Consider the following 72,089-nt stretch of genomic DNA (forward strand, 5'->3'; position numbering starts at 1 on the left):
ATTGTACTATGAATTTTTGAGATCATAACCCACCAACAGATAGACAATTGAATTATCTTTCCAACTATACTAATTTTGCCTAAATCCGATATCAGAGCAAAAAGTTATGCCCATTTTACTCCAGCATGTCAGTCTGGAAACTAAGTGATGACATTTTTGACGACTTATCACATTTCTGACGACATTTCTGATGAATTATTACATTTGTAATGACATTTATGATGACTTATCACATTTTTGATGACATTTCTGATGACTTATCATATTTCTGATGATATTTCTGATGACTTATCACATTTCTGACGACATTTCTGACAACTTATCATCCATGTCATCAGGCTTAGACAGAAACCCAAAAATTCCAGCTCCCAAGTGACAACCTGCGCTGATGGGCTATCACAGATCTGACGGCTTATCAAACCATGTCGTCAGCTGATAATTTCAGCAATTGGGAGGTGATTTCATGGGGGTATTTTAGTTTTTTATCCTCACTCTAAACACGGTATTAAAGCCCTGAGAAGGCTATTATCCCATTATTTTCTCATTCTCCTCAAGAATAAGAACATTCTCTCCCAAAGGGGCTAAGCCCTAATCAAGAAAAATCAAGAGCAAGCCTAAGGATTTCTTCAAGAACCTTCAAGAAACATTAGATCTCTTTCAAGATCAAGCTTTAAGGTATGTGTAGTGTAGTGTTCATCCATGGATCCCTTTCTTCCACGGACCTCAAGAATCAAGTTTTTAAATCATGAATTCTGATTATCTTGTTGTGGTATGATTATGTTCATGTTGATGGTTGTTATTTGGTATCTTGATGTATTTTGATAAAGTATGTGAGCATGTTAGTTGAAATCCATGAATTTGGGTGGCTTAAGATTGTTAAATTGATAAGTATACCTATGCCAAAAGTTCTGTAAGTAAGGTATTTGATAAAATACCTAGAATGATACAAATCATGTATTATAGCTTAGGAATGAACTATATGATAAATTCATGCTAGTCTATTATGTTCAAAGGGCTAACATGTTATTGTTGTGTAATATATGTGTTAATGGAATGTACATGATGATTGGAGAATGGATTCATAGTGTGTCTATATGCATTCCATGTTATGTACAAGATCATGATTATGAAATACCACATGAGTTATCCCCCAATTATTATAGTATGTACTAAATGTTACATGCTTGCCATTCCCTTATATTTAAATGGTTTCCATGCTATCGTTATGAAAAGTATATTTTGTCGGAATGCCCATGATATTAGAGCATGAGGTTTATGACTTAATTTCAAGCATTCCCATTCATGTTAGATATTATGATGACCATGTACTTCATTAAATCCCCCACTCATGTATTATGGATTATTATTGATGGTCATGTATTCAAGGAAGTCACATTGTGTCAGTTTCTTTCCATCGAGTCCTAGGGGTACTTGTACCCAAAAAATATAGTTGTATGCCCAGAGCCATGACATGTTTTCACGATACTCTCATTCAAGCCATGATCTATAGAATTCAGTCAGTCCTGTGACTCAGGAAAATTCTGTAACCTCAGTTAATCTTAGTTAATTTCAGTATTCTCAGTACTCAGTAACTTGAGTAATCTCCATAATTTAGCACTCTAAGAAATCTCATGAACTCAGTACTCAGTAAGATCAGTAATCTCATGAACTCAGTCAGTTATCATACATCAGTAGTATTTCATCAGTTAATGAAATTCAGTAAGTTTAGTCTATGTACAGTCAGTTAATCATGTTTAGTCTCTTCAAATGAGAGTAAAAATTAGCATCGAGTGTACCCAAGGTTGGGAACATACGCTATCAGATGAGGGTATGATTCTTAGTAGTCATCCTTGCATTCCAGAACTATGTAGCCAACATAGGTTGTGACATCAACACTGTCAGATAAGGGTTGATGAGGTGGATAAGCACTGTCAAATGAGGGCCCCACCATTTTTTTGTGGGGATACTGTCAGATGAGGGTTACCCATAGCTTGTCTTTACCAGAGGTGAGATATTGACACCCTTCCAGTTAGGGCAGGGATTGGACCCTAGCTCAGCTACAATAGCATATATGGGGTATGTCGGTTAAATAACTACTTCCCATAGTTTCAGCTATAGATTCAGTACTGTCAGATACAGTCAACTCAGCTTAGTAGTACAGATTTAGGACTGTCAGATACATTTAACTCAATTGAATAGTATAGATTCAGTACTGTCAGATATAGTCAATCCTTATTATTATCAGTAGACCTGGAGATTACCCATTAGATAGGACTGATCTCAACTATGGTCAATCAGTATCTGTCATATTAGATTCAGAGATCACCCACTAGATAAGATAGATCTCATATTTAGTTACTCCATATAGAATGGAACTCAGTTAGTTCCATCAGAATCTAGACTGTCAGATACAATTGCTCAGTAATAATATTAGTTATATTAGTTATCATAACTCAATCATCATATTTTCATAAACTCAGTCATTCAGTATCTTTGTGTCAGTAAACTCATGTTGTCAGAATTCATACTCAGTAGGCAGTATCACTACGAGTTTAGTTACAGTTACTTATGCATGTATGTATTCTCATGTTCATATAAGTCAGTATTGTTCATGCATATAAAACTCTTTGCATTTAGCCTACCTCACTCATATTCTCAGTATATTTAGTCGTACTGACGCATTCGCACTATGGTATTTTATTTTACGCCATAAGTTTAGAGGCACAAGTTCGAGAGCAGCAGTAGCATGGCAAATTTTAACAGTCAGAGTTAGCAGTGTGTCCTCTTCATTTGAGGGCGATATAATTATTTATTTATTTTAGTACTTTAGTACTTAGACATTTCAGTAGATGGAGTTAGTTGGAGACATGTTCCTTTAAATCCTTATTCAGTACATTTAGAGGCTTTCGGACTAGATTACAAACTAGATTCAGACTTCAGTATTTTAGTTTTGTTTTGGTACTATGATACCACTTTATCCAGACATTGTTATCATTCAGATTATGTCCAGTATTGAACCTTATGGCCTTTCAGTACATGTTTCAACATTTATATACATATATTATGTAGTGTATAGGTACAGATATCAATCATGAGCAACGTGTAGCATTTTGATTAAGAAAATTGGGGCATTACAAAATTGGTATCAGAGCCTAAAGTTCAATAGAGTCCTAGGAAGTCTAAAAGCCACATTTAGTAGAGTCTTGTACATGGGTGTGTTGTGCACCACACTTATATGCAGGAGGCTATGAGATATTTTAGGAGCAATTTCCCTTCTTTCATGTTTCAGATCGTGCTATATAAAGGTTTCCTAAGAAACTCATGTATATTCTCATCATGCTCCACTCATGTCAACTCCACCTTAATTTTAAGGTAATAGAAGTAGTGAAGCTCAAGTCTTATAGATAGGGCTTTCTCAAATAGTCCCTACAGACAGTTATGGGACTTTCCACATGCTCAGATAGTATCCATCAGTTCCGTTATGTTCCAAAGTTGTACGGATCTGATTCATGATCATGAGAACTTGTTCTCAAACCCAGATTTAGATATTTCACTAGATCCTTTCTCAAAATCCTATGATAGCATATGACTAAAGTTAGAAGCATGAACCTAGGGTTTTAGTAGTAATGAAGTTGGGATAATATTATCCAAATTATGTATTCATGGGGATAGTTGTGCTAGAATGAATCAGTAGGCTTGAACAGTGTCAATTAGAAATTTAAGTTTGTTGACTTAAAATTAAGCATGAAGTTGTGAATGTGATATTAGTAGCATGTGAGGAAACAAAGGCAGATGATGTGTTTAGTAAGGTGAGCATATGTCGATCAAAGTGTAAGTATGTGATGATGATTGTAGTTCAGTTCAGAGATTAGTTTAGTGTTAACAGACTTATGATGATGGCTTAAAGCCAAGAGGGAGATGCTAGATCAAGTACCCAAGTCAGGCTCTCAGATTTCAGTAGTAGTGCTAGTATGTATAGAAAAGTAGTTAGGAAAGATGATTCCCGACCCATCCTTATCTCAGTGTAAAGTTTCGGACTCCAGTCAGTATGATGCCTATGAATGCTTCATATCTCAGTTCCATGAACACAACTTATATTCACGCTTTCTATAGAATCATGTACGATTCTATTTCCCAGCATAAGGGGTTCGGTTCTATTCCCCTCGGTAATACAAATCATATCCCACGAATGCAAAAAGGTCCCACTTAGGTCATGTAGCTCATAACTCATGTTACACTTCTATTGATTAGTTAATCCAGGATATGTCATGTATATCCTCATTTCAGACCTTTTGGGTACCTCCATATTGTTGATATCCTATTCCTCAGGCCTCAGTCATATGTCAAGTTCTGCTAGTGTCCATTCATTTTTTAGGTCCTCTTGATTCAACCCCTTTAGTGAGCTCTCTTTGTGAGAACAGTGTAGTGATGAGCAATTTCTTAGATAAGTGAGAAAGTAAATGATACATGTTAAGAGAAGATTGTTGAATGTCTGTTTTAGATGAGGGTGTAGTTATGGAGATAGGCTTGAATGTCATGGTACTATGCAAATAAATGACTAGCAAGAGGTTGTACTTAGAAATCAGGAAAAAAAATTTTAGAGTGTGAGTGTACATTCAGATCCTTGACTTATGACAGCCTTCATTATGTGACTATCATAACTCAGTTGCCATCTCAGTTACAGTCTTAGTTATAATATATGCTTCAATTTAGTAATCAGCTCAGTTCATGTGTCATGCCTCAGTTTTAAATTTCATATAATTAGCTGCGGTTCAGTTCCAGGTCCTTTGCGCATCGCCTCAGCTTCCTATAGTAGCTCAGCCAAGTTAGTATTCTATGAGGGACCTAGTGTCCCAAGTGGGAGATACGCTATGATTCCCTGAACTTTCATAACATAAGCATTCCATTCTCTCTTTATATAATGAATCCAGTATGGAGTAGGGGATACTCATAAGTTGACCCTTAAGCTCCAACCTTAGTTGCACGCCATGTATTACAGACTCAGTTCAGTTCATGTATCATACTCCAAACTCAGTTATGTTCTCATGTTTCCACTCATGCATATTGAGTAATTAGTCTCAAACTCATCGATATTTTTAGTTCAAGGTAAAAGTCTTCCTAGAAGTTACTTATTCTCATGTTTAGATTTCAGTAAAAACTTGGTATTCAATTCCATGCTCAGTTTTTAGTTCAAACTTGGTATCTTTACCATTATATGTTCAGTCGCATGTTCATGAGTTAGTTCAGTTATGCATTCACGCACAGATATGCATGATAAGCTTACTAGTACTTTCAGTCATCCATTTACGTATCATGTCAGTCGTAAAATTAGGCATCAGATATGCATTCTTATTATGAGAAACTCAATTCATCATAACACTCAGTCATGCATTCATGAATCAGTTACTCATGCATCAGATATGCATGTTTAGTATGATGTATTCAGCTTATCATTTATGTCAGTTCCGAAATCATGTTTCAGTAGTGTATGTCTTGTGCATACTTCAATTGATCTTTTCTTCCTTATCAGTCATTCTTATTCGAGGACGAATGTTCCCAAGGGGGAGATATTGTAATACCCCAAAAAATCCAAATCAATATTATCACCATGTTTCAAGCTCATTCATAGTACATCATGGTTCTTTTATAGTTTTATGATCAAGTTAGATGTATATTAATTCTTCAAATAACTCCCAGCTATCAGACGAATCGAAACATTCCTTACCGTTGGAATTCTTAGGAAGGATATTTCCATAGTCAACTTCAAACGAGCATATCACTCATTATACTATGAATTTTTGATATCATGACCCACCAATATATATATAATTGAATTATCTTTCCAACGATACAAATTTTTCCTAAATCCAATATCGGAGCAAAAAGTTATGCCCATTTTACTCCAGCATGTCAGCCTGAAAACTGAGTGACGATATTTCTGGCGATTTATCACATTTTTACGACATTTTTGATGACTTATCACATTTCTTATGATATTTTTGATGACTTATCACATTTATGATAACTTTTCTGATGACTTATCACATTTCTGATGAATTATCCATTTCTGACGACAGTTCTAATGACTTATCAGCCATGTTATCAGGCTTAGACAGAAACCCAAAAATTCCAGCTCCAAGGTGACGACCTAGGCTGACGAGATATCATAGATCTGATGGCTTATCAGCCCATGTCGTCAGCTGATAATTTCAGCAATTGAAAAGTGATTTCATGGGAGTATTTTAGTTTTTTTCCCTCACTCTAAACACGGTATTAAAGCCCTGAGAAGGCTATTATCCCTTTATTTTCTCATTCTTCTCAAGAAAAAGAACATTCTCTCCCAAAAGGGGTTAAATCCTAGTCAAGAAAAATCAAGAACAAGCCTAAGTATTTCTTCAAGAACCTTCAAGAAACATTAGATCTCTTTTAAGATCAAGCTTTAAGGTATGCATAGTATTCATCCATGGATCCCTTTCATCCATGGAGCTCAAGAATCAAGTTTTAAAATCATCAATTATTATTATCTTATTGTGGTATAATTATGTTCATGTTGATGGTTTTTATTTAGTATCTTGATGTATTTCATGAAGTATGTGAGCATGTTAGTTGAAATCCTTGAATTTGGGTGGCTTAAGATTGTTAAATTGATAAGTATACCTATGCCCAAAGTTGTGCATGTAAGATGTTTGATAAAATGCCTAGAATGATAGAAATCATGTATTATAGCTTAGGGATGAACTATATGATAAATTCATGCTAGTCTATTATGTTCAAAGGGCTCACATGTTGTTGTTGTGCAATATATGTGTTAATGGAATGTACATGATGATTGGAGAATGGATTCATAGTGTGTATATATGCATTCCATGTTATGTACAAGATCATGATTATGAAGTACCACATGAGTTATCCCTCAATTATTACAATATGAACTAAATGTTACATGCTTTCCATTCCCTTATGTTTAAACGGTTTTCATGCTATCGGTATGAAAAGTATATGTTGTCGGAATGCCCATGATATTAGACCATGAGGTTTATGGCTTAATTTCAAGCATTCCCATTCATGTTAGATATTATGATGACCATGTACTTCATGAAATCCCCCACTCATGTATTATGGATTATTATTGATGGTCATGTATTTAAGGAAGTCACGTTGTGCCAGTTTCCTTCCATCGAGTCCTGGGGGTACTTGTACCCGAAAAATATAGTTGTGTGCCTAAAGCCATGTCATGTTTTCACAATACTCTCAATCAAGCCATGATCTATAGAATTCAGTCAGTCATGTGACTCAGGAAAATTCAGTAAACTCAGTTAATCTTAGTTAATGTTAGTAATCTCAGTACTCAGTACCTTCAGTAATCTCCGTAATTCAGTACTCTCAAAAATCTCATGAACTCAGTACTCAGTAAGATCAGTAATATCATGAACTCAGTCAGTTATCAGATATCAGTAGTATTTCATCAGTCAATGGAATTCAGTAAGTTCAGTCTGTATATAGTCAGTTAATCATGTTCAGTATCTTCAGATGGGAGTAGAAATTAGCTCCGAGTGAACCCAAGGTTGGGAACATACACTATTAGATGAGGGTATGATTCTTAGCAGTCATCCTTGCATTCCAGAACTATGTAGCCAGCATAGGTTGAGACATCAACACTGTCAGATGAGGGTTGATGAGGTGGATAACCACTGTCAGATAAGGGCCCCACCATTTTCTTATGGGAACACTGTCAGATGAGGGTTACCCACACCTTGTCTTTACCAGAGGTAAGATATTGACACCCTTCTAGTTAGGGCAGAGATTGGATCCCAGCTCAGCTATAATAGCATATATGGGGCATGTCGGTTAAATAACTACTTCCCACAGTTTCAGTTATAGATTCAGTACTGTCAGATACAGTCAACTCAGCTTAGTAGTACAGATTCAAGACTATCAGATACATTCAACTCAACTAAATAGTACAGATTCAGTACTGTCAGATACAGTCAATCCTTATCATTATCAGTAGACCTCGGGATTACCCATTAGACAGGACTAATCTCAACTATGGTCAATTAGTATGAGTAATATTAGATTCAGAGATCACCCGCTAGATAAGATAGATCTCATATTTAGTTACTCCATATAGAATGGAACTCAGTTAGTTCCATCAAAATCTAGACTGTCAGATATAGTTGCTCAGTAATAATATTAGTTATATTAGTTATCATAACTCAATCATCATATTTTCATGAACTCAGTCATTCAGTATCTCTGTATTAGTAAACTCAAGTTGTCAGAATTCATACTCAGTAGGCAGTATCACTACGAGTTCAGTTTAAGTTACTTATGCATGTATGCATTCTCACGTTCATATAATTCAGCATTGTTCATGCATATAAACCCCTTTTAATTTAGCCTACCTCACTCGTATACCCAGTATATTCAGTCGTACTAACGCATTCGTGCTATGGAATTTTATTTTACGCCATAGGTTTAGAGGCACGAGTTCCAGAGCAGCAGTAGCATGGCAGATTTTAGCAGTTAGAGTAAGCAGTGAGTCTTCTTCATTCGAGAGCGATATGATTATTTATTTATTTTAGTACTTTAGTACTTAGACATTTCAGTAGATGGAGTTAGTTGGAGACATGTTCTTTCAACTTCTTATTCAGTACATTTAGAGGCTTTCAGACTAGATTACAGACTAGATTCAAACTTCAATATTTTTGTTTTGTTTTGGTACTGTGATACCACTTTATTCAGACATTGTTATCATTTAGATTATGTCTAGTATTGAACCTTATGTCCTTTTGGTACATGTTTTCGCATTTATATACATATATTATATAGTGTACAGGTACAGATATCAGTCATGGGTTAGCTTGTGGTCCTTTGGGGTCATGAGCACCGTGTAGCATTTTGATTCAGAAAATAGGGGCATTAAAAATAGAGAGCACACATCAATGAAATTTTACAATCCCCATGCGCTTCATCTCCAAATAACCCTTTCATTTGAAGCAAATGAAGCATAACTCTAGTAATGTGAAACATTCCATTTTCTTCCATCTCTAGAATACGAAAAACACTAACTCAACCCACATCTCCAAGGTGATCCTTGTCCCTAAAATGCCCATCAAAAGTGTCGTCATTACTACCATGTTGGAACATGGTATCATGTATGCTATTATATTCACTTGAGAAATGTCATAAACAGAAAATAATGTAAACTAAAACACTATGGCTAACCCGAGGTGACTAACAACACGACAATAGTAAAAACTATGTTTCACTTCCCGACAATGGAGATATTTTTTATAAAGCTCAAAGTTACACTCTTGAATGGGTGTAAGCGATCGTTGTCAATATATTAACCCAACTTAGGTTGGGGTAGAGTCCATAAGGAGTGAAAACATAAAATTCAAAACCTAAGAGTGTTGATAGTTAACTAGAAGTTAACCCATTATATGAATAAAACAACCATAAATGTAAAATAATGGGGGGACGGGTGGTAGTGGTTTAATTTGAATGTTTTTATAATGGAAATTTCCTTGCTTTTAGGACACTATTTTTAGATTGAAAATGTTAAGAATGTAATAAAGTAGAGAGAGGCCTTGGGGTTATGCAATTCCAAGTGTGAGTTCATGCATGGGTAATTGATAATTTATCCAAGTTTAGCTAGGAGTAATAGGTAGGATAGATTAAAAGGTGTTGGTGCCAATCATTCAATTATCACACTAAATTTACTCAAATGGATTCTTTTGAGCACCTCATTAGTGTACTAAATTTCACCAATCCAATACCTCAATTGGCATCCTTATGTCTAAGATATGTCATTAAATGAATTGCTTCAAGTTGTTGGCTGCATTTATTACTTACCCATATCCTCTCTTTCAAGGATGACATGGGCTCAAGGCAACTGGGGTTTGCAACCCCTAATTTATAATTAAACCATGGAGTACCCATCACAAATAACTAATTAAGAGAATAAATAATTAATACCAATGCACTAATCACAACCTATTCAAGCATAAACCAAGATTTAGATTTACCTGCTCATAGAGATAAAGAAATATATACAACAGTCAGCATTAAATTCATCCATTAAGGAAAAAGGAAAGGTATCTCTAAGCTTTTAGTATCAATAAATCTCTAATAAAATAACAAGTCCTCACTAAAAAATACTCAAAGGATGTTTCTCACTAAAAAATAGTGCAACAATGTAGTCTAAGCCCCACAAACTGAAAATTAGCTGCTGGAAATATTAGGGATTGAGCCTTTTATGTATTGGGATTGAGCCACCTGAAATTCCATCATAGTCCCTATAAATCTGAAAGACGATCGCGATCACAATCTTCTAGTCACGATGGTGACTTCTGCTGCTGTTGGGACTATCATATACGGTATAGATCTTCTCGCGATTGCATCATTCTCTGAGTTTCTTGACTTATCGCATTCGCGACTCAACAAGTTGCTATCATAATTTCTTTGTTTGTCTTGATCACACGTGATCACGACTTCTCAGGTCGCGAAAGCGTTACCTGAGGGTCATCTTCAGCCTTTACCCTGTTCAGCTTGCTCTTTCTTCTGTCTAGCTTTGACTTTACTTCTTTTACACTAAATTTATTGAAAATCCATAAACACCAAAAATTGGTGCATTTTATAAGTAAATTGGCCTCATATAATTATTTTAGTCTCAATAGTGTGTAAGAAAAGAGATATAAATGAGTGGCGAAATTGCCACTCATCACCGGTCAACCACTATAAAGATACTATCTCTAGCCCTCCTCTTCCTAGGCAATCCCAAAACAAAATACATAGAAATGTCAAGCCATAGGTGCATAGGAGCGGGTAGAAGAGTATACAATCCTTGAGAGAGAAGGTGTAAGTTGGCATGTCTACAATCCATCCATTGGCCACAAATTTTAGCAACACCATTATGCATACTGTGGTAATATAATTGTTCCTATAGGATTACAAGGGTCTTTTCAAATTCAAAGTAACCCATCAAACCATCATCTTGTTCTTCTCAAACAAACAACTCTCTCCATGAACTAGAGGGTACACACAATCTTTTTCCCTTAAACAACAAACCAACAAATTTGAAATAGGGTATAGATGTCCTATCCTTCATCGACCTTTCCCTATCACATTCCTCATAATCTTGGAAGATTTATGAAAACATGGGGTCCTCAGGGTACACTGACTTTAGACACTCAAGTCCTATTAACTTAGAAGACAATGTAGAGAATAACACATACTTCCTAGATAATAATGCATCAGCTACCACATTTTTTTTCCTCTTTTATATTGAATTACATAAGGGAAAGTATCGAGAAACTCAATCCATTTGGAATTCCATTTATTCAGTTTATTTGGGACCAAAGGTGTTTCAATGATTTATGGTCAGTTTAGATCACAAACTCCTTGGGCCACAAATAGTGTTGCCAATTATCTATTGCTATAACCAAGGCGTACAACTCGAGATCATAAGTGTAATAATTTAAAGTTACTCCTTTAAGCTTTTGCTAAAATAGGCAATAGGTTTATGGTCTTGTATTAAGATGACACTTGTGCCTACCTTATTAGCATCACAAAATATTTGGGTAATTGTAACAGGGGGCGGAGCTAAGCATGGTCTTCAACACTTCAAATGCATTGGCTTGTTCACCACCTGTTTTAAACAGGTTTGTCCTTATGGCTCACCTCAGTCAAGGGAGAAACAGTGGTACTAAATCCTTTAACAAATCACCTATAAAAACTAGCCAACCTATGGAAACGTCATACTTCACTAATGGATTTTGGAGTTGGCCAATTCTTTGATGGCGTCTATATTAGATTCATCTACCTCGACTCCTCTTGAGCTTACAACAAATCCCAAGAACACTACTTCACCAAAAGAGCATTTTTCAATATTAACATATAATTTTTTCCTTCTAAGCACTTCAAAAACACTTTGGAAATGTAAAATATGCTCTTTAAGGGATTTGTTATAAACTAATACATCATCAAAGTACACTACAATGAATTACCAAATGAACGGCTTTATCACATGGTTTATCAACTGCATAAAGGTTCTAGGAGTGTTGGTGAGGTGAAAAGGAATAACCATCCATTCATATAGACCAAACTTGGTCTTGAATGCAATCTTCTTTATTACCTGGTTACATCCGAATTTGATGGTATCTGACATGACCCAACCCCGGGCCTTGTCGTAATGGGCATCCAAGTCTAACCAGGACCAGGGACCGCCCTCTTTTACCTAACCCAACCACTTGTATCCAGCCTTAGATGGGCTAAATTTTGAATATAAAATAAGATAGCATTATTGTTCTTATTAAGACTCTGGGATAGGGTCACAACAGTGACTGACCCAATCGAGTCCAACCGTACTACAACAACCGCCTAACCAAACCATAAATCGTAATACAAAAGGGAATACCAAAACATAAAATGAAGATCAATCCCAAAATGTAATATGATGGGACTGTGAGAAATCATGATGCCAGCCTCAATATAAATACCAATGCTAAGGCTGACACCTCTATTGATCCTGCCTATACCAACCCCCAGAAGTACTAAAAATTCTCTATCCAAAATAAAAAATAAATCTAATTAGGACATGACCCCAACCATGGCTAAAATAAATATCCAAAATAAAAGATAAGTGTCTAAATAAATCCATAACATAAAATGATGCCTTCCAAAAGGATGGAAGCTCACCACTTCAGTCCAACTTCTTATACCAAATCCACGTTCTAAATAGAAAGATTATATTGGCAGGTTCCTACATAGCATGGGTATACAACCGCCAGTAGGCGGGGTTAGCGAATGACCGCTAGGATGAATCGCAAGATAAGGATAAAATAATGCCAGTTATAAAACCAAGTGAAACCATACATAATGCATACAACCATACATATATAAGTTCTGGGAAAGGGAATCATTCTTAGCATGCATTTAAAACCTTTACACGGGCTATATGGGTTCAGTTTTCTTTACTGAAAGGGCCCTAGTGCGTGTATTTACACGAACAGGGAATTTCCTATGGGATGACTAGTCTATCTCTCCATTATATAATGTGACACTCTCATGTGGTCATTGAAGACCTCTCATATCGACAAATATTAGTTTCCGATTTTGGTAGCCCTGGGACTGCCACCTTCCACGGCTTAGCAACATCGACCGCCATTAATGCCCAAATAAAACCATGTCCAAACAATACATTTACCATTTATTAACCAAGGCCAATATTTGTAGTATCGTCATACCACCCCATTACTTGCAAGTAATATCCATAGAAAAACTATTTAGGCTACGGGACCTTAGGTACCCTTTCTTTTACCATATTAAATCAACTTGGGAAACTTCTATGTTCTCCACAAGCACAACCATTTAGCCTTTAGCCTTTTCAAACCATTTAAACCATGCATAAATCTTTTATCCAGTTTAAAACATGCAAGAGTTCCATTAAAAGAAATCAATGCAATGAACATATCTTTATAAGCATTTTATCAAACACCTTAGGGGCATAATATAACCCAAACCAATTCCATAAACTATTAAAAAATTACCATGCAATCCAATTGTCCAAATACACCATTAATTCATATAAAAGTATAATTAAAACCATTGAAAATCATAACCAAGAATTTAATATCAAAACCCTCAAGTAATAGTTGAAAACCATAATCATGAAATAGTGAAACCATGAAATCAATCATATAAACCATGCCTTTAGTTGAAATTATAATGAGGGAAGAGAATCGTGCCTTATACCAAAGAATTGACAGAAAGAAATTACCAAAGCAAGCCCCAAAGCAATCCACAGGATGAAACCCTAGCCTTCTTTCCCTAAAACCTCTTGAGAGAATTATAAGATGTTTTGAAATAGTTTCTAAGTGTTAAGGAATAGAATAATAGGGTAAATAATATCCTAAGTATATTAGAAGTCATGGGTCCTATTTAGGGTAAGTAGGAAAATATCCAGAATACCCCTACTTAAATCCCTTAAAAAACCCATCACATGGATACGACTGACTTATATGGGACGTACCCTCCAATACGATCGGTATCCATTACTCGTATCCAAGCCTTAACCCTTGGATCAAAAAATGTCCAGTATACGGCTCATTTAACCTAGTTGTAACCATAACATATGACCCGTACCCATGAACCGTATCCCTGATAGAATGAAATACCAAGAGGATCAACACTGCCCACCATACGAGTCCTTGATATGACTCGTACCAAGTTTTATGACTCATACCCCTAAGTCTTACCCATTCCAGTGACCAAAACCATCTCACCAACAAACACTGGAAAGCATACGATAGGACCATACCATTCGTACCCCAGCATACAACTCATACCTATGAGTCATATTGGATTCAGAGAACATATCTCCAGGAAATTTTCTAAGGGTCAAAACCCAGGATGTTTCAGTATCCATTCCTAAGATCTATTTTAGAAAACACACATGAACTATCCAACTCATCTATAATATCAACCAAATAGGGAATTATGTGTCGGTACTTTACAGTTATTTTATTAATGGCTCAGCAATCAACACACATGCGCCATGTCCCATCATTATTTGGAACCAAAAACACCTAGACCATACATGGACTCATACTTTATTTAATGTATCCCTTTTTAAGGAAACATACCTTTGAAAATCCTTTATATCCGTAGGGTTACTTTGATAAGATGGTTTGTTTTGAAATTAGAAACCTGCCACAAAGTCTATTTGATGTTTAATTCCCTAAAGTAGTGTAACCCTTTTGGAAGTTTCTTTGGGAATACATCTTAATATCCTACAAAATAAGAGAAACATAATGGGGAATAAGAGAAGTAGAATGGTTAGTATAAAAAACATGTGCTAGGAGGTTCCACATCATGCTCTTTGAACAGATCCTTTTTCCTAGGCAACATCACTATTAGGTTATTTCCCTTCAACCTTCTTTCTTTATCCCTTTAAATATTTCTCTTTTCATTAGATTTATCCTATCCTACTTTATTTCCCTTCTTTTTCAAATCTCTCAATCTTTGATGAGCCTCATTTACTTATGAAGGTGAAAAAGTGTGTAGTGTAAAATTCTTGTCATTCAATTCAAGGGAATACTGATTGGTTCTCCCATCATACTTATTTGACCGATCATATTTACATGGTCTTCCCAAAAAGATATGACAAGCTTGTATGGGAATCACATCACAAAGTACCTCATCTTGATAATTCTCGATCTTGAAGTAAATCATAATTTGTTGAGTTACCTTCAACTCTCCATATTTATTCAACTATTAGATTTTGTGTGGAGTAGCATGCTTGTTGGTGGTTAGATTTTGAAAATCAACCATGGTGACACTAGCTACATTGGCACAACTACCACTATCAATGATCAATGAGCATATGTTCTCCATGATAAGACATTTAGTATGGAATATATTTTTTCTTTGGCTCGGGTCATCTAATGCCTTGCTAATCATCACTCGTCTTACCATAAATTTATGAATTTCAACTCTCAATCTTATGGATAAGCATCTTCATCACCTCCTTCTACTTATTGTTCTTCTTTAATATACTCTCTACCTGGGGATTTCTCTTTATTCTCATCCCTTTATAGACCAACCTCTTCTTCAAGATAATGTAATCTACCTTATTTAAGGATCACATTTCTCCGATTAGGACACTCTTTGGCCTTGTGGCCCCATCCTTGGCATTTAAAACATTGAAAACCTTTATGATTTGGAGTCAGATATTTGTTACCTTCATTTCTCGTTGGGTACTTTGGAGTGGTCTTTTCGATGGGATTCTATCAAAGGACTTATTGATATCCTTATTCTTGTTCCATCCCAATGAAGATTGAGCTAACTCTTTGTTCTTACTCTAAGGATTAATAAATAAGTATTCTTTGGCTTTGATGGATTTCCTTTGTTTAAGTTCTTTTTCAATTTCCAAAGCCTCTTGGAAGATTTCTTCCATGGTTTCAAAGTTGTGGATAGCCATGCAAGATGAGATCTCTTTGTTCAACCCAAACTTGAAGCATATGATGGCTTGTTATATATTTTCTTGATACTCGAGCTTTAATATTATTTGTTATAATTCATCATTGTAGGTCAAGACACTCTTGTTAGATACTCTTGTTTCCTTATCTCAAGTTGTATATATTGGTAAGTAACTCATGTCTATACCTTTCCAGCACGTACTTTAGTCTCATAAGTCTCATTAATGCATCCCATGAAGAGGGTTGGGCCTCATTTAACACAGTGCAAAATCTCTTAGCATATTCCTACCATGTATTAGAATACCCTTCAAAGTGTACTATAGCATAACAACTCTTCTTCTCATCGGTGAGATCATTGACTTGAAAGAGTCTTTCATAAGCAGATTCCCAAAATAGGTAAGCCTTAAGGTCACATTCTCTTTGAAAGTTGGAAGACTAACCTTGATTAAATTATTTCCAATATCCCAATCTCTATTTCCATTAAAATTCCATTGATTATTACCTTGGAGAAGATTTTCCATATTTTCTCTTCCATAAGGTACTAGATCAAATCTTCCTCCTTGACCTCTATGACCTCCTTGACCCATTAGTCCATTCCTTATGTTTTCTCCTATATGTTGTATTCATCAAATGCTCCAAACTCATCTTGTTTTTCCTTCTTTCCTTTCCCATTCACTTGGATCGGTTGGTTTTGGTTAGGTGTACTTGGAATGGTGGAATTTGGTTTGGTAAAGGCTAGGTATTTTGTTTTGGGTTCCTCTTGTTGTGTTAGTTTTAACTGAGGTTGAAGTGGTCGAATGGGATTTTGGTTTTGTGAATAAGTAGTGGTTTGAGTAGTAGGGTCTTGTGTTTGCCTAAGTGGATTGAGCATTTAGTAGAGGGTTTCCGAGAAAATGGTAGCAGATGTGTTTTAAGAATGTGTGCTAGATAAGGCATGATAGTTTTGGGAAGTGGATAGGGTGGAGTTTAGTCAACCTTCTATGCTAACTATCTGCTATCTATACTAGACACACTTCCTTCGAAGGATCCCACCTTAGCATCCAAGGATTTAAGATTATGGTTGATAGATTAATGGTCGCTAAGATAGAATTTGAGGTTTTTTGATCTATGGTTTGTGATGTTTTGCCTTTAGGATCCATCATACCTATGAAAGATACACTAACAAAAACAACAAATAAGTTAACATTAAGAAATTAACTTCGCAGCTCTACACACCTTCGTATGCCTCACACTTGGAAGTACAAGCATTAAATGATGGTTTATCTATGATTAGAGTAGAAGTGTTGATGTCTACTCTTGTTCAGCATGGGTTCTTGTTTGAAGGACTCACAGAAATCTTGTACAAACTTGAGCCAAGAAGTTACGATGATATAAAAACAATAAAAGCACTCAAAGAATTTGGACGAAGAAAGAAATGAACTCAAGAACTAACTCATAACTAAGTAGATAGATTACTATTTGTTAATTATTGTTAGAATCAAGCAAAAGATGTATAAGAATCAAGAAAATGAAACTAGGAATAAAAAATGAGCTTAAGAAAAACTTTTCAGGGTGACTGACTGTCACAGGAGTTGTCGCTCTACATCCAGAGTGGGTATTCAACTTGGTCTCAATGGCTGAAGGTGGGATTAACCGCCAGGCTTGGGACTGAGCATCGCCAGAGCCTTCATCCAGCTTTAAGTAACTATTTTATGGGTCCTTTGTCCTTCCTTTGGAATATTCTTTGGAATAATTTAGTACAATTCTTTTTTTCTTCAATTCCTTTGGATCAAACTCTTCCTTTTGTATCTTCTTCTTCAGCAAGATATGAATAACTTGAAGAACACTCAAACTTTGACCCTCAAGCAAATGAACTCAGAATTTGATGAAATTCAAAACCCAATCTCCATTCAATATCTCAAACAAGCCCCAATAGTTTTTATACTTCAAAACTCACACAATATTTTTAGATTTGAGAATCCGTTTGAAATTTCTTCAAACTCAAACTTAAACAATGGTGGGTTACTCAATACTTGTCAAAATAAGCTCAAATATTAGACAATGACTAAAATATAACTAAAGAACACTATACTAGCACTAGAAATACAAAAAGACTCAAAAATTAAAAACTCAAAATTTCAAAGCAACCAAAAATGCGGGTAGTACTATTTTTCTATTTTCCTAGATAACAAACCCAGGACTAGAATCATGGAATGACCCTAAGCTCTAATATAATACCAAATAATATGATTCAATCTATAAAAACACAAATCTAACTACAGAAATTAAAGGACAATATGTAAAAATAGAAGCTAAGTAGATTGATATAAAAAGATAGAAGGGAATAAGAACTAATGAATGTTTCAAATTCAAAACCCTTAATCCTTAATCAATAAGCATGAAATATCTACGTGGACCAATAAGGATTCAACGCCCTCAAAAACCCCATCTCTAAATAATCATTCAATACAAGTTCACCAATCACACTCTCAAGTGCTAAATTTATCCAATATTCAAAATAAGCTAATGAAATTAAAACCTAAAAGTTATTATTTATAGTTTATACAAATCCTAAAAGTAACATTAACAAGGATATAAAGAAGCCTAAAAAGTGGGTTTTGGTTGGTATGGACGGTTTACCCGACGGCTAGTCAAGGAGGTGATTGACCGTCCCTCCAGTCGTCATACCTAACCAGTATGCTCCACCAATGAGATCCTCTTGTAGGCTAAAGCTATGATTGTTCAAGGTATTGAGTAACCGCCCCCCTAACCGTCACCCCTAGGAAGTTAGCCATCTTTTCACTTTGAGCTCCCCTCTCAACCTTTAACACGTAGTAGCCTTTGGATGACACCAAAACAAGCTCCAACATCTCTTTCTTGGTGAACATAGCATGTAAACTTTGTAACTCCTGAGCTTGATTTCTTGTAGAATGTCTTGAAGGACTTAGATCAAACTTTGAGTGGCTTGGAATCGTACTATATTTCCTTTAATTTGGCCCTTATTTTTCATTTATCTTTGTTTAAAATTCAAAGGGTTTCCTAGTTAATTAAACGTGGATCTTGGATCAGCTCCAGTGATGAGATTGCTCAAAATTATATAAAAATAAAAATATCCATAATTAATATTAGAACTACTTGTTGGGGCTTTAATGACATTCGAACAATAAGTGAAGGAATGTTGTCCAACGTTAGAGAAAAGAGAAAAAATATTTTGGTATAAATAGGAGTCAAAATGGTCAGTCCTTTTTTAATGTAATGAAAACATGAAGTTCACCTAAAAAAAGGGAACTAAAACTAACACCACTAACACCGTCTGGCAAACGTTTGGTTCAGGAAAAAAATATTAATAGGGTTTGTTAAAAAATGGGCAAACCACATTTTTATAAATCTTTTTTAATAGTTTTCCCATTTGTGGGCAAACTACTTTTATTTGGGCTAATTATAATTCTTTCGCTGAGAGATTTGACTGATAATAGATTAACATCATACTATTAATATTTCTGAGAGATTCTTATTTATGTATACATTTTGTCACTTCATTTTTTTAGAAGTGGTATAATTTTTTCACTAATAAATATGTGTTGTTGTTCACTTTATTTTATCTCATTCATCTATAATATTATTCTACTAATATCATCTCTTTTTGACTTTGAGAATTGTTAACTATGTCTCAACAATCCGAAATGTCTTTATATTCAATTGAAATAACTTTGAGATTTGATAATTATGTTGAATATAAAATTCATTATCAGATAATTCTTCATCCTAGATAGCGCTTTGAGTTTTGACATACATATCAAGTGTCGCTAAATGCATTTGGTTGAAAAAAATCTTAGGACTACAAAGAAAGGTTAATAAAGAGTCACCATTTCAAATTTGAGTATCCTAAAAAATTATATAAATGTTACCCATAATTGATATGGGATATTAACCAGTGATAAAAATAGAAAGTTTAGAATCATGTACCTTCATTTTAATCTAAAAAATTTGTACAATACGATCGTGTTTAAGTGTCATTAGAAACACTTCAATTTTCACAGGAAGACTATATCTAACCGAACCACCTTCATACAAAATTTCTCCACCCTAAAATAAACTAAATGGTGTCACTCATTATTCGTATCCTTATATGAAATTTAAACGAACAACTATTTGTGAAAAAAAAAGTATTCCGTGAATAATGAATGTTGCTCGTGAATAATGAGACAAAATGAAGTGAACAACAACACATATTTATTAGTAAAAAATTGCACTACTTTTAAAAAGTTGAAGTGACAATATTTACATAAATAAGAATCTCTTAGAATATTAATAGCATGATGTTTAATCAATTGTCAGTTGAATCTCTCAGTGGAAGAATCATAGTTTGCCCCAATAGAAGTAGTTTTCCCACAAATGGACAAAATATTAAAAAGAGATTTATAAAAATGTGTTTTAACCATTTTTAATCAAACCCTATTAATATTTTCTTCGTGTACCAAACATTTACCAGACGGTGTTAATAGTGTCAGTTGTAGTTTGACCATTTTGGGGGCGAACTGACCGTTTAGTTTACATAAAAGAAAGACCGTTTGTTTTGGCTCCAAGGCTTGAAAAACTGTCCTTTTAGCTCTGTATTCTCCATACTACTAGCTTAAAGAGTTTGGAGGAAGGTAAGTCTTTGGCCATCGTGTCACTCGACCCAATTATGAATAATACATGCTCAAATGTTTAGCCAAGCCTTATTTATTTTAGAAATAATAAGCAAATATTAAATAATATAAAATTTTATATGTAAAAATAAATTATCAGAAGAAATTTGATATATTCGTGATACTATGTCTCAAGAAAGTTCAAATGCATTGATTGTAAAATTTTACAGAGAAAAGATGACTTCACGAATTCAAATACTTTCAAAAAAGCTTTTTTTTTTTTAAAAAAAAACAAAGTCGCCACTTAATTTACTTAAGAAAATCAAGAAACCTTTGAAAATTACTTAAAGGTTCAAAACCGAAAAAACCTCTAAGTTTAGAAATTTTGAGTAAGTGGTTCTTATCAATACTCTTGGAAGGTTGTTAAGGCACCAAGAGTATCCGCTAACTTGCGGTTATCCGAGCTAATTGAAACAACTTTTTGAATAACTTTGAAAAGGTATTTGCCTTTAGACTTAGAGAAGAAATTGATTAAGGAAAAAATTATTTTTGGAGATTTATGCAAGATCAATTTTTGACGAGTTAGTAGGAAATTTAACTAAGTTTTGAAAAATTAGTAACCAATAGAATGCAAAGGGAGAAGAGGAGAAACTAAAAGACTTAGACCATTAGACCCAAATTTCTCAAATGAAATTATCTTAATCTAATTGGGCTTACGACCCACAACTTGTCCTAATCTAATCGTTTGGGATTTTGGCCCACTTGCAGCTGTCCTAATCTAATCATTTGAGATTTTGGCCTACAACCTGTCCTAAACTTTTTTTTGGACCTTTGAGGCCCAAAATTTGCTTCACCTATATTAAGTTACATATTTGGATTTGAGGCCCCAAAATGAATGAATAGACAAATAATTAAATAAAAATAAAACAATAACAAAAATAGAGATTTTTCAAGTCTCCTAGCGACTTTATCGATGGGTTTTGATCTATTTTTTTCTTCTTCCATCTTCTTACATCAGTACACCACATGATCGAATTTTGGACTTAAACTTTGAGGAGATTGTCCTCATTAGCCCCTTTGAAAATGCAGTGAGAGGGAGTCCACTAGGGACTCCAAATAGATTACATACAAAATAAAAAAAAGAAAGAAGGATTAGAGTCTACTTGATACTCAAATCACAAATTTCGTACACATACAAATCAAACAGAATAAGACAATTTTTATTTTTATCAATGATTAACCACAAGCAAACTAAATTATACCTTCATCCAAGATGGGACCCGACTAAAAGGAGAATAGCACAATATCAAATCACCTTTGGGGAAACTTTGATTCATTAGGCTAACCGGGGTACAACCGATTACAAATCATGAACATCCCAAGAAAATAATTAAAACCAAGCATCTTTAGATAGGAGTAGGTAAGTTCATAGACATTACTATACTAAATTTCAATAACAAGACATGTATCCATAGTCTTCTTAAACAAGACAAAAGATTATTGAACTCACCCTCATAGTGTAGTCATTTTTCAGATTTGAAGGTTTTAAGGATGGATATTATAGGTCCCTTTTTTATGGATTTACTACACCAAATCCAAGTATTTTCATGCTCCAATATAGAGGCTCGGGGGAAAATTAAAGAGAAGAAATATTAAAGGAGAGAAAACACAAACGGGGAAACTGGGAATAAGGCACCAGATAATAAGAATATTCCCTATTCATATGGATATGGACAAAATTCAAACACAAAGATAACCCAGGGAAAAGAGACAGTAACTACTCAAAAGTAACGCTAAATGGAATATTGAAATACGACATCTGAATCGATCATATAAATAGAATAAACTTCAAAGAAAAAAAAGCAGCAAATAATCAAATCAAACTTGCAATCTTAAGCCAACATTTCCCTCTCTTTGAGAAGTTATACAAAATCGCGAGTCAAGATTTCATCGGGGATTTGGAACGATTTACTCAAAATAAAGACAACAAGGAGAAGTCCAACAAATTCTAGGCATATCAATGTAGCAAAGGAAATATTTAAAAGAAATGCGAGGATGAGACAAAAAAATGACATGGAAAGGTGAAAGGAGAAAACAACATTATCATCTACAAACAAACACTAAAAAAATTTAAAAAATTTGGGAGGGAATTGGGTAAATCAAGAAGGACTAAAGATGAAATTTTAGTGCACATAATAATAATCTCTCTCTCTATAAAAGGATTATTAGAGCTGTTGATGTGGCATGCCCCAATGATCAGCAATCCTATTTATCCTTTTTCTAATTTTTTTGCGTTATTTTTGTTCAATTTTAATAGTTTACCATCTCTTTTTCTAATTAATAAACCCATTTTGCCATTATCAAGCACCATTAATTCACCAAAATCGACGGTAATCCTACTTTTCTCCTCCTCTAGACTTTTCTTCATTACACCATTTTGGCCTTGGCATTTTGTTAACCTACGTCGGATGAATCAATTTCTTTCTCCGTTCATAAAAAGCAACAATCCTGGGATTTTCGCTCGTCCTTCTGCAACTAGGTAGTTATTTTTTCAAGAGCTTCGAACCTAAAGGATTTTTTAAAATTGACTTTGATTGATCTGATAAAATGGGTTCTGTTTGATTGATCTGATAAAATGAGTTCTGATGATAGTTTGAGGAGTTTTTTTAACTGATTTTGATTGATATGATAAAATGAGTTTTGTTTGATTGATCTGATAAATGAGTTGTGATGATAATTTTTTTAATTGAGATTGATTGATCTGATATCCTGTAGTGTATTAAGGTGTGATTTTGATACACTTACACCAAATGCTCTCTTATTCAACTCGTATAATCTAGAAAAGTCACATTTATCTGGTAGAGCTGGAACATCAGCTTCCAAGAGGCACTTAAGCTGTTTGATTTCTTGTGAAACAGTTCTGTATGCAAACTTGTCAAGAACACCTACGCTTCTACCAAGTCAAAGAAGTGAGGAGCAGACAAAACGAGCATCAACAACAACAAACCCAGTGTATTCCCACTTAGTGGGGTCTGGGGGGGGTAAGATGTACGCAGTCCATACCTCTACCTCTGATGAAGTAGAAAGGCTGTTTCCGAAAGACCCCCGGCTCAAGTCACGAAATATCACACAAACACATAGTACAACACAGAAGCAGATGACATAACATAGATACGGCACCCATAAGGAATATAAAACAGAGTAAAGCAGGAATGCAGGAATATACAGCAGAGGAAAGCACACATATTCGTAATAAACATGGAACACGGAACACGGAACATTGAATACGGAATCATAACAGGAATACACCCCCACCAATTAATTCCCTACACTAGCGACCCGAACTGGCCCTAATCCTCTGCCGTAAGATGTTATCTGATTGCTTCAGGTTGTAAAATAATTATCAATTGAATGACTTCAATTAGTACTTTGGTTTCCATCTTATGTGTTGGTTATGTTCAACTGATATGGAATGAACACTTATTGTTGTAGAGCCAATACATTTGTGGAGTACAACAAACTGGCTATTGCGCTTTCGCTTTTGTTCCTTACAAGTTGCTTCATGTCAAGGATGTGAGCATGTACTTCGCTGTTAATTTTCTTCCACTTTCCATTTTGGGGTGGGTGTGGAGGGCAAAGAATGTCCACTACACTGTTAATGACCTATTAGTTTGTTTCTAATATTTGATTCTTCTTAGTCTCCAAATTGATGTTTCAGTTACTCATTTTATCATAGGGCATATCACATAAAAGAGATGTCCATTTTGTCATATGTAGCACTATCCTATGCATGTAAAAGTGCCATATGCATCCCATTGCTAATATCTTTTTTCAGAGATCGTGTGGGTGAACCCCATCGGTGGTAATCTGAAGCAATATGCCAAAGAAGCATGGGATGACCTGCATAAATTTCTATCATCTTCTACTGGACGAGCTGCCATTGTCTCCCGAATTTAAAGGTTTGTCCTTTTTATTAACTCCACTTTTTTCTATAAAAATGGTTTTGATATAATATGTGTTTCTTTGTTCAAGATAATTTCAACAGTTTCCTCTGTATTTATACTCAGAAGTTAACCCCATGAAGCAAGTACCAGCTATAATGAATGAAAGATTTAAGCTTTCCGAAAGGTAATGTTTAGCTTGAACAGAAAATTTAGCATTTCCTAATATCACAATGTTATTAACGTCTATTATTCGCTGTCTATGTTGTACTTACACATATCTTAAAGCTTTACATTTAGTCATTTATCTCCTAGAAGTTCATAGTTTGATGTATTCACCTTCCAATGTATACTACAAGAGCCAAAATTAGAAAATACTCATTCTGTTAAGTTTAGAACATTTTCTGTAAAGATCTGTATGTACTATGCTAGCGCAATGCCCGCACAAATAACTACTGTGGACAATGCATGTGGCGATAGGACAATGTTATCTTTTCCTGAGTTTCATGTGAAGTATTTTATAACTTGGATAAGTTTAAAGCAAGCTAACTGATTGTATGTGCTTGCAGTCATGCAATTCTTAAATATCTGGCTTGTGCATTTCCAGGAGTTGCAGATCATTGGTAAGTGCAGCTACTTATTTTCACTATATACTTTAGTCAAATGCTTTTTAATCATGGAAATACGTACTCTTTAAAGCTCTTGATCTTTATATAGAATACGATCCCAGGCACATCCCGGTTTTGAACTTGATGAGTTCAACTTTTATATTCCCACCGTTACAGTTCAAAATTTAATAGTTATTAAAAAAGTTAGTGATCACACACACACACACATATATATATATATATATATATATATATATATATATATAAGTTCCATGTCGAAAATGTTGGGTTTAGCATAATCCATGGAACTCATTGCATCTTCCTCTGAACATGGCAATCGGAGTTACAAATAGAACTATTCTGCAGTCGGCATCTGTGAGAAGTTAATCCATATGTATCTATTATTTGATTGCAAATTGCATGTTGTGTTTCTAACAGGGAGTTAAAGTAGTAGAGTTTTGCTAAAAATACATCGTCGCCATTTCACGTGCCGCCGTTGAAAACTCAACAGCGATGGATCATCCAAACGGTGCGGAGCAGAAGAGTAATTCGGGTTAGGATTCGGATCAGGTTCAAAAGCCGGATCCAAAATCTGATCCGGAACAACCTGAAAGTACCAATGAGAGTGGTAAATTGGAGAAATTGAGGAAATTGGTGAGGTGGAACGAGGAATTGGTAGAAGAATCAGCGGCACCGATGAGATCTATGCCGTCCGATGAACGTGGATCGAATCCTTATATGGCTTACTCACCTGCTCCCTAAAATAATTCCTCTTCCTTTAATATGAAAGGTAATTGCGAAGCTTCATTTTAATTTGTTTGTTTAATTTTGACTTGATACAGATTTTACGAAATTATATAGTAGATACTTATTTGATTGATAGAATGTACCAAATGTGCTTTTTGATTTTGCGTAGTTGAGAAAAATTGAAATTGAAGAGTTGTAGAAAAGGAAAAATGTGTTGTTTTCTAAGCGAACTGAAAAGAAAAGTAGGACAAACAAATTGAAATGTTGCTCGGACTCTTCAAAAATGTTGTTGCACCTTGTCAGATCCTCCAAAAGTATAAAAGTATGCTACTTTTGAATGATACAACGTACATCTATTGACATTTTTGAATAGTCCGAGCTACATAGGATATTCAAAGATCTAATTTTTGAATTGGTTCACATTTGTTTAAAAGATGCTTTTTTTTCCTAGCTGTGAAATCCTTCTCTATGTACTCACTTTGTTTCAAACTATTTGTATTGTTTTGACTTGGTGCAGAGTTTAAGAAAGAAGATTTTTGTCTATTATGGTCTTAAACTAAAGATATGTAGAATGTAACAAAATGTGCGTTAATCTTGTGGTCTTAAACATGTCAAGCATGTCATGCAGAAAGTTAGAACTAAAAAGTTGCCGAAAGAAATAAAGAGACATTCTTTTTACAACATACTAAAAAAGGAAAGACAAACAAATTGAAATGGAGGGAGTACAAGTTATTGCCTTCTGTAAGGCTTTTGAACTGAACAAGAAAAGATAGGACAAAGGTTAAGCATCATAAGGTTCCAAAGCACTAAAAAAAAATTGTTAGCAAATGCAATTATAATTTGACTAGAAAATTCTGTAACTTTGAAAAGTTTGAGCAATTTAGCTCTCAATTCCTGTGGTTTTGAATTGTAAAAGTGAAAACTTTGGCTTTGGAGCAAGCTCTTCCTTTGAAGTGGATGGTTGATGTGAAGTGCAGTATGTTTGATGTGAGAGCTTTTAAAAGACATAATATCCCGCAAAAGAACATAATTTGAGGGGTTAATTTCTCGTGTGGTCACTCAACTATTAGTTATCATCTCAGAGAGATGCTTCTTCGATTTCAATCTTTCTCAACAAAGAAAGTGACTTCCTAAGATAATAACTATTCTATGAGTGAAAGTTAACTCTAATTTTAGCGGAATGATGAAAGAAAGTAATGCACTGTTATATCATGCTTAACAGAAACAATGGAGAGCGTCAAAGGCGTGCTTGGTAGATGGGGGAAGACTTAAGGCTTTATTTCTGCTCATAGATTTAAACTCACATTTAGTATAGTATCCATATGTTTCACTTGAGTAACATATTTCATACTAATAGTTGAGAATTCCAAAGTCAAGTTCCTATGGATTTCTAAAACTTTCACTTGAATATCATCTGTATTCTCTTTTGTTGAAATGGAAAGAAGCACTCCAATAGAAAAGAACAAGTAACATAATAGCAATAAAAATAACATATCCAGTGTAGTCCCACAAAATGAGGTCTGGGGCGGGTAAAGTATACGCAGACCATGCCTCTACCTCAAAGGTAGAGAGGCTCTTTCAACAAGTAAACATAATAGATAACTGGAAAATATCAACTGAACAAATAAAGTATTAGCACCGAATAATAACCCAGCCTTTCAAAATTTAAGAGATGACAGTGAACGAACATAAGTCGTTAATTGGAGTCTCTGTACTGTAATAAAGCAAGTTGCATGTTATATAATAACACATACAAACGACACAACGGGATTAAAAAGAATTACATAATAGATCTATGCAAGTTGATATACTATTATTCTACCTTGAAAATATATGCTCCTAGGTGGAATGAGCAGGAGGAATCTAAGTTTATAAAGGTGAGTTTTTTGTTCTTTCCAGTGATGAATAAACAGTCCACAAGGATATGAAGGAACAACGATATGCTGCAAAACAAGTACTGAAGATGACGAGGGTGTTAGAAAATAGTTCCTTCATCTTCCACATTTGTAACTCTCAGTGGCTTTAATTGTATATTACTCATTGAATTATTGCATTGCTAATTAATTGTTGACCCTCATTAATCCTTTCTGTAAAAACAAATAATTTTCTTTATAATAATCTACGACAATATCTATTATTAATATAAATTTATTAATGTTATTTCTAACCGCGCAAAGCGTAGCTATTATCACTAGTAATTAAGAATAATACAATCATGGCAAGCAAACACAAGAGAAAAGCTGGACATCCATAAAGGTAACATATTATTCCAAATGATATCATGCGAAATTAAACAAATTCACCTAGAAATAAAGATTTGACCTTGAACGAAATACGTATTGGTTTTTGTCAATGTTAAATCACCCTACTCCTCTCCCTGAATAGTTCACGAAGAAATTTATGCATAAAAGGATCATAAAGGGTTCCTCAAATGAATCGTTCGTTCATGAACTTACTCTACTTACTTTTATCGATATTGCAAATCAAGATAAACCAAGAGAAGTTCTAACATATTCAAAGAAAGTAAAATAGTCCAAATAACTATCAAGATGGACATAATAGGGGTGGAACAAGGATAGTGATACTAAAAATTCGATGAATGTAACCTTAACTTAAACAATCGGATCGAAGAGACGACGACTAAGGGGGGCTTTTAATTAGATAGAGTGTTCAGTGATAAATCTAAGGCCAACATATATTTAATCGATATAGAAATAGTAAATCAAATAGCATTTAAATCAAAGAAAACTAAAGGCAACATAATAGGCTAAAATGAGAATTTGAAATCGAAAGAAATGATGATAATACTAAAACTAATCATATGATGATAATTTTGCGATTAACAGGCACAACAACTCTCTTATAAGCAAAGTCAAACTAAAGCCATAAATTCTCAAACATACAACCAAAACAGTGAGTTAAACACGGCCATAATATTTATCCAACATAAGAAACGACAAAACACAATTATTGCCACACAAAAATCCTAAGCCTTCAAGGCTTCTGCAATAAACAATCCCAACAACATTATTATGAAACTACGAACAAGTATTTGAAGAAGAAAGACTATAACAAACTAAAATAGAAAGTGTTTACCTTTTCTGGGGGAGCAAAACGGAACTATGGGCTATCATCAGAATCTTGACCATTATCGAGAATTCAAAATCGACCTGACTAAACTTTAACTAACAGAACTTCTAATGAAAATTCTCTTGCTCAAAAATAATTTTCAAGTCATTATGCTCAAAATGCTTTTTTCCAACCTTCTAAGGCTTGCAAATTCATCTCTACAGTGAGACTTTTATAGAAGGAATGGAGGGTCACACCTATGAAGTCCCACCAATGTGGGAACAACCAAAATTCAGGGGAAATTTTGGGACTTTTAATAGGGAAAACTTTGAAACAAATGGCTAAAGATGAATCTCGATGATGGAGGATGATGAGAGGGGTTCCATCCTAGTTCGTAGCATTGACGAATAGGATTGCATCGACTGTTCCATTCAAGAACATTCTTGATTTTGGGGGAAATTTGAGGGGGAAACAAATTTGAGGAGATTGATGAGGTTGATTTGTACTACTTCAGTACAAATTTGAATTTTGAAATTGAGAAGAGGATAAGGATTGAATATTTGAGGAATTTTATAGGAAGATTCTCCAGTACAACCTCTCATGCCAAACGCGCATTTGTCTACAAAATTTTAACAACTTAGAGGGGCTTGCTGGATTAGTGTTTTACCATTGTTGAAATCGTTGTTTTTGCTATCGTTGTCGCGAATTACTGAAGCTGTACGTATACGCATTGTTTTGTTTATCGTTGCTATGAAGAACAAAAGAAAGAGTGGGCCAGGTCGGAAACATATTTTGGGATGTTGTTGGTTGTTAGTTGTCGGCTGAAATTGGGTTATTATTGTTAGGTCGCTAGGGCGGGTTTAATTGAGGGGCTTAATTAGGAATTTATGAATTTTAGGGATTTCGGCTATTTTTTTTTTATTTATCAAATAGCCATCAAAGGAAAATTTAGACAATTGCATTTAAATTTTAGCCTAATTAAAATTCAATTGACCAATTACATTGTAATATGGCCAAATCGATTTCAATTAAGGTCCAATTTATTAAATTGACTAAATTAAAACAACATTTGAAATAGATTAACAACCAATTCAATCCTGAGCTTCTTGATTCAATAAAAAATAAATAATTTTTTTATTTGAAATAATTTTCAAGAAAATCCTTAATTAAAATTTAATTTTTTGTAAAACAATTATTTAAGTAACAAAATTATATGAATTCATATATGCGAATATAAAAATATATAATTGTTACTTAAACTGACAAAATTATCTAGATAAATACTTTGAAAAGTCTTTTTTTCAAATAAAATAAATATTTTATTTAAAATTGAAGAAAATTAGTATTAAACTTAGATGTGGAGGACAAAAATTAGGTGTCAATAACTGTCCCCTCCCTTTGGGTAGGGTGGAAGTAAGCAACCCTGGGCAAAGGGAGTTTGATGTTACTTCTTGTTCGATCATAAATTTATTTATGAAAGAGGTTGGATCTCACACGAGTTTCATGGAATTATGGCCGGACCTATGTATCTAGTTTCCAACATATTTTAGGTTGCATGAGAATTCAGGCTATTTGTAGTTCATAAAGCTTGACTCTATGCACGATTTTCAAAGTATTCACAAGTTATTCTAATTTTTGAATTCTAGTTAAATTGGGAAGCTATGGAATATATGGATTATGGGAAGGTTGGAATGCAATCTAGTTTTCAACATAGAGCCCCACCTATATATCCGTGAGACTAAAGGAATCAGACTTCTTGTAGTTTGACTTGATCGATAAAAAAAATAGTCTCCTATTTTAGACTATGTTTGGCTTAGAATGAGTGATAAGTTGATTGAGTTGCAGAAAAGAGGCTTGTAACCTCTTAACCATAAATGTGGAGCTCTTCACATCCATAGGTAAGAATCTACCCAAACATAGTTTCCAAAACTCGAGGTGTGCTATCACTCGAATTTGAATGAAAGAGAAGGTTACTTCCAGTATGAATCTAGAGATATCACAGAAGTATAATTGAAACCAGAATATCCCAAAATACCACATGCAGTCTAATAGAGATGTGGTTTGATGGTGGTGGCACTCATCCTTTATCTCGCGTCCAAAAAGTTTGACGTCCCTCTCTAGAATATGTCCTGATTTGCTACTAAGAAAAAGATTCACGTTTTGTTGCATCCTTTTAGGAGTCATCCACACCTGTGATTTTGATTTTAGATTTTCATCATCTCTGATGCTCTCTATAATATCTCAAACATTGTTAGTAATAAACATAATTCACGAAAGTGGTATATAGATTTTTACCATATCTCCACGTGAGTTGTTATTCAAAAAGTGAAGTCCTCCCCACATGTGCCTATTGGAGGGTAATAACTTGCAATAATAAGCACAACAACCCTCTTGGTTGTTGAATAAAATAGCTCTTTTGTCAATTAAATATGTCTTCAAAGTAGGGTGGCTCTCTTGGACACTAATGACATTTTGGGTAGAACGGTCCCTACAACCGCTTAATATTCTGCTGATGTGGAAACACTCTTGGTCAACTATAGTTCTTTTTGCATATGGAATGATAACCTCTTCAGTTATTGACAATGATCCTTTACATGTGACCTCGGTCAAGTCTTACATATCTTTCATATCGATACGACTTATAGATTTCCCTTGAATTATCAATCTTTAGATAATATTGCGCATCATTTGATGTTGGATATGAGGTGACTTAAAGATATTCTTTGAGTTTCTAGATTTTTGGGTAATTTTACACATTATTTGACCTTGGATAAAAGATGACTTACAGATATCTTGCGAGTCGCTAGCTCTTAGGTATTTTTGCACACCATCTGACCGTGGATATAATACATCTTATAAATATCTCTCAAATTACTAGTATTTGGGTAATCCTGTGCATAATCAATCTTGGATATGACATGACTTATAGAAAACCCTTATACATATCAATTCGGTAATCTCGCATATTTCTGGTAAGTATTTAGTAGCGACTTATGGATAGCCTTCCAACTACCAATTCTTAGGTAACCTTGCACACTATATAGTTAGGATATTGTTATGGCTTACAAATAATTTATGGAATATGAACTCATAGGTAATCTCACACACTATCCTATTTCAAATAGTGTGATTTATAAATGACCCTCGAATTGTCAATCTTTAGGAAATCTCATACATTGTCTGCTTTTAGATAGCAAATTAAAGGCATCCCTTCAAGTTATGTGCTTTTTATCTTGACATATTGATGCATGCTAATCCTTAAAATGCTGATATATCCTTGACGCAGGGCTATATCGTTTTTTTTTTATGGTCAACAAATATAAAATGCTGAGATATTTTCAACACCAGATCATGTTATATTCGTATGATCAATAGATATAGGTGATATAAAGCATCTTCCAAGGCCAGACCTTATCGTCTTGCATAGAAAGTGATTACGGAGACTTAGTTGAATGACATAATGGCCCTTTTAGCAATGAAGTAAAATGGAATAGACCTCTTGTCATGGCCCTCTCTGTAATAGAATGAAATTGAATGGCCCTCTCGGCATAGAATGATATAAAATATCCCTCTTGATGGTTTGAAGAGGATTTTTACCTAAGTCTTTTAGTTGTTATGTCGGCTTTGTATAGGTACCTGTACATAAGGTAGATAGTTAGCAGATACAATGTTGCTCTCACTGGCGACCACAATCAAGCTTTATGAAAGTTTAAATAAAAAATGCTCGGTATTATAATCTGAATGACTTAATCTTCTACTCATCTACTCTTTTCAAAGAAGTATTTGAATAACGGATCCATTGGAAGCAAATAAATGGGTAAAACCCCTTTCAAGGATTAGTCAAATACCCTTCACTTTGCCTCATGGCAAATTTGAGGATGAATTTTCTCCTCTCCCTTCAATTGACCGATCCTTTAATTGTGTCCTTATAGGGCCGACTCCTTTGAATGCACCTGCGCTCAAGGTAAATATTTATTACACACAAAGTCACCTTTGCTAGAGATATTTTTTAGAAAATTTCTAAATAATATATTCATAGAGGATCTGACGTCTTTGTTTGTCATCCATGGTCTCATTAAGTGAGATAAAAAATTCAAAAAGTCTTTGATAAATGGGCACTGAACCTATCTTTGGGGCTACCCAAAAATACAATTCTTAAGCAATTTATGCTTTGGTGCAGTTCTTAATGCACTTGAGGGTTTATTTTGAAGAAGATCCTTATTTTTGCATTAATCCCTCCATCTACAGTAAAATTATTAGATTTGAGTGAAACTACTCCGTGTTGATCTCTTTCGCTCTTTTCTTGCTTCTTTCTATATTTTAGGGTGCTTCTTCATGTTTGGACTTCCTCCCTGACTCCCCGTTTCAATAAATGCTTAGGCAAAACTAGTTAAGTAGAAAATGATATGTATTGATTTTCAAAAAAAATAGTCTTAATTTGAAAAATTAGTTTCAAAAACATGTGTAAAAGCTTTTAAAAAATTGTTACCAGTCGTGTCATGTACTAGATCAACAAACGTCTACTCTTGAGGCTTGTTTGTATCCGACATCCTAAAGAGGATTTCCAAAAACTCATCATCGTTACTGGAGAGTTCTACCAAAAGTTTTGTCATAGTCGGAGATTGAGTCTATTCAAACTTTGTTGCAGCTAGTAGTTTCTAAATCTTGATTTTGACCTTTGGTGCTAGGGAATTTGAAATCTATTCTAGTATATTAGTGGAAATTTTGAGGATCTCTTTAAAATTTCTGCCTCGATTTAATGTTATTTGAGATGATCTTGGCTTGAGAGGATCTAAAGTCTGTTGGTTTTCATTCTCTTTGATGGATAATGATCATCTTTTTTGAATTTTTGAGGTTTCTTCTAGAAAATTCTTCCCCAGTTTCCATTTCTTGGGGTGATATGAACAAGTTGTTGGAGAGCCTACATATCCTATTGAAACAAGAATCAGGTCAAATGTAGTTCAGCCTAAAAGAAAAAGATAAATTATCCTAAGGGGTTGACCGAAGACGACATAGTACGCCTACATATCCATTTCTTGGAAATTTAGGTCAAACATAGTTTGTACATAAAAGGAAAAGGATTCTAGGAAATTACACATCATAAAACAAATACTTTCATAGAGGTGAGATTACAAACAAATAAGAAAAATGAGAAAATCAAAAACATCCTTCAAACATAATATCTCTTTACCATATCAAAATTGATTGCTTTGGTCCACTCTTGACCATCCACCTTAGATAGGATCAAGGGCCATCCGATAGTACCTTTCAAACTACATATGGCCTTTGCCAATTCAGAGAAAACTTGACTTTGTACTCTTCTTGATGAGGAAATATGTGTTTGAGAACCAATTTCCTAACTTAAAATGTTTGAACTTTTACTTTCTTGTTGAAGAAACGTATCATTTTATTTTGGTACAACTGGCCATGACACATGTCAACCATTTTTTTCATTAATCAACATGAGTTGTTCGTAGCGAGCATGCATCCATTCTTCGTTGCTTAATCCGGCTTCTTGAATAATACTTAGGGAAGGTATTTCAACCTTGATAGGTATTACATCTTTATTTCCATAAACAAGTAGATAAGGAGTTGCCCCAATTAGGGATTGAACTATTGTGTGATACCCTAATAGAGGTAAGGCAACATCTCATCCCATGATCTGTCATTTTTTATCATTTTCCTCAATATTTTCTTGATTTTTTGGGCTATTTCTATAGATCCATTCATTTGTAGACGGCATGTGGTTGAGTTGCGATGAACAATCTTGTACTATTCAAAAATCCCATTCATTAAGTTACTATTCAAGTTGGCCTCACTATTAATAATGATTGAGTCCGACACTCCAAATTGAAAGATTAGGTTGTTCTTGAAAAAATCTTCAACTACCTTCTTTTTCAAGTCTTTATATGAGACAACTTTCACCCATGTGGTGAAGTAATCAATATCAACCAAAATGAATCTATGCCTATTTGGCACTTGTGGATATATTAATTCGATAACATCCATACCCCAAGATACAAAAGTCTTAAGGTAAACTCATTGCATAAAGCTCATGTGGAGGCATCTGAATTAAATCTCTGTGTATCTAGCATTTTGGGCATTACTGCACATATTTGCTACAATAATTTTCCATAGTTATCCAAAAGTAACCAGTTCTCAGAATCTTTTTAGAAAGGGGAAACCCATTCATATGGGTCCTACAGACTCCTGCATATACTTCTTTTTTATCAGTTTCATAGCTTCCGCGACATTAACACATCTTAGAAATCCTAAGTTTAGAGTCCTCCTAAAAAGAATTTCCCTACTTGGAAAATAATTCTTTGCCAAACACTGGATTGTCTTTTTTCTGATTGGTGTTGGACTTCTCAGGTTACATTCCAATTCTAAATACTTCTATATATAAAAGTGCCACAGCATTTCATTGGCTTCCTCTTCAACATATACACAATGTGGGGGTTGTTTCTTCAAGCTTATTTCTAAAGGACCGATGTAACTATAATCTGGGTGTTTAATCATTGAGGATATAGTAGCTAAAGCATTAGAAAACTTATTTTATATCCTTGGGATATGTCCGAAGTCAACTTCCTTGAATCTTCCAAACAAATCATGTTCCAATTCTACATAAGGGGTAATCTTGGGGTTCTTCACGATCTATTCTCCCCGTATTCTGTGAATTAACAAATCTAAGTCTCTAATGAATAACAATTCTTGAACACCTATTTCAAGTGTTAGCTTAAGGCCTATGATGCAAGCCTCATATTCAGCCATGTTATTGGTGCACGGGAACAATTATAGGATAATGTTGGCCTATTTCTAACACCAAAATTGCTCCAATTCCCGAACCCTTGAAGTTGACCACTCCATAAAAAACATTCTCTATTTGGGGTATGTTTCTCCAATATCTTCTCCCACGAATAAAATGTCCTCATCTAGAAAGTAAGTTCAAAGTGGGTTGTATTCATTATCAACTGGATTCTCAGCCAAATGATCCGTTAAGGCTTGCCTCTTAATTACATTTTAAGTCACATACACAATGTCGAACTCACTTAGCATTATTTGTCATCGGGCTAACTTTCCTATGGTCATGGCTTTCTGAAATATATGCTTCAATGGATCCATTCTTGAAATGAGATATGTCCTATACAAGGATAGATAATGCCTCAACTTTTGTGTGACCCAGGTCAAAGCACAACACATCCTTTCTATGAGAGTGTAGCAAGCCTCATATGGTGTGAAATTTTTACTCAAGTAGTAGATTGCTTTCTCTTTCTTATTGGTCTCATTGTGTTTCTTGAGGACACGTTCAAAAGTATTTTCTAAGACTGAAAGAAACAATAAACTTTCTTTCCTTGGTGGAACCAAAACAGGCGGAGCGAACACATAGTCTTTGATTCTGTCAAATTCCTTCTCACATTCTTCTATCCACTCTTTCAATGCATCTGTCTTCAATATATTGAGAATTGGCTCACATATGGCTGTCTATTGGGCAACAAACCTGCTAATGTAATTCAAACAACCCAAGAAACTTATAACTTCTTTCTTGGTCCTTGGCTGTGCTAAATCCTGAATTGTCTTGATCTTAGATGGATCGAGCTCAATGCCTCCTCTACTGACCATGGACCCTAGTAGTTTTTTTGTTGGCACACTAAAAGCACACTTCGAAGGGTTCAACTTACAGTTGTACTTTCTCAATCAGTTGAAGAACTTTTCCAGGTGTATCAGATAATCTATACTCTTGCAAGATTTAATGATTACATCATCAATGTAAACCGCAATTTCTTTATGAATCATATCATGAAAAACTATTTTCATAGCCCTCATGTATGTTGCACCATCATTCTTAAGACCAAACCGCATTACCCTATAAAGATAAACACGTAGGGCGTAATGAATGTCATCTTTTCTGCATTTTCCTCATCCATTAATATCTGCTGATTCCCAATGAAACAACCCATTAAAGACTGCATTTCATTCTTCACACAGTTATTGATGAGGACGTGAAAGTTGGGTAGTGGAAAATTATGCTTAGGACTAGCTCTGTTCAAATCTCTGTAGTCAATATAATTCATATCTTGCCATCTTTTTTTGGCACTGGAACAATATTGGTTAGCCATGTTAGATATTTTGTGACCTCTACATCCTTAGATTGAATTTTCTTTGTCACTTCTTTCTTTATCTTTAAACTTAAGTCCGGCTCAAATTTCTACATTTTTTGCTTTATTGGATCAAGCTCGAGATTGATTGGTGACTTATGCGACACGATATTAGTGCTTAACCTTGACATATCATCATAGGAATAATCAAATATATCGATGTATTCCCATGGAAAATGGATATGTTCTCTTAATAGCGCTTCTATTAAGTGAACACTAACCCTTGTCTCTTTGACTTCATCGTAGTCTTCCAGGTTGACTAATTCAGTTTCTTCCAAGTTGGGTGTCTCCTGATTTTCAAATTCTTTCATATCTTTAATTAATTGCCTATCATAGTCCTCTCATTCATCATTATTTACCTCGCTTTATTCATTTAGCCCTTGACATGACATGATATTGGCCGTTAAATTATTGTTACTGAAATAGATAAACAAACCAAGTTAGATGATAACAAGATAATTTAAAACTAACAAACAACAACAAACTCAGTGTATTCCCACAAAGTGAGGTCTGGAAAGGGTAAAATGTATGCAGTCCATACCGCTACCTTCGAAGAAGTGGAGAGGTTGTTTTCCATATAATTTAAAAATAGTAAAATAAATATAATAACACTTCATAATAACTTATTACATAAAGAGAGGCCTTTTTATTTAAATTTGGAAAATATTTACCAACTATGGCTCATGACCTACACAAATATGGGCTTATGCCTTTTTGAAAATTGTAGAACACGAAAAGGAAAGTTGAGATATAAAAGGGTGGATACGAGGCCTCCTTTGGATCATTGCTGATTTTTAAAACTACTATTAATTTCCCTTTTATCTACCACAATGGGCGACGAGTCATGAGGAGAGTGTAGGTCCAATTTTGCAGAGTCTCTCCGAGCACAACCTTCCTCACCCCACTAACAAATTTCCTATTCCATCCCCAAACCATCATCTATCGATACCTCACACACAGGAAATGACTAGTACAAAAGTAACAATGGTTTGGGTAGACCCATCTGTGACGATAGTTAAAAGTAATTTACAAGGCCTTGTTGTGCATTACGCCTTCAAAAGGCAACTCTTCATCACTAAATGATATGTGGTGACTTTCCATAACATTCTCTATTATCGTGACCAAATTTTCAACACTCATACCTATAGGAACATATGTTGTATGTAGGACTTTGAACAAGGCTTGTCTATGGTATTGTGAATTCATTAATAATGCCCACACAGAAATCTAGGCTAGAGTTTTTTCTAAATACTTGATAATAAAATATTCCTTTGGCTGCATACGAATCTAAAATTCTTTTGCCTCCCTGTATGTTATCGGTTTTTTTCTATGAATCCTTTTTGTTGGAGAATTCTCAGGAATGTAGCATCGTCTGGACTATGTCATTCCATGGGCGGTGGTAGTCTAAACATCAAACTCTTTTCTAGATGGTGGTGGATCATATGACTGAGTCGGGGCTGTCATAACAATAAATAGGTGCCTTTCATTGACACCTAAAATAACCATGGCTCTCTCAATCTTCTGTACTCCTTCTGTCTATTTGGGCTTTTCCAAATCAACCTTAGTAATAGTCTTTCTACATACCCATTCATCCTCTATGTCGATAATGTTCACTGTGGCTCCCCCATGATTAGGCAATAGACTACTATTGACATTTGGTGTCAACGATTAAAGAGTAATAACCTTTAATCAAAATGATTTTAATAAGATTAACCCCGAGTATATTGATAAAGGAAATCAAAATGATTCTGGACAGTCGGATGTGGAGTAGACTGTTTCAAAAAATATAGTTGATGATCCCCTGATCTTGCCTCACCGTGATAAGTAAATTGATGTTGATGAGTAAGTTCTAACTACTTCACTTGATAAAGTAGAAAGTTTTCCTTCAAAAATTTTAGTAAGGTCTAGGTTGCCATTGCTTGTTGAGTTTAAGAGAACTTTAGCTGATCAAAACTTAACAAAAGCGTTCAAGAGATCCTGTTTTGGTCATTTTAGGAAGTTGTCTAAAAATTTCAATAAATTCAACTACTTGCTACTCCACTGTGTTATAAATGTGAAGCAGCACGAAATGTGATTTTTAGTTAATGACAAATCAGTGTGTTTTGGGTCGAAAGAATTTGCATTAATGACTCATTTAAGTTGTTGATATCCTCCCCATGAAGAAAAATTTCATAGGATCTATGCAAAAGGTAAAGTCTTTTGCAGAACTATTAGTCGGGAAATAGATGGGCTGATGTTGCTTGTTAGAGGGAGAAGGTTGAACAAGGATGACAAGTTAAAATATTGTGTTTTTTTTTTAAAATTTTTGTATACCATTTTATTTGCTAGGGACGGATCCAAGGCAGTGATCATGGATTTTATTAAAATTGAGAACTCGTTAGATTTCTTTGAGAAGTGCCCATAGGAAAGGTAAGTGTTGACATGACTTTGGACTACCTCAAGAACATATGATTAAGTAGCACAATGCATTTGATAGGAGGAATGCATCTTATTCCCTGTATGGGCTTTTCTTAGGTATTTATGGTAATTATTATAAACCAACAGCCTAATAGATTATAGATGTTCAATTTATTTGCTTTCTTTTAATTATTTATGTGATTGCAGGTCTGGATATATGAAGCTTTTCCTTCAATCGAAAGAAATAGAGGCAAATCAAATAAAATTTCTTTACTATCCCTAGGATCCTCAGATGACACACAATCAAAATTGATAGATTTGTCAAAAGTGATCCTTTCAATCAATTAGGAGTTTTAGAGGAATGATTTTTGACTAGGTGATCAATTCTTTTTTCATAGATTTAAACTGTACGTTAATGTCTGGGTCATTTATAGGCTGTTCACTTGTACATTGTGTCTACAGTCTGTGAGATGTATGAGGACTATATGAAATCCTTTATCCTTATCTGGTTGAGGTGAATGATCCAATCATAGACTCCTTAAAGTTTGAATTAGAAGGATTTACTATCCTTACTTTATATCCTAGGAGGACAAGAAAGAAGCATGTAGGGGGTAGTACTGAGGATGCACGTGAAGGTGAAGATGCAAGAGTTATTGAAGAAAGAAGGCCAAGCAGCAAAGTTCAATCAAGTAGAGGACATGTTAGTGATCAGGTGGAATAAACTAGGGGTCAATATACCAAGGACCCAGTAATAGGGGGGGTTGCTTCAACATGTGCTCACTATTGAGAATGTCTTGAAAGGCATTTTCAATAATATGTAGTAGAAAAAAAAAGATGGAGATAGAAATAAAGTAATAGGCTCCCAAGGACCAAGGTGAACACTATTTTTGTTGATATTACATATTTTTCCTATGCAGAAGTAATTCTTGATATTATGTCCAAAATATGTAGTCACTGAATAAATGATTGATGATCAACAAGAATTTTTCATCAACCATGATAATGATAAAGAAACAACTAGAGTTGATTTGAGAATTGATGAAGCTGCTGTGGGCGCAGATGTGAAAGATCCTGATGAGGCCCCTAGAGATGCTTCTCTAATTTAGAATGTTGCTCAATCTAAGGAGGAAAAAGAAGATGTTCCCAAACAAGCTGAACATATTGATGGGAATCCTAAATAGCTGAGGTTGGTGTTGTTGATCATAGACATATTGTTTGGATTGAGGAGGCAATGACGAAGTCACTAAGCAATTTAATTAGATTGATAGAGCGATTATGTAGAGGTCCCTGAGTCAGGTGTTAGAAATGGAACTATTATTCTGAACTATATGCCACCAAAAAATATAAGAGGTTGATGTGTTGTCCATTGGTGAAGATCTCAATGTTGGGAAGTTGAGTGATTCCGAAAAAATTTCTAATTCTCTTTTTCATGTTTGGGAGATTTAAGACTATTTAATTTTGTGTTTGATAATGTTTCGAGTAGACACTTATTTTTTCATTTTGCGTTTGATGATGACCTTTGTTTTTGGTTTTATGATGGCGGTTAATGACAATATTGACAATTTTTTTGGTTTTGGTTTTATAATGGTTATTTAAAATATTTAGTTTTGATTTTTTATGATGATTTTATGCTTGTTCACTTGCTGCTAATATACTAAGATTGGGTTATTGAGTCCTTTATTTTCTATTGACATAACAATACTAGTTATTGATAATAACTAGTAGTATTTGTTAAGATTAGTACATAATATGAATAAAAGATCAAATCTTGGACGTGATTGTTACACAAATATTTTTTCATATATTATTTAAAATTCATCACTAGCATTATAGGCCTACTACCTATATCCAAGTAGCAATCAATACTAATAAACCACACACTATCGTCTCCTATCAATTAATTTTGTATAATCAACTTCTACTTAAGTTGATCCCTCTCCATCTTTGTTTCTTTCATCAACCTGTTCAGGTGATACCTTATCTCTTCTGACTCTCTAAGCATTTTTTTGAAGTATAGACATATTATTTTCAGAGTCCATTAACCTTTCTTGTATTACCAATTTGAATAAGCTTAAGTGATAAATATCGACGAGTCAGACGAATTCAGGCTGACTCACGAATTTGGCTCAATCCACTTGACTAACATCCACCATTATCCTAAGCAAAAAAATAAATAATTAGACCTTTTTTTATGTAAGAACATAAAATATCTTAGAAACATACCGTTCTAAGTTTACAACTACAGAACCTTCAACCTTAATTTTTTTTCAGTATGCGATATCCTCAAGATAACCTCTTTATCACATAAATAATTGTATGAATTTTTTTATTGGGATGCTTTTGATGATTGGTACATTTAGGAGGAAGTTAGGTTTACCCAATGCTAGAGTTAACTATTCAGCAAAAATTTGGATTTTTTGGGATGAGGTTTGGGAGGAGAAAGGCTCTACTGATTTAATGCTCACAATGAAATTCCAACTAAGAGGAGCTTCTGAATTTTTTTATATTTCGATAGTTTATGCAAGATATAATGCTTTACCCAGGCTTGAATTATGGGAGGACTTGAAAAGTTTGTCTGAGCATATTGATGTTGCTTGGATGGTTGGAGGGGATTATGATGTAATTCTTGATAAGTAAGAAAAGTTAGGGGGCTTGCAAGTTACACAACAAGAGATGGTGGTTTTTTTCAGCATGTGTTAGCTCTTGTTCTCTCAATGAATTGAAGTTCTATAGCAACATCTATACTTGGTGGAATGGTAGAATTGAAGAAGATTGTATTTTTAAAAGACTGGATAGGGTTCTAGGGAATAATGAGTTTATGCAAATTCTTCCTAATAGTGAAGTTCATCATTTTATAAGACAAGGGCCATATCATGCACCATTACATGTGGTATGTGATGCTTCTCAGGAATAGGTTGTGAAGTAATTTAGATTTTTAAATTTCTAGATTAAGCATAAAGATTTCCAAAAAGGGGTGAAGGAAGCGTAGATTGTAGACATTAAAGGTTCCCTTTTTATAGTGGTTCATACAAAATTGAAAATGATTAAATCGATTCTAACAGAATGGAGTAAGAAGACTTTTGGAAATATCTTTTAGAAAATTGCAACAATGGAAAATGTGGTGAAGGCTAAGGAGATTTAACTAGAAATTGCTCCTTTAGAAGAGAACTGAATGAGAGAAAGAATTATGGAGACAGAAAGCTAGATTTAAATGGTTTACAGAAGGGGATAGAAACATAAAGTTCTTCCATGCATATGTCAAGGGGAGAAGAAGAAAGATGCAGTTGAAAGAGATACAATCAAGGTAGAGGGATTTGATTAATACCACATAAAAAATTGGGGAGGAGGCAGTTAATGTATCCTGAGATCAATTTATAGAAAAATAGAAGGAATGTGATGGTTAGATGATGCATAATATACCTCAATTGATTTCTAGGGAGCAAAATGAGAAGATGGAGAAAATACCTACAAAGAAGGAAGTGAAGTAGGTGGTTTTTTTTATCTTAATAGGGATAATGCCGCTGGACCTGATGGATTCATAGGTCAATTCTTCCAATCCAGCTGGGAAATAATTGGTGATGATATAACCAATATGGTTAAATCCTTTTGTTGAGGGAAAGAGTTTCCTAGGTATGTTACTCACACTAATCTAGTGTTGATACCTAAGAAGGAGTTAGTAAGTACTTTTGATGATCTTAGACATATTAGCCTAAGTAGTTTTATCAATAAGATTATTTCTTGGCTAATTCATGGAAGAATGATATGGTGTCTACTAGAAATCATTTCAGCTAATCAATTAGGTTTTATAAAAGGGAGAAGTATTTTTGAAAATGTTCTCTTAGAGCAAGAGATCATTAGGGATATTAATTTGAGGAAGAAGAACTACAATGTAGTGGCGAAGTTGGATTTTTCAAAAACATATGATAAAGTCTTTTGAAAGTATTTAATAAAGGTTTTGAGAAGATTTGGATTTTTAGAAAGAATCATTGATATGATTGTAAGGCTTATCAGCAACAACTGGCATTCAGTTCTGGTAATGGTCAGTCTTTTGGTTTCTTTCAATCATCAAGAGGGTTGAAACAGGGAGATCCTTTATCACCTACTTTGTTTATTATAGCTGTAAAGGCGCTCTTAAGAATCTTTAATAAATTTTTTTATGATCTTTTCTATATAGGGTATGGGATGCCCAAATAGAGCCCTAAGATAAATCATTTATCATATGTAGAGATACCATATTATTTTCTTCATGTCAGAAAGATTCTATGAAAAAGATGATAAGAGTGCTGAGGGAATATGAAAGAATGTCTAGACAAATGATTAATCTGGATAAGAGTTTTTTTATCTTCATGAGAAGACCCATCCTAGAATACGCACCCTTGTTAAAAGAACTACTGAAATAAATAAAGGGACTTTTCCTTTTAGTTATTTGGGGTGTCCAGTTTTCTATGGAAGGAAGAAGAAGTCTCACTTTGAGGAACTTATTAAAAAGGTAATGAGAAGGTTGAATCTATGGCAGCACAAGCTTTTATCCTTTGGTTGTAGGTATGCTTTAATTAATAGTGTTTTACAGTCTATGCCTATTTACCTCTTGTCAGCTATGATCCCTCCAGTGAGTATTATCAAATTAATTGCATTAAATATTTGCTAAGTTGTTTAGGGATAATACTACTGGAGCTAGAAATAAGCATTGGATTTTATAGGAGAACATGTGTTTTCTTAAGGAAGAAGGGGGTATTGGATTTAGGTCCTTACATTTATTTTCCAGGGCTCTATGTGCTAAACTGTGGTGGAACTTTAGAACTTCTACTTCTTCTGTATGGAGTGAGTTCATGTGGAACAAATACTATAAGAATTTTTATCCTATTATTGTAAGGGGACATGTGACATCTCATACCTAGAGAAAAATGATTGAAGTAATGGAAGAAGTGGAGCATTGCATTTGGTGGCAAATCAAGGAAGGAAACTTTAGTTTTTTGATAATTGGACTGGACAGGGTGCTCTGTATTATGTTGACAATGAACTGGCAGATGATGAAGAATTGTAGGTAAGGGATTTTATGATAGATGATAAATATAATGTTGCAAAATTGAGAATAAAGTTATTTGAGGAGATGGTGGAACACATTAATGAATCTATCCCTATACCAAAGGATGGAAATGTAAATGATAGACCATTAAGGGACTTTTACAGTTAGGTTAGCTTGGGAAGTTCTGAGATGTAAAAATGAAAGGAAAGAGGAATAAAGATCTATAAGGGTAAAAGGGCTTCCATTTAAGACCAATCTTCTCATGTGGAGGTTATGAAGGAGGAAGATTTTTATTGATGATATTCTTAATAGGATAATAATTAATATTGCCTCTGGATGTTGGTATTGTGTATAAAGAAAGGAGGAAACCAGTGCTCATTTATTTTTAACAACCCCGATAGCTGAAAGGTTATGGAGGTAGTTTGCTATTTTTGTAGGAATTGATATTGAAGATATGGGTTTGAATCAAGTGATTCATACATGGTAGATAGTGAAGCTGGCCCCATAGATTGATGCAGTATATAAAGATGCTCCAACCATTATAATGTGGTTTCTTTGGGAGAGGAGAAAAAAAATCAAGCATGGTGGAAAGGTTACTTTTTCTGAGTTAGTCTAGCAAGTACAAGATTTGATAAAGAAAGTAATCAAAGTACTATATACATGGATGAAACTTGGAAATCTATATTATCCTAATACAATCACTTTTTTAAGAAATTAAAGGCCTAGACTAAATTACTATAAGGTTACTTGGGGCTTCCCAAAAAGAAATATGATTAAATGCAACATAGATAGTGCATGTAGAGGAAATCCAGGGATAGAAGCTCTAGCCTTTTGTCTTGGGGATGAGAAAGGAGACTTAATATATGCTAAAGTTGAAGAATCAGGAGAAACTAGTAATATTAAGGAAGGAGATTTAACAATCAGGGCAGCTTTAACACATTGCCAGGAAAAGATGTATTTGGGGGTTATTGTGGAAATTGATTCACTTACATAAATAAAGATGATTAACAGGCAGTGGAAAGTACCATGGACTTTGAGTACTATATTAGAAGATATATAGGGTAAGATACATGCAATGCAAGGAAGAGTAACACATATATTTAGGGAAGGAAATACAATAGCTGATGCTTTAGCTAGTGAGGTCATTCAATTAAAGCAAACAATGGAATTCTATTATTTTATAGATCTACCTACTAACATTAGGAGATGCATTAACATGGATAAATAACAAATTCCCAATCTCATAATAAGGACACGCAAAATCAGCAAGCAGCAATGACAAGTTCAAAAGGAAACTTTCACAACATGAGATTTCACAGAAGATTAAAATAGAGCACAATGGGTCCTTTTAAATAAAATCCCACAGGGGTGCAGCATCGTAAAAAGCACATTAGATTATTTTGTCATAAACAGGACAAATATGTGCTAAACTACATATCTAGGTGCTATAGCTATCAAAAGCTTCACCAAAAAGACGGATAGATGGAGCTTCCTGCCATACTTCACTGGAATTGACTTTTTCATGGAGGTGCATGTTGATACAAAGTCAACAACTACATGGAAATGTTAAAAGCAGTGGTTTTGAAAAAGGAATTTGGGAGAAAGATAAGAGGAAGTGAGAAAAGATAGCTTACCAAGGGATTCAAACTAGGCATTTCTTTGGTGTTGTGGGGATAAACCCTAACTACCTGAGAATAATACACATTCAGAACTTTATCATCGAGCTGACATAGGAAGAATGAGAGTGTTCTTACCTGAGGCACAGATGATAGTAAGAGCAACAATCAACCTTGAACAACATGGATTAGGTTTGCAAATCACCCAGAGAAGGAGAGAGATGAATCGATGCCACCACTTTAGAGGAAATGGAAAGATGAAGTGAAAACTACAATGTACTCTATGCCCTAATATCAGATTTTTTTTACAAATATAGGAAACTTTTCATATTCCTTTTATTTGGATCGGGTCATCTGTTATAACTGGTCATCAAAGTGTACTTGGGTCAAATTTTGGTGATGAATAATGAAAATGTCAAATTCTGGACCAAAAATATGATTATAATAAAGATTGGGATATTTATGATAGATGAAAATGAAAGTGAATAGGAGATAATTTTTTTCAAAAAGAAGAGTTAGGGGTTTATATAGATAAGGGATGAATTATCACCATAGAATAATTGTGACTATTGGAGCATTTAATAATTATTGTGCAGTTAAATTTTTCTATTAGACAATATCTCAAATATCATAGACCACAATAGTAGGAAATTTTAGACTACACGTTATGATTGTTAAACCACAGTAGCTATTTATCATCAATTACTGGTCAAGAATGAAGTTTAGAAAATTATTATTAAGAATAATCTGTTAAATGTGAACAAGTGTGTGAATCACAAAACTTCCCCAAAAAAACTCCAAATCCTAAACCCTAACTCCAAACACCAAGCCACTAACTCCTAACCTCAAAACCCAAAATAAATATATACTCAACCTATCGTTGTCCATATATTATACCTAAGGTTTTTGATGGACTTCAAGAAAATCTATCTCACCTACCTATATATATAGATTGAGGCATAGATGTGGCTTAAAAACAACAACTAAAGAATAAATAAATTAGAATAGAAAACTTGCCTCCAATTAAACATTATGGAACCACTTAGTATATCATATGAGAGTACCAATTTGATGATGACATGATCCAAAGAGTTTAAGGATAAGTAATGGCTCTGAAATAAGGAATAATTAGCTAAAAAGATGATAAATAAATAAATAAAATTAAAATTGTAGACTTTTCCCAAATGACACAACTTAGTCACATCATATGAGATTTCCCATTAAGTGGAGACATGAATCAAAGAGTTGAAGGATAAGTAATGATTGTATAAGGAGCATTCTTAGATCAGGGTATTGCTTTGAGAACCATTACTTATCCTTATATTTTGGATATTACTGTATTAAGAATCGCAAATTGTCCTCAATCATCCTTTAATCATGCCACCACTTGATGTGGACTCTCATATGATGTAACTAAGTTGTGTCATGATTTTTAATTGGTGAATAGTCTTTGATTTTAATTTTATTTATTTATCATCCTTTTAGATAATTGTTCTTGATTAAGGGCTCATTACTTTGTACTTAAATTCTTTGGATCATGTTACCATCAAATAGGGATTCTCATATGATGTAACGAAGTGGTCCATGAGTTTAATTGGTGACATTCTAATTTTATTTATTTATTAGTTGCCTTTTTTAAGCCACAACTATGTCTCAATCTATATATATAGATACATGACTATCGACTTTTCGTGAAGTCCATTATAGATCTCGCGTATTAATATAAATCGTGTAAGTGTAGGATATATCATATTTTGAATTGAAATATATCGGAATTGTATAATTAAGTCATGTTTCCTATTAATTAATAATCCAACCATACTAAATCAAATACTTATTATCGTTATGATAATCAATACATTATCAAAACTACCCCTGAACTATCTAAAATGAAGAAAAGATGCTCTCTATTTATTTTTTGACTAAAAAATACCTCTCACCCTAGCGAAGTTCCTCTAAGCACACCACGTGAAAAAAATTGCCACATGGACAATCCACATCAACATCTTATTTACGAAAAAGGGCTAAGACTACCCCTGAACAATCCAAAATGGAGCAAAAAAGCCATCCATTTATTTTTCCGTTAAAAAATATCCTCTATTTATTTTTGGCTCAAAATACCCTTCATTTGTTTTTTGGCTTAAAATATCCCTTAGTTTGTTTTTTGGCTCACAAATACTCTTTACTTTAATGGAGTGCCACCAACCACAACACACGAAGAAAAGTTGTCACACAACTAGTCCACGTCAAAATCCCATTTAATATCCAACTGAACCACTTAACCATCCAACTTAACAACCAATTTAATAACCGTATTTGACCCATCTTCAAAACATTCAACCCGTCATCATAAGTAAAGGATAAAGATAGATCCACCCTTCACTTCACTTGAACTCTCTCAAAAGAAATTGATGCAGACTTTATCATGTCAAAAAATATGGGACATTTCAACCCATGTTCTAGGGATTTATTTTTACTCAAAATTCCTAATTTGCATTATTTTTTGGGAGAGTTTAAGTGAAGACATGTCGAATTTTTTTGAAGATGGATAGGGTACAAGTATTGAATGGGATGTTAAGTTAGATGATTAAGTGGTCCGGCTAAATGGGATGCTGATGTGTCTTGGCCATGTGGTAAATATTTTTTCACATTGTGTTCTAGGTGTCACTCCATTAAATTAGGGGTGTTTGTGAACCTTAAAAATTTAAAGGGGTATTTTTGTTCTATTTTAGATAGTTCAAGAGTAGTTTGGCCTTTTTTTGTAAATGAGATGTTGATATGGACTGGACATGTGGCAATTTTTTTCATGTGATGTTCTTGGTGGAACTCTTTTTAAGTGAGATTTATTTTTGAGACAAAAGATAGATGATATTTTTGAGCCAAAAAATAAATAGAGGGTATTTTTGCTACATTTCTGATAGTTCAAAGATAATTTTGGCCCTTTTTCATAATTAATTTATTGATGATGGATTATGATAGACAATTTTGGTTAATTAAATTTGTAAAAATTTCACAAGTCCATGACCATGAACACGAACATGTACATGATCACTTTACAATGACATGAACAAAAATTTACCGATTGATTCTTTGCAAGAACATATGCATAAACAAAAATTTCATTACTATTCACTTCATTGTATCATCAGTACATCACAAACCCAACAAAAACATCTACCACAATGTACCATAGTATCAAAAAGTGAAAAAAAAGCTTTCATATATAAGATTTCAAAAATATTCATTTGTGACTTTCATAAGTAAAAGCTTAGCAATGACCATTAACATTAAACGTACCAAAAATCCTAAGACCCTAGGGAGATGACGGGTGATGATGGTGGTGGTAAGATCATCTGAATCAACCTCCATTATCTACGTAATGTCATACACAATGAGGTTGAGTCATCGGAGATGTATTTCCACTCTTGATTGATCCTCATCGAGCCCTTAAAATATTCCTTGCTAGTCATTTCTAAGAAAAAGAAGTTTTGCATAGATGAATGATGGTGGCGGTTATTTTGGTGGCCGGGGTTCCTTTTAATTCTTGTACCTTGAGGTCTTCTCGCCATTGCTGATGATGAGTTTTGAATTTGATTTATGTCTTCATTATAGAAGACATTGGAGAGTTTGTAATTTATAGACTAATAGGGAAGGGGAATGAGAATTTTCAGCCAACCGGTGATGGCTATGTGGAAGTGATGTTTGCATATTGTAGAAATTTAGAGTATTGCACCCTTTTATTTAAACGAGTGTGCAACATTTCCAAAATTTCCATCATAATATCTCCTTAATTTTATGCAATAAGGGTTTTGCTCATTGATCCTAGATTAAGGCCGTATGTTAGTATAAATTATCTTTTAGTTATGCTTTTTGGAATATAATAGACCTCATACAGGGTATATTAGAGAATTGACAATCGAGTAATAGACTTAATATATGGTTGATTAAAGTAAAATTGGCATTACAGATTCAGAGAGATGGTTTCGGCAATACATATTAAAGTTTGCAAAAACTAATAAGGTGGGATATTGTCCAAAAGCTGAGCATGTTGTTTTCTTGTGGCATGGTACCTTGCATATGGAACACTTATTTCTTGTCTTAGTGGGCTTTACACTTGAAGGTTCTGTGACTCTGTGAATATGATTCACTCTCTTCCTTCCAAGTTTGGGAGTGAATTAGGTGCAGGAAGTTTCGTGTCTAACAACTCTTGGGGCATATTCCACTCGAACTCTAGAGGACTAACATGATAGTCTCAGTATACGCGAGAAAGTAACTGATCTTGAGAATATTTATACATACAATTGCTAGTTGTTGCCCATAACTTTGTCTATTTTGTTAGCTATTGTATATATATTTATTTAATTGAGCTTAATTTGAGTTCATGGACTAATAAAGATATTTAGTATTTCAAGTCTAGATTGCTGTAAGTAATGAGCTTGATTTGGTATCAACACCATTCTTATGGATGGTTGGAGGTATTAGGAGCAATATCAGGATACAAAACAAGCTTAAAGAGAGTTGGAAAGGCATCTATAATGCATGAGACACAAATTAAAGTAAAGAAATGACACCATAGTGGAAAATTGGCATTTAAAAAAGAAAAGTGTGCCAACCCCACTGAGCCACGTTATAAGAGAGTAGCATAGAGCTGTCCAAAAGCTTGAATAACACAGAACAATATACATGTGAGATAAGAGCATGCTACATCCACTAAGCCACGCGATAAGGGCATGACACAAAGGGGTCTTTTCATCTGATTTTTCCCTTACAAATCCCTTTTACTATGAATAGGACACGTGTTTCACTTTATAGGTAACTTTGGAATGACTTGGGAGATATAAAACACACGAAGGAAGCTCCAAATACAATTTTTGTTCTTTACTTTAGTTCTCTTGTAATTTTTACTTAATAAGTCAATTATTGTGATTCTTTGTATGACTATGAGTGGCTAAATGCCTTTTTTCTAGGGTTGAGGCTACAAACATGAGCACTTAGCATTTAATTAAGCTGGTTTAACATTGCTTATCATATTTGGTTGTTCATATATTCTTGCTATTATTATTCGATTGACTCGCAACCTATAAAATACACCTCTATTTCTATTGTGAGTTCGGAAGGAGGAATTTTAGATTAGAACATGAAACATAAGGAGTGGATTCTTATCTTTTAGATAAATTAAAGAGAGGATTCATAGTTTGGATAGGAATATACCTAATTCTCCCCATTTGATGGAAGTGCAGGAAGAAATACAAATGCGTTTGAATTAGTTCTCATATCCTCACTCAATAATGTATTTATGGGATAATTTAGATAGATGAATAAAGGATTGGAAGATCATAATCATGTTATTAACCCCGTGAATAAACAAACAAGATAGTCTACCTAACCAATGAGATTTTAAAGCTTCGTATGATTGTTCAAATTGCCTTGATCCTGGATTTCTCTTAATTGTTGTTTCAAACACTTTATATTCTCGTGATTGTTTATTGTTTCTTTCAAATTGCCAAAAATCAAATTCTATTTTGGTTACCACTCATACTAATTTAATTTCATTAGTAACACTAGAATTGAATTGGTTTCTAAACACCAATTCTCCGTGGAATCGATATTCGGCTCGAAAGAGCCCTTTTATTACTTGCTCAATCACGTACACTTGCGCGTGTGGTTGGGCGCAATAAGTTTTTGGTGCCATTGTCGGGGACTTAAAAATAAGCAACTCCCTAATTTTTAGTTTTACTACTTTGTTTTATAAGTTTTGACAACTTGGTATTTGCTACTGAACTTGTAGCTATATGTTTGAATATCAAGTAAACTGGCAAGAAAGATTGATTTGGTTGAACTATATCCCAAACCTGAGTGACACTTGCATCAATTAAGAAGAGAAGAAAAACTTCTCTATACCATCCCATAAGTTTAATAGGGCAAACCTATTCCTGTAGTCATGGATGAAGAACAACTAGCCTACAGGACCATGCACGAAGTGACAATCCCATTCCCAACTCATGTTACCTCTAGCATCTGCACACCAGAACCCGAGGGTAGATTTGATCTTAAATAGAACATGGTGAAATTATTTCACAATATTGTGTAGTTCATAAGATTGTCACATGAGGATCCATAGGTCCACTTATAAAATTTTTTGGAGATCATTTACACTTTTATTCTTGTTGGAGTCTCCAAATACTACGTGAGGCTCACCCTCTTCTCATTCTTACTATTGGGGGAGGAAAATAAATGGTTGAAGGAAAATTATTCAAACTCAATCAAAACTTGGGATTACTTGGTAAAGAAGTTCCTTATTCATTTCTTTCCTTCTAGGAAAATTGCAAGGTTGAGGAGTGAGATCCTGAGTTTCAAACAAAAGCCAGATAAGAATCTTTATCATTCATGGGAGAGATTTAAGTCTCTTCTCAAGGATTGTCTGTATCAACAACATCCCAACAAGGTGTTAGCTCATACTTTTGTTGAAGGCCTTGACCATAACATAAAAATTTTGCTAGATTCAGCTGCAGGTTGTCAAGTATTGGATAAAACCTATGATGAGCTATATACTCTCCTTAATTAAATTGCACAAGGTAATATCAAATGAAAAGCTGATATATCTGGAAGTGTGGTAAGAAATCATGTAGGTAATATCGAGGTGAATAGTATCACAACATTGGTGGTACAGTTGGCTGCCTTGCAGAACCAAATGGTGATGCAGTTCAATAAGTTGGTTGTAAATCAACATCATGCCAAGTTAATGCAATTCAACAGGGTTAGGATTAGTGTGAAATTTATGGAGGTAGTGGTCACTCTGCAGAATTATGTGGATCAACTACAAAGACAATAAATTTTGTAGGCAATGCACAAAAGGGGAATCAAAACTATGGTAATGCCTACAACTGTAATTGGCAATATCAACTCAATTACTCATGGGTTAATAATCTGTTTGAACCTCATCAATTTCACTTGCATCAGAGTAATCAGAATAACTTTAAGACCAATAATATAGAAAAGACATTGAAAAAGTTCCTGGCCAACTAATAACAAATGGCTGCTGAAATAAAAAATCAGTAGTTAGCTCAGGCGCAAAACACAAGACCTTAAGGAGTTTTCCTAGTAATACAAAAATTTGAAGAAAATAATGGAAATCGCCTTGAGGAGTGTTTGAGACCTAATTGACAAAACTCTAAAGAAAAATTAGTAGGTACAACTAGAGTTTGTCCCACATCAAGCAGATAAGAAGTAAGTGGTAACTAAAAAAGCTGAAAATTTGGGAAAGTCTGAGTACCAAAAGAAATGAAACTAACTATACACTAGAGAGACCACCACAAATTTTCCCTTATAAGCTCAAAAAAGGCTAAAAAGGATATGTTCTTTAAGAAGTTCTTTGACATGTCCAGAGAACTTCACATTAACCTTACTTTGTTAGATGTTTTGTAGGAAATGCCTAAGTACACTAAGTAATTGAGAAATGTGGTGAAAAATAAAACAAATCTTGGTGACATTAAGATGGTAGAACTTACTGAAGAGTACAATTCTGTGGAAATGAGAAAATACCAAAAAAGCTCATAGACCCTAGGAGTTTTACCCTTCCCATATAAATTGGTAAAAACGATGTCGTTTGTTCTTTGAGTGATTTGGTAGAATTATAAATTTGATTCACATATTTGTGTTTAAAACTATGGATTTGGGAAAATTAAGGCCATGTTTAATGGTGCTTTAAATAGCGGACAAATCTAGAATGCTACTTGAGGGAATCATAGAGGATGCCTCATCAAGGTTGGTAAGTTTATTATTATTGATGACTTTATTGTTCTTGATTATGATGTATATGAAAGGGTGCCAATCATATTGGGACGTCTAATTTTAATGACTAGAGGAGCACTGATAGATTTGAGAGAGGGCACCCTCACAATGAGATTGAATATCATGAAGGTGGTCTTCAGAGTGTAAAATTCCTCAATACACCCTCACAATACAAATATTTATGCATGGTCATAGTGATTAAAGCAGATAAATGTGGAGTGGAAAAGTGCAAACTCTTAATTAACTCCTTAGACTCTTTCATGGAGTTACCTAAAGCAAATTTAAGCCCAAAACTGAGAAACATAAAAGAGACCTTGAAAATTTAAGCATAAAAAGAGATATAGACCTTAAGACAAAGAACTCAAAATGTCACAATGGAATAAGAAGAAGGGATTCGAGTATGAGAAAAAAGGATGGTAGAATATTAATGAAGAGTTTTGATGTGAGTCGTGCTGCAACAACAAATCAGGCGCTGCTTGAGAGGCACCCAAGTTAAGATAGTTTTTTTAGTTTCTTTGTATTTCTTTAGAATCACCTTTGTTTTTTTTTTTTAAAAGGTTGAAGAAAAGTTTGAGTATCGGTAATCTAAGCTAAGGAGCATGATAAAAACTAAGTGTGGGTCCTCTAGACCCCTTTGATGGTTATGATGATACTAAGCTAGGACTAGAGGCCTTATGAATTATTTCTATCCTTACTTTTAATTTATACTTTGGGGACGGAGTGTGATTTTATGTGCGGGGTGGGGAATCTTTGATTGTTTAGGGTGAAGTGTTTCTATAGGATTGTATTTGTGTTTAGTTTCTAGTTTTTGACTAAATTTACAAAAAAATTACAAAAAGATTTCATCTTTCTTTGTTTTTAGTTTTACTGTCTGGTCTGTTTAAGTAGAAGCACATTTCACTCACCCTTTTTTTGTTTTTTTCGATTCTCTTATGAGGGGGAGCCCATCAAACCAAGTATCCCTTTTTGATTTTTAGGAGTAATTTTAAGTTTTTGGCTATTATAATTAAATAGAGATTCTCTCGCTAGGTGTTATACATGATCACATGATGCAAGTTGGTTTTGTACGTGGAAACATGTATAATGGGTTGAATGACTATTCTTGAGACACCTAGACTCATTTATATGATTCTTCTACCTTTTTGGCTTATTTTTGAATTCTTGCTATTTCATGGTTGAGAATCTATAGGTATCTGTGAGCATGTGCCATGTTTGAATGAGGTTTTTGTTATATTTGTTGTTGCATATTGATGTCTAGAACTTGCTTGGTGTATTTGCAAAGTGAAATAAGAATGTTTGGTTTAGGAGATAATATAGGCATTTATTTGATATCCATATTTTATATTTGCTTTATCTACCTATTATGCATGATCTTAGTTAGCCACATTGAGCCTTTAGTCTATTCTTTAGTAGCCTCATGTGTAGCTTATCCCCTTTCTTTTAGCTAACCTTACTTTAATCCAAAACTCCTAGGCAATTTAGTTGAAATATTAAGATATTTAAGGAGTGTAAAAATTAAAGAAGGAAAAAGGTGAAAGTAAAGCCCCAAAATAGTAACTATTAGTATGTTTAAAAGGTTTATGCGTTGTGGTTAGGATTAATGTAATGAAAATAAAAAATGATCAAAAGTGAATCATTTGTTGAATAAAAATACTCCCTACTCAAGATTTGTAAACTAGCTTAAAGAGATGGGGCAAAACAAAGAGAAGTGGGAAAATAGAAGTGGTGAAAAATTGTTTGATTAGAGAGGAGTCTATTGTAAGCTTTGATGTATTAAACCACTTAGGGAAGATAGTCATTATTACTGGCCAGAATAGTTCCTACTCGTCCCTTATCCCACATTACAACCCTTCAAGTCCTACTTGATCTTGAACCCTGATATTCTGGGATTAGTGGAGTACTACACTAAGGGTAGGATTATGGTTAATCTTATGTGTCATGTGAATTATTTGTGAGAGTGATGGAATTTGATTCTTACACCAATTCTTGAGTAAATTGCATATCTGTGAGTGAATATGGATAATTTTCTTGTGGTGAGGGCACATATTTAATAATTGATAGGTGACTTATATGATTTCTTTGTTGAGTAATGTTCATGAGTTTGCCAATTTAGTATAGTCAATTATTAAGGCCAAGAAGTTTTGAAATATTGTTCATGGTTTTTAAATTGTCATTTGACATGTTTACTGTGGAACTTGCTATTCATGTAGTCCTTATAGTTCTATTTTGAGTGTCTTGATTCAAGTAGTAATGCTAGAGTCTTCCTTGATTGTGCGTAGTGTAAAGAATTATTCGAGGATGAGCAAATTTAAGTGCAGGGCGGTGATCTTGGGCGTATTTATACGTTTAACTGCTTGTTATTGCCCATACTTTTGTCTATTTTGTGAGCTACATTGCATATATATTCATTTGATTGAGCTTAATTTGTGTGCTTGAACTAATGGAGATGATTTGCATTTCTAGTCTAGATTTTTAAAAGGAATTAGCTTGATTTATGAATGATTGAAGGCATTAGGATCAATATCGGGAAGCAAAATGAGCTTAAAGAAAGTTAGAAAGGCATCTAAAATGCATGGGACATGAAACAAAGTGAAGACACTACACCATAGAGAAAATTGGCATTTAAAACACAAGAGCATGCCATACCCACTGAGCTACATGATTAAAGAGTGGCACGGAACTAGCCAAAAAAATTAAATGGAATAAAACAATGTGCATGCACGATAAGAGCGTTGCGCGACCACTATGCCATGCAAAAGGGTGTGGAATGGAGGGTTGTTTTCGTTTGATTTTTTCTTTCTACTATAAATAGCACACTTATTTTATTTTATGAATAACTTTAGAATGACTTGGGAGAGAGAATACACGAGGGAGGCTCCAAATAAGGGTTTTCTTATTTACTTTAGTTCTCTTGTAGTTTTTACTTATGAAATCAATTATTGTGATTCTTTCTATGACTACGAGTTGCTAATGTTTCAATTATTGTGACTCAGGTTACCAATGTTCTAGAACAAGAGCAAGCATCGAATAGAGTCCCGTGGATTGTGTATTGACAACCACATCAATTATGTAGGAAGCTATAAGCCATATAGGAAATCAATCTTACTTTCTTCTCTCCCATCGTGCTAATTCAGTGTTGTCTCCCCTAGTTGATTCTAATTGATATTTGGAAGATTTCAATTTGTATCTCGACAATAAAAATGTGAATTATTTAGTCCCAATTGACATCTCGATAATGTTTGAAATAATGTAATTCTAACCGGTAAAGCGAAATAAAAGGCATCAAACTTGTATGCTAATCTTTTTAATTATGTTTGAATAAGTGGTACGTGCATCTTTCAGGGGTTAAGTTTTGATATAGTGAATATTTTAGTTGAGAGTACAGTTGGTAAGCATAACAGATCTCTCATTTATGGATTGGTTATGTTACCAGAAAGGTATTTGTGTTCAACTAGTTATGTGTTCTGATAGAGTTCTACGTTTATTCCTTTGGTGGACTATTGTTGTTTTAGCTATATTTTTTCTTAACTGCCTGATGGTCGAATTTCTTAAGCATAAGTGATGTTCATAAGTATTATGATATGAGTGGTTTTGATTGAAAATCTAGGAATCGTGAGGACTAAGTGTAAATTAGGGTATATTTTCATTTTTGTGATTTGAGAGATACTTCTTATTTTCCCGTGATTTGAAGTTTTTCATCATTTCCATTTGGTTCCTGACAAAGTACTTAGATACCCTCTCTTGGTTAATTGAATGTTGGCATGGTGTAAAATTGCTTAAGATGAATGAATTTCTTGAAACTTGTTTAAGCATAAAAGAGTTGGGGGATTCAAAACCACGTGAAAATTTTTTTAGAATAACGAGTTTGAGTTTACATAGTTAAGACTGCTTAAACATGGTTGATGGGGATAAAAAAGTATTAATAGAATTGCATCATGTTAGAAAGAATCGGGGAAAATGTTAAAATTTGGAGTAGTAGTTGGAGTCATTGCAGTGAAAAATTTGCCAGTGTATCAATGTGGCCATGGTGACCCCATGTCGCTCTCACGATATCATTGTTGTAATTTTCTCATTGTTGCAGCGATAATTCCACTGGTGCAGTGACACCTAGGTAGTAAGTGTTAGGACCTTCCCTTATTTTTGTATACTTCATGCATTGCAAAAATAACCCTATATTCATAATATTCCAATGTAGAAATGATTTTTTCCTGAATAAATAGTAAGATAGCAATTTATTAGACAAAATGCGATAAAACAATAGGTTCTAAAGAATGGAAAGTGTAAAAAAGATTGTTTGATACATGTCCCAAATGGGGTCAATCTAGAATCAAAAATAATAATAAACTGAAAGGAGAGAGGATAGAATAATATGCAACAGAGGGGAACCTATCTGGTGGCCTCATCAGCTCCAAGGCTCGAGGCATCAGAGCCCTTCTCTTTCATTCCACCAAGGAAGAAGAACTCCTCAGCATCTTTTTTTTTTTTTAGCTTTGGGGCCTTCTCATTAGATATTGCACACATGAACATGACCTTAACTATATCCCATATCCTATCTAGAATGTGTTCCCAAGAAAGTCTCTTCTTCTTTTCCTCATCTAGCTCATTTCATAGCTCTAAATAGACCCGAGCTGAGTCTGGCGGGTCCATGGAGCTGTGGAGTATGTAGAGACTAACATGTGAAGGCAAGTGGGACTTCTCAAAGTAACTCCATACTGCATCAAGGTTTACCTCCAAGTGCCCAAGGGATGTAGGAGTCCGTGTGGGAGGGGTGCTCGTATCCTTGCCCTCTTCGGCCTTGCTTCTCCCACATTCCGTCCCTATATTTCTTTTCTTCTTACTCCCTCCTTGTAAATCCTTCACCTTTAGTGGATTCAAATGCACGCTGCACTCTTATAAAGATTCGTAGACATCTTTTTACACGTCCATCATCTTGCATAGTTTAGTGATCAAGAAGGGCAAGAAGAGATCCTTTGAAGACCTTTCCCTAGTGTATAAATATTGCAACTCATCAACAATCTACATTCCCATCCGGATCTATATCCCTAACAAAGCACTAGCAAATATCATAGCTTAGTGAAAGGTCATATACTTAATATTTCCTGAAGAATAAATACACAGCGAGGACAAGTAAAGTTTCCTCCAAGCCTCCATGGTGAAAGGGGTTCTATTGGTCCCCCTAACACTTTTACCCTTCATCTTGTTCTCATGTTCCTCCAACAGCAAGTTCCTTATTAACCATTTTAGATCCGACACATTGACTTTAGCCTCAAAAGTTGCACTAGAGAGGTTTGTCACCCCTCCACTGATGAGTGGTGACTTTACCAATCATTTGTACTCATTATTTGTGCATAATACCTTATTTTAAATGAATAAATAGAACAAAATCCATGGTTAGATGTACTAATGTCCACTTTTTGCTAGCATAAAGTTGAGGAGACCAAAATAGGAGGATTGGCACCAAAGAAGATAAAAAGGAAGCCAAAAAGAGTGCAGTTGAGGACCTGGCATACATTAGCCTCGATTACCGTGATCATAGTACCCTAACCACGGTTCCGGTCAGTCAAGATGGTCATCACAACGTGGTCATGGCACATAAGTACGATCGTGTGGTCGCGGTCGCGGATAGCCATGCACGATTGCGGTTCAGCGGGAATATGCCCAGGGGCAAATCTATAAAGTACTTAGTTCCACCCCAAGCCATATTTAAGAAAAAAACCTTTACTCTATAGGGGATCTTAGCTCACAAGATATTTTGAACTAATGACTTAAAACCCTAATTTGGGCAATTGTGTAATTAATTTTGGAGGCTAAATTTCTTAGGATTTTTATGAAGAATGAATGCTTTGGATAATCTTCACGGTATATCTTGCTTTAATTTCTTCATAAGTAGCTAAGTAATTTAGTCTTGGTATTATGTTGAACTAGAGTGTAATTTGTGTATGGGTATTGTTGTGTTTGCATGATTGTTATTTATTGAGTGAGGATTTCACCATTTCTTGAGCTTATGAGTTGGAATTTGATGGGTGAAAGCCCCAAATCACCAAATGGGTTTGAGGGTAAAAGCCACAAACTTTAGAAACCCTTTATCATTCTCAAAAAAGGGATGAAGGTGAATATGAGGTAACCCATAACATCCTTGAAGGAGGGTTATAGGGGTACAAGGCAATGGTGGACAATTAAGCCTATGGTTTGCTCTCTTTTTACAATCTTAGAATAAGTGTAATAGGGGTGTAAATTATGTAAATACCATCATCCTATAAATAGGGATGCTTGATTGAGGTATTGTGTAATTACGAATTCACACTTGTTAGTTTCTCAAAAGAGCTAATGGGTGAAATATTTGTGGTTTTATTGAAAGATTAATCACAATGACCTTTAACCTAGCCTATCCTTTAGTTAATAATTAAATTATATGCTAAACCATCAATAACCCACATACTTTTGCCTTTAGGTAGACATAATCCCAAGATTTCGCCCAACATTGCTGTTTTAAACAAAAGTGTCATCTCTTGATTATTTACTAAAGATTGTAATAAAAGTTTCCAAACGGAAACCCCACATTTATTTTACATGTCATTTTTGTTAGCATTCCGGGTAATCTCATAGTAATTTGAACACCCATAAAGTTTGAAGTCTATAATTCACTCCTTGAGATTCGACCCTAATTCAAATCGGGTTACTTGACAATGACCGCCTCACTCCTTAATTATGGGAGTCATTTGAGCGTTATCAAAATGGCGCCGTTGCTGGGGAGTGAAATCTAGATTTCACTTGTGTGGTGCCATTCTTACTTGGGAATACCCGGAGTGATGCAATTTACTTTCTTTGTTGTTTTTCAATTCTTTGTAAGTGATCAAAGTGTAAATGAAGCAATAAGTGATAGCACAAGCAATTTGGGCCCCTTTGATGCCACCTCGATTATGAAGGACAATTGAATGAAGCGGTACAAACAATTACAATTTGCATCCCTCCAACCAACGGGAATGGGGGTCAAGCATACGAGGATCCGAATATCCATTTGAAGAACTTTGTGGAAGTTTGTGCTCCATTTAACATTGCACATATTATGCAAGAATCCATCCGGCTTCAAATTTTCCCATTCTCACTAATAGGGGAAGTGGTTTTATGGATCCGCTCATTTCCGTCCTGCTCAATTACATCATGGGAAGAGCTTACTATGGTTTTTCTTGATAGATACTTCCCACCATTAAAAATGTTTCAAAAGTGGAATAAGATTGTTAACTTCCAAAAAATGAATGGAGAACTGTTGTTTAAAGCTTGGGAGAGGTTTAATGGAAAGTTAGCTCAATTCCCAAATCATAAGGTTCCGGAAAAGATGCTCGTTGAAATTTCTTATAGGGCTCTTGATCCATTAAATAAAATGGTGGTGGATAATGCGGCGGGCGGTTCTATGATGAGATTGCATCATCTTGTGACCTTCTGATTAATAGTAGAAGTATCAAAATAAAATCGGGGTTGGCAAACCCGAGACACCGAAGCTTTTAAATCCCCTTCTACCATACCCGTGGCAACTAATGAACAAAGAAAATGAGAAGAAGAAAAAGAGAAGAACATGGACAAAATGATGACCCAACTTGAGCTCTTGATGAAGCATGTTATGGGTGCACCCGCAAAAGTGGAAAATGCCGTAGCATCAAAATCTTATTAAGAGGATGAAGAGGCAAAGAAGTTGGATGAATAAATATGGTACTTGGCAAACTACTCAAGGGGTTCCCACCCCACCTATCAAAGTCAAGGTAGGAACCAAGGTTGGATGGATCGTGAATGGGATTGAGATTGGAGAGATTGTTAACATGACTATGACTGCTATGTCCATCCTCATAATCGAGCTAAAGCCAAGGAATCTAGTGCCATTGAACCCGAAGAGTTCAAAATCAACACATGTTAGCAAGGATATTAAGCAGTGTTTAAGGCACGGACAATATGGTCCGTGAGTTGAAGAGTGATTTCTCCCACCTCTCTCAAATGGTGGTGTATCAATCTACCTCTATCAAGCATTAGAGACTCAAGTGGGGCTAATAGCTACACAATTAAATGCTAGACCTAGAGGTGGACTTCTGAGTGACATAATTGCTAATCCAAAGAATGACGCCCAATACCAAGAAATTGTAACAAGGAGTGGAAGAGCTCTTGAGAAGCCTTTTAGAGAAGACGTGAGTAAGAATACACCCAATGACAAAGCAAAAGAGGTGATGCCTCAAAGAAGAGAGGTAAATTATGAGAAAGAGGTAAATAAAGGCGATGAGAAAGTGGTTGAAATAGAAAAGCCACGAGTTGAAGCAAGATCAACCATCCAAGAGGTAAAATGACAAATTGGGGAAGTTCATTTCCTAACTTAGCAACCTATTGATAAACATCCCATTGCTCGAAGCTATCCAAGAGATCCTGAGATATGCTAAGTTGATGAAAAAGTTTATGTCCAAGAAGCAACTTGTTAAAGGTGATACTATTGAGGTCACTCATGGATGTAACTCTATCATGGATAGCAAGGTTTCGTAAAATAAAGATGACCCCAGAGCATTCACTATTCCTTGTACAATTGGGACACACGAATTTTCAAAAGCTCTATATGACTTTAGTGCGAGCATCAACTTAATGCCTTTTGTCATATACAAGAAATTTGGTCTGGATACCCTGACACCAACCTCTATGTAACTCTTGATGGTGGACTGGTCTATAAAAGACCAGTGGGTATATTGTTTGACATCATTATGAAAGTGGACAAGTTCATTCTCCCAATAGATTTCATGGTATTGGATTATGTCATGGACCAAGAAGTGCCTATCATTCTTGGTCATCCTTTCTTAGCCACTGGAAGAGCCATTATTAATCTAGATCTAGGGGAGATAAATTTTAGAGTGCAAGAGGATGAGGTCTCTTTCAAAATTTGCAAGTCAAGAAAGCAAACCACGGAGTTGCAAGTAGTATCTGTGGTGGATGTTTAAAATGAGAAGATGAATGAAAAGGAGTTCGAAGACCCACCTTGAAAATGAAGAAAGGAAGACATCATGTTGCGACGATAACTAAGGAGCTAGGTGGGAGGCAAAGTGGCACATATCTTTTTTTTGTTATATTTTTATAGCGTAGATGTTATCTTGTGCATACGAATAACCTATGCATTTGTGGCACTATGGAGTGTAACAGATAAATTGAACAAGGGAAAATAGAGAAGCAAAATTGCTCTCGATTACCTCGATCAAAATTACCAAATGCATTACAGTCACGCGTATGTCCACGATTGTAGTCCCTTAATCGCGGTCATGGCCACTTCTGCCATTTAACCCCCAGTTGCCCTTATTTCCCTCAAACTCTCTTTTACGCTTGTACTCTCTAGTTTAGGCTAATTTCTGGGCAAGTTTGTGAGCTCAAATAGCATCTTTTCATTCTATTGCATCAAAACTATGGTAGGTGACGTGAATCCATGCTTTTACTTGTAAAAATAGGCTATAGAATGCATGATTAAGACGGGCCTTAAATTTTGATTGTTATGCTTTCCATGTTGTCATGTTTGGTATTGGTGTGATGTTGGCTATTTGATTAAGGTGTGCACATAAGTGGGAGAAGTCATGAGTACCCAAATTTATGTGAAATAGGTAGACCAATGAGATATACATGCCTAGTGTTTGATAAAATGCTCTAATGAACTTTCAAGACTTATATTTTCTTTTTAAAGGGCATTTGCACACTTGCGAGTAATATTCTAATGATCTTCATATGCTTCCACATTGTAGAACACACAAGTAGCCTAAATTTGGAAGAAATTTGTCCATACAGTCCTGACACGAAACCAGCCACAGGTAGCGCGACCACTGTCATAGACCACGATCACGCTAACGCAAATGCGGTCCTGACTAGTGATTACGGTAACCAAGGACAATTTCCTACAAGGCCAAAAATCCTACATTTCCAAAATTTTTAGTCTAGCACCACTAATCACCTAGTCTCATGAACTCTAGTGATTAATCTAGCATATTTTGCATCATCAAAGTGTCATCTAAAGATATAATGTGTGCTTAGTGATTTTAGGACAATCTCATGGATAAGTATGATCACATTCGATTAATGGCACCTAAGTGCCGTACTCTTTACTACAAGGATCTTCCAAGGACAAAGCTGCTCCCAACCAGAGGAATTTGCTTGGATAATGTGCCAGAGAAACTACCGGCATTTCATGATAAACTTGAAGCCATAGGGTGGCAGTGCTTCACTCCTAATCCATGCATAGCAAATGAGTAATGGGTTCCTAAATTCTATACAAAATTAGTGAAGTCTCTTTTTTGAACCCACTCAATATGATTGTCAAGATTTGGGGCAAGCCGATGAAAGTTGTGGCTAAATAAATTAATGATGTTTATGGTCTGAAGTAGGCAGATATGGGTGAATTTAAAGAAAATGGGTATAAATCGGGGAATTGGCTGGCATATTGTATAGGCCCCGAAAGAGAAGTCTCGTGGACCAAAACTAAAAGCAATATTTCCATGAATGACCTCATCTCTGAGACTCGGATATAGTTGCATATCATTTTTAGTCGAGTTTCTCCTTGCACCCATATGACAGTAGTCCCAAAACTGCATGCTAGAATGGTTACATGTATTCTAGACGGCATTGCTCTAGATGTTTGCCAGCTTGTGGTTAGTGAAATAGATCATTTCAAGGTCCAAGCTGGTATACAACTATTATTTCCCTCCTTAAGTATAGAGCTTTACAAAAGAGCGGGGGGTGGTAGAGTATTCTAGTGATACATGGGTACACCCCTAATTCTCCCATTTACCCCTCGAGGATTAGAGGTGAGGGTACACCCGACAAAGGCAAGAAAAAGAAGATCGACTTAGAAAAGATGACATGCAATGAGCTTGAGTTTTAAAGGCCAACTATCATGTGACCTCTTGAGGAGATTGGAGTAAATATTGCAACCATTAAAGAGCTTGTGTCTAGTTTTCCCCAAGGACATACAGAGCCTTCCACCACTCATCATTCTTATGTGTCATGTACCGATTATGAGAAGTACAAAGAGGACCAAAGAAGCAAGAAACTATCATTAATAATCTTGAAAAGGCTTACTCCTTTTTGGCGGAGTCACACCGAGACCTTAGGAGCAAGCATGAAAAAATTGTTGAAAGGGATAAGAAGAAAGACGACTTCTTTATCAGGATGTGAAAAGGTGTGAAGGGCCTATGAAAAATTCTAAGGACTTAGATAGACTTCCTTCTTTTTAGGTGGATAGTGAAGATAAGGCTCCATCCGAGTAGTCCAATCTTGAGGAAGAGGGTGGTGTTGCAGAGTCCAACAGTGATAGCATCCCTTGATGTGGTTTTAGGGAGCACCTTTATCTCTTTTACCCTTTATTATTTATGAAGTAGGGACACTGCTATCTTTTAAGTTGGGGGTGTCTCCTTATTCTTAGTCATTTAATTTGGGCCTATATTTTATCTTTTTCTACTCTTTTGGATAATCCTCATCTTTATTTTATTTGAGTTGTAATATTCGGGTACCTTAATGGTCCCCACATTTGCATGGATTAATTATTTTGTTCTTATTTTGCTATTTTCGTCTAATTTCATTAGATGAGCTTTGACTTTGTGATTGGGTTTCTAACCATAGATGCAAGGAAAGTCTAAGTACTCGTGTCTTTAATAATTTGGGGTCGTATTAAGATCCGTTGGTGAAGTCTGAGTAACCATATAGTGGGTCGCCCACACTATGAAATTTAATGTGAGACGATCACTTGAATGGTTGCCATGATTAGCAAATTATATGTGGTACGGATGCAAAAGCAAACAACCCCCTCCATCCGAAAATTTTGAAAAATTTGAAGGCATGGACGTGAGTAACTTTGTGATGAATTTTTCCCTCTGCCTTGAACTCTGAAAATTGATTTCAGAAAAATAATGAATATTGTATCTCTGTCTCAAGAGGGTAGAACAATTGAATCCCTTTAATGACATTTGCATGCCATGTGTGTGAGGTTAATTGTCTCCATAGCATGTGTACTTGTACTATCTAGAACTAGCTCCTTTAGTATTTCAAATCTAATTTTTTACTGTGCTTGGTTGGAAAAATGATCATAGACCATCTTGTGATTTTGGAAGTCCACTTTAGCTAGAGCCTACCAATACATATGAGTTACCCTTAGTCACTCTCTTTGAGCTATTAGACTTTTCTTTGGCAAACATATTACAAGTTATAACCCTTTTATTCATCCACTCTTGAACCTTATCCTCCTTAAACTTGAGAATATAAATTAAGGATAAAATTCTAATATGGGGTGATAGAAAGATAAAGAAGTATAGTTGAGCCACAAAATCCTAAGAAGGTTCCTATAATCTTGAGAAAGTGAAGCTTTTTGGATTTGAATAAAAAAAGATCATATAAAGGAAAGAAAGGCTTTATCTAGTTGCAAAAAGTATAAAAGAAGAGAAAAAAAGGAAAGTGGGAAATCCAAGAAAAAGAAAAGGTAGGCAAAATAGTAAAGTTAAAATAAGTGGCCCAATAAGTGAAGCATAAAAAGAGTATGATATAGAAGTTCAAGGAGGGTACAACCTTCTTTTCCCAAGTTAATCACCTACCCTATGATAAACCTACATTACATGCTCAACAAGCCTTTTGTGATTCCCAACCAAGTGTTGTAATTATAGTGGTGATTGAAAATAGGGGCAAGCCTATGGCATGATACTTGTTAAATGAAAAATTTCTTGAGAGAGTGAGTGGTTACACTTAAAATTCCTTGTTGCATGATTGGTAGCTAGGTGTGTGAATTTCTCCCTTCTTATGAGGAGGCATGTGAATTAGTTGGGGTGAGTGATTTTGTTATCTTCCGCACAATGAGATAGTCAGAAGTATTACATATTTGAAGTCAATATGTGAGTCATTTCTAGAGCGTTAGTAGTTGTTGAATGGTTGCTCCTAGAAGTCTATTATATTCTTCACTATTCCATTTCATGATGAGGGTATTTTCCCATGTATGAAAAGCTTTTGGTGGAAGCAATCAAGTTTGAGTCATCATGATCATTGAGTGATAGAATAGGGTCATACATGCGAAATTGTCTCATAATAACTGGTAGTAATGCTTGAGGACAAGCAAGGGATTAAGTTGGGGGTGTTGATGAGTGGTGAATTTACCACTCATTTGCACTCATTATTCGTGCACATTACCTTATTTTAAATGAATAAATGGGACAAAATCCATGGTTAGATGCACTAATGTCAACTTTTTGCAGGTATAAAGTTGAGGAGACCAAAGGAGGTGGATTAGAGTCAAAGATGATACAAAAAAGGAGCAAAGAAGAGTGCAGCTGAAAACTTAGAATACTTCAGCCTCGGTTACCATGAACATGGTACATTACCTGCAGTTGCAATTAGTCAAGATGGTTATCACAATGCGATCGAAGCACACAACCGCGATCGCATGGTCACGGTCGTGAATAGCCATGCACGATCACGGTTCAGCAGGAATATGCCTAAGGGCAGATCTCTAAAAATACTTAGTCTCACCCCAAGCCATATTTAACAAAAACCCTTTCCTCTTTAGGGGAGCTTAGCTCACAAGATATTTTGAACTCAAGACTTGAAACCCTAAATTAGGAAAATGTGTAATTAATTTTGGAGGCTAAATTTCTTAAGATTTTTGTGAAGAATAAATGTTTTGGATAATCTTCATGGTATATCTTGCTTTACTTTATTCATGAGTAGTTAAGTAATTTAGTCTTGGAATTATGTTGAACTAGAGTGTAATTTGTGTGTGGGTATTGTTGTGTTTGCATGATTGTTATTTGTTAAGTAAGGATTTCTCCATTGCTTGAGCTTATGAGTTGGAATTTGATGGGTGAAATACCCAAATCTCCAAATGGGTTTGATGGGTGAAAGACCCAAACTCTAGAAACCCTTTATCATCCTCCAAAAAGGGATTAAGGTGAATATGAGGTAATTCATAACATCCTTGAAAGAGGGTTATAAGGGGACAAGGCAATCGTGGATAATTAAGCCTATAGTTTGCTCCCTTTTTGCAATCTTAGAAATAAGTGTACTAGGGGTATAAATCATGTCAAGAGAATTATCCTAGAAATAGGGATGCTGGATTTAGGTATTGGGAGATTATGAATTTCACACTTGTTAGGTGCTCGAAAGAGCCAATGGGTGAAATCATTGTGGTTTTATCGAAAGATTAATCATAATGACCTTTGACCTAGACTATCCTTTAGTTAACAATTAAATTTTATGCCAAACCATCATAACCCATGTAATTTTACCATTAGGTAGACATAATCCCAAGATTTCCCCCAACATTGTTGCTTAAAACAATAGTGTCATCTCTTGATTATTTGCTAGAGATTGTACTAAAAGTTTCCAAATGGATCCCCCCCATTTTATTTTATATGTTGTTTTTTTTAGCATTCCGGGTAATGTCATACTAATTTAAACCCCCATAAGGTTTGAAGTCTATGATTCACTCCTTGAGATTCGACCCCAATTCTAATTGGGTTACTTGATAACGATCGCCTCACCCTATAATTATGAGAGTGAGTTGAGCATTATCATCTACCACAACAATCATCCCTCGAATGTGAATAGTGGTTTAAGGCGCAGACCAGTCAATGGTCGGGAATATGGCATAGAACTCCCAAACCAAATTACATGTGAGGCTATAATCAATTAATATCTCCCACTAAATTTCCCATAATTGATTGTAGAAATTTTTCACCTCCTCAACTATCTACTTATTCACAAACCCCCTTTTATGGATAAAGTCCATCGTACTAAACCCCTCTTCATAGCTATTACAATAAGTAATGTTTGAGAATCACTGGTATGTGGGTTGGTTATCCATGGTAGTAGTCCTACAAAATCACATCACAGAATTTAAAAAACAACTGAAATGCTACGAAAAGGAAAGGATATAAAAAGTCAGTGTTGAAAATTTCTGGGAGGCTACTACTGACTATTGATGAACCCGTAAAAGTTTCACCGTAGAGGAACCACTACAACATTAAATCTACCATTGTAGCTCTTCTTTCTTCCCAAACCAGATTCAGCCTATCCTAGGGCAAAGTTTTGAACTTCTCATCAATTTTTTAGAGTTTTAAGCATAGATCAAATTTAGTAAAGTATTTGTGGACTATTTTACACTACAATGGGGTGACTTACACCTAAATCCAAGCATAAATTGTTTCAAATCATTGAAGAGGGAGAATCTTAGTCTCCCACCCTTTTCAAGTCCAAAAACCACCATGAATGTTGTGAATCTTATATCTCAAATATTATTGGAGCGTTAGAGACGTAAGATAGTCCAAGATGCTTTGTAAACTCATGAAAGAAGCAAGAAAAATTCAAATTTAATTGTGCACCCAAAACAATCCAAAAAATGAATATTTTGTCAATATTTCTTCAACTATACGATGATAAATGCGTAAATAAAGTAGAAAGGACAAAGCTTTACCTTAGTAATATCATTGGGAAGAAGATTTTTTAAGGGAACTAAGAGAGGCTTATAGAGAATTCAAGAGTTGAGAAGTGGGGAAATGAAATTTACTCACTTATATTTGAAACTACCAAGCCCTAGTATAGTGACAATCTTGTTGTTGTAGCGATAATTCTGCCTCTATAGGAATGGGCACCATAATGTTTAGTCTTTGTACTAAATTTCTATACATTGTAATATTTTGTGATGTCCTGTGTGTTTTAAATGAACCGTTACAAAATTTTTATCATTAATCATATTCCTTAAGTTAGAGCGAATGTACATTGGGTTACAAGCTTAAGGACTCCCATTGCATAGACTGGTCGAGTAATGGTGGTTGTAACTTTGGTTATCTGTGGTTCATTAAAGTATTATCAAGAAATTAATAGGAGTAAAAGATCATTTTTAAATTATGGTGTACGTTGGATTTTGAGAATCGCGCTAAAAACCTTTGTTCCTTCCTCCATAACTATTCAAAGATAAATGGTGGGTAAATTACTATATAATCTCATGACCCAAATAGTCGTTTACAAAAAGCCATCCCCAAAAAAATTTCGTCCAAGAAATGTTTTTGTGCCTTATAGGATTATTTTTAAGAAAAAGTCATGGCCCAAATCAAATTTGGGCCAAAATTGCAAAAATTTGGACCAGGCCTACTAACATATCATTACAACAACACTTTCATCACTACAACGACAGTCAAGCAGCAGCTTGAGGGTTATTTAAAACCCTTACCCAATTGAGGTTATTATGTCACTTCATCCTGTAAAAGCACCACAAGTGTATCCTACACTTAAAACGTGAGGGTTTATAAGTCAAGCCCCAGGAGGGCAATTTTAAAAGAACTCCTAATGGGATTTCCAGCATTGATCAAGGAAAAGGCTTGCAAAGAACAACTATTCACTCTTGGTAGCAATGAAACTCTTTTACGAGGTAGGTTATGGTTAATTATTGTAAACAATGGGCTATATACATATAATAACGATAGTTATATCAAGAGATTTCATGTATAGGACTGTGGACACATAGTTTTGATGGATTAAATGGTAATTGAAATTACGATAAAAAGTAATAATATTGCCTGACAAGTTATTGAACTGTATATCTCCTTTAATAGTTGAAATATATCATACTTATATAAACTAGATATAGGATGTTAAATGAGAGTGTTGACGAGTTAGGAAAAAGGGTTTGTTCAACTATGAATATAATGAGTGTGAAGTTAAGGCTTAGAGTATGCATTCTGATGGGTTTAAAGGAGACTAGTAGATCTATATGGAGAGTGAAGGGAGTAGTCTGTAGATTCAAGATATCTTTGGTGTATCGAAAAAGGTTGTGCACATAGAAATAGTATGGGGGTAATTGTTTACATTAGGATAGATATCAAGGTAGTAGTGAGGAGGGGGAGCAGGGAGATAAAGTATGGTATCCTTAATTAGAATTTTTAGTTGGTATAAGTATAGATGGTAACCGGTGGGTACGCTTGTACATTGGGTAAGTATGAGTTGTCTGAGAGTCCAACTGTAAGGTAGATATGATTTATCTCTATACTTGTATATAATTTGAATATTATGGGGCACTACTTGAGGTTATTGAATTGTCATCATGGATCGAGCATTGAAATGAGATTATGTATATTGAGGTGATGTTACATGGATCGGTGTCATGCTGAAACTGTTATAGCAATCGGGTGTCACCCTGACATAGTTAGATGATTTATTTACAACATGGATACTAGTACAAATTTTAGATCATCTCCTGCATTTCATAGTTGAGGGTTTCACCCTAATATGTGTGTACACCTTCCATGCATGCGTCCATGTCATTATATTATTGTATATATTTATCATAGTAATTATTATGTAATTAACTTTTTAAGTGTGAGTAATGGACCAGAGTACTGGGTGTAAGGTATGCCTTGGTTTGAGTACAAATCATAACTCTAGTATGTAAGATTTATATATATAGATGTACATACACATATACACATATGTATAAACATAAGGGGTGTTGGCTGATCTAGAAAAGTCCATGTTGTATTCTGGGAGCAAGACATGAGGGGTACAGAATAGTGGGTTATAATTGTGTTTGGTGTGGGATTATCGTTAGTTTTAGAGAAAGGGTAAGATGAGAGTTGAGTAACTTAGCAAAAGAAACTTAGGAGGGTTTGTCCAAAAATATTATTTAGCTTCCATGATTTCCTCCTTATTCTATATTATTATTATTTATTTCTAACCCTAGTTAGCTGATGATACCTAACAATACATGTAGTGTCCTGATACTACACTTACTATATCTCCATTTAGAGATACAACTATGTTGCATATCAGTTAGAATATTTATATGATGAGAGCTTAGTAGGAGTTGGAGCACCATTCTTATCTTCTATCTGATCAAAATTATTAAAAATTCATAAATTGGAGTGTGCGTACTAAGATTAAGGCTAGAGCTCAATTCTTTCTTATTAGATCAAATTTTAACACTCCAAAAATTAAAGTCTGCTAGAACCATGATTTAAGTACATGTAGGGTAAATCATCAAGTTTTAAAAACATAATAAGGGATTATTCCATGTACAAAGGCCACAAGAAACCCCCTTAGCCCTTAACCAAGCCAAAACCTCCATTACTGATTGTAATACCCTGTATTTCTTTAGCTTAGATTCTCTCTC

General features: G+C 34.7%; 2 long non-coding RNA genes across 3 annotated transcripts; one reads left to right on the forward strand and one right to left on the reverse strand.

Annotated features, from left to right (window-relative positions):
• The first annotated feature begins 23,947 nt into the window (after positions 1-23,947).
• LOC124896720 lies at positions 23,948-28,030 on the forward strand. The gene is made up of 3 exons (XR_007053114.1): positions 23,948-24,552; positions 24,661-25,932; positions 27,789-28,030. It is a non-coding gene; the product is annotated as an uncharacterized LOC124896720 (long non-coding RNA).
• Positions 27,522-46,627, reverse strand: LOC107852601. 2 transcript variants are annotated; one of them, XR_007053113.1, is made up of 5 exons: positions 46,292-46,627; positions 46,172-46,225; positions 32,807-32,911; positions 28,986-32,594; positions 27,522-27,976 (listed from the first exon to the last, which is right to left on the reverse strand). It is a non-coding gene; the product is annotated as an uncharacterized LOC107852601 (long non-coding RNA). The 2 variants fall into 2 exon arrangements; XR_001669496.2 differs by having other exon boundaries at positions 27,522-32,594.
• Positions 46,628-72,089: the final 25,462 nt, after the last annotated feature.

The sequence above is a fragment of the Capsicum annuum genome, chromosome 3 (genome assembly GCF_002878395.1).
Source record: "Capsicum annuum cultivar UCD-10X-F1 chromosome 3, UCD10Xv1.1, whole genome shotgun sequence".
Lineage (NCBI taxonomy): Eukaryota > Viridiplantae > Streptophyta > Magnoliopsida > Solanales > Solanaceae > Capsicum > Capsicum annuum.